This window comes from Triticum dicoccoides, chromosome 7A (genome assembly GCF_002162155.2).
Source record: "Triticum dicoccoides isolate Atlit2015 ecotype Zavitan chromosome 7A, WEW_v2.0, whole genome shotgun sequence".
Lineage (NCBI taxonomy): Eukaryota > Viridiplantae > Streptophyta > Magnoliopsida > Poales > Poaceae > Triticum > Triticum dicoccoides.
In genome coordinates, this window is record NC_041392.1 from 165,479,854 (window position 1) to 165,551,942 (window position 72,089).

Here is a 72,089-nt window from a genome sequence, read left to right on the forward strand (position 1 = left end):
TAATGCTTTATCACTCTCGCTTAGCCATAGAATTCTATAATTTTAAATTTCGGTGAAGCCCCTGGTATTCGGAAGGCCGAATTTGGGGCGCGATACACGCCTTTAAGCCAGACAGGGCCGGCCCCTCGCTCTAAGCGGTATAAGTCTTTAGGGACTTGAAAACCTCGCCGAACAGCGACCAGTCTCTCGCCTTATCATGACAGTCAGTTTTAGCTTTCTCTACTAAGGTGCTGAACCCAGCAGAACCGGGGCACAATCGCAGTAGTTCTTCTAGCGCTACCCTAGCCGATAGAGCGGAACGTAAGGTACCAAAACATAGGAGCCGGGCAAACCCAACATTTGACCAAAGACATGATTCGGAGCTGATGCATATAATGCTATAAGTTCGGGGTGCCGCACTTGTGAAAGTGTTCGAACTTTTCACACCGTATTGTGAGGTACGTAAGCCCCTGGTGTATTAGCCGTACCAAGGTGTACAGTTGCAAGGCGTCATTAATGAACACATAGATATATATATAACAAGAATGCAATAATAGTCGTAATGTCATGCATTGTTTATTAAAAAATTGCGTTAAAGCAGAGTGATACAGATAGTGCGATAAGCAAAGAGTAGGACTATGTCCCTTCCAAGGGCAAGCTGAGGAATGATATTAAATCGAATATTTCGCTCGTTACTGTAATCAACCTGGGAATTCCGTGGTATGACGTAGTTGTCTGCCTCCTTGGTTGCTGCATCATGTGTTTGGCAATAGTGTTGCCGGATAGTGTTTCCAGAGATTAAGGTCCTGAAAAGAAAGAAAAATAACCAAACAGGAAGCCACTAGTGCGGTTTAAGCCGCGTCTTGGGGCGTGCCGCAGTTGTGCCCCCCTCCCCACCTGTGCCCGTGGTATTTTTAATGTGTAACTATGTACACGCGGCATGAGTTTTGCCGTTGGGCTGGGATTGGGGTGGCCGCCATATTGCTACGCGAGCTCAGATCGCGCCAGGCGGTCTATTTGCCGATTGCCCCGAGCGCGCTTGAAGGTGTGCGGGCTTTGAAGCGCCGAACTGGTTGATTGCCTTGAGAGGCTGCTTTGCACTTCTGCTGCGAGGGCCGCGGTGTGCTCCTCTGTTCGGAGAGAGCGCTCTGTGTTTCCATTGACTGTAATAACTCCGCGAGGTCCTGGCATCTTGAGCTTGAGGTATGCATAATGCGGTACCGCATTGAATCTAGCAAATGCAGTTCGCCCGAGCAGCGCGTGGTAACCACTGCGGAACGGGACTATATCGAAGATTAACTCTTCGCTTCGAAAATTATCCGGGGATCCGAAGACCACTTCCAGTGTAATTGAGCCTGTGCAATGGGCCTCCACACCTGGAATGACGCCTTTAAAGGTCGTTTTTGTGGGTTTGATCCTTGAGGGGTCTATACCCATTTTGCGCACGGTGTCCTGATAAAGCAGGTTCAGGCTGCTGCCGCCATCCATAAGGACTCGAGTGAGGTGGAATCCGTTAATGATTGGGTCTAGGACCAGTGCGGCAAATCCGCCATGACGGATACTAGTGGGATGGTCCCTGCGATCGAAGGTGATCGGATAGGAGGACCAAGGGTTGAATTTTGGGGCTACTGGCTCCAACGCATATACGTACCTGAGCGCACGCTTCCGCTCCCTCTTGGGGATGTGGGTTGCGTATATCATGTTCACCGTCCGCACTTGTGGGGGGAACCTCTTCTGTCCTCCGGTGTGCGGCTGCCGGGGCTCCTCCTCGTCATCGCTATGCGGCCCCTTGTCCTTGTTTTCGGCAATTAACTTGCCGGCCTGCTTGAACACCCAACAATCCCTGTTGGTGTGATTGGCTGGTTTGTCTGGGGTTCCGTGTATTTGACATGAGCGATCGAGTATACGGTCCAAGTTGGACGGACCCGGCGTACTTTGTTTGAATGGCCTTTTCCGCTGACCGGGTTTAGAGCCTTTGAATCCGGCATTGACTGTTGTATCCTCGGTAGTTTCGCTATTAATGCGGCACTTATGTTTGTTGCGACGTGACCTACTATTTCCGTCCTTGGTATCCAGGGTACCATGGTTCTTTGATATGTTATTACTGCGAGCCAGCCAGCTATCTTCTCTCGCACAAAGCGGGTCATGAGCGTTGTGAGAGCTGCCATAGATTTCGGCTTTTCCTGACCAAGGTGCCGGGCTAGCCACTCGTCTCGGATGTTGTGTTTGAAATCCGCTAAGGCCTCTGCATCCGGACAATCGATGATCTGATTTTTCTTCGTAAGGAACCGAGTCCAGAATTGCCTCGCCGACTCTTCTGGTTGCTGAATTATGTGGCTCAAGTCATCGGCGTCTGGTGGTCGCACATAAGTGCCCTAAAAGTTGTTGAGGAATGCGGCTTCCAGATCTTCCCAACAGCTAATGGAGTCCACTGGCAAGCTGTTAAGCCAATGCCGCGCTGGTCCTTTGAGCTTTAGTGGGAGGTATTTGATGGCGTGTAAGTCATCACCACGGGCCATGTGGATGTGGAGGAGGAAATCCTCGATCCATACTGCGAGATCTGTTGTGCTGTCGTATGATTCAATATTTACAGGTTTGAAACCTTTTGGGAATTGATGTTCCATTACTTCGTCTGTGAAGCATAAGGGGTGTGCGACGCCTCTGTATTGGGATATATCGCGACGCAGCTTAAAAGGGTCTTGCCCACTGTGTTCGGCCCGGCCGGATTTGCTTTTACTGTATCCGGCGTGACGTTTATCGTCTCGCAGAGTAGTGCGCCCTCGTGATCCGTAGATCGATCTTGCATGCTTTGCTTTGTCCTCCAATATGTCTCGCGGATCTGGCGTATCTCCCCATGCCTTTTTATTTGAATGGCGTCGGGGTGGAGGCTGAGCTTTTGGCTGGAATGCCTCTCTATCGCGGCCAGGAGGTGGCCGATCAGCCGTATCATACGCTTCCTCCTCTAGTCGGGGTAGTAACCTGCACTTTGGGTAATTCTTGGAGGGGCGCTCGAGTTTATATTCCTCGGCCGCGAGGACTTTAGTCCATCTGTCAGCTAGCAGATCTTGATCAGCTTGAAGCTACTGCTGCTTTTTCTTCAGGCTATTTGTCGTGGCCATAAGCCGGCGCTTGAAGCACTCTTGTTCGACGGGATCCTCTGGTACGACGAATTCATCATCACCGAGGCTTGCCTCGTCTTCGGAGGGGGGCATGTAATTGTCATCCTCCTCCTCTCCATCTGCCGCTCTCTCTCCTGGCTCCTCCATCCTCCTGCTCTGAATCTTGCTGGAGGGGAATGTTGTTGTCTTTGGCACTATCCGGAGTTTTATTATCTCCTGTGCCGGTATCACCACTTTTGCTTGGGTGGGACCTAGAGCGGCGCCGCTGACGTCGGCGCTTGGGTTGCTTCTTGGAGGGGTCATCCTCCGCTATCTCATCGCCATTGCCTTCTTTGGGTATATCCACCATGTATATGTCATATGCCGAGGTGGCTTTCCAGTGCCCTATAGGCGCTGGTTCATGTTCGTCTCCTACATCATCGTCCATACCGTTGATGTCTTCAGAGTCGAAGTCGAGCATGTCGGTTAAATCATCGACAGTGGCTACGAAGTGGGTGGTGGGTGGGCGTCGAATTTCTTCGTTGTCCGCATCCCAATCCTATTGGTCATAGTCCGGCAAGGGCTCTCCTGACAAAGAGAGAGACCTTAGTGAATTCAGAATGTCGCCGAAGGGCGAGTGCTGAAAGATATCCGCGGCAGTGAATTCCATGATCGGCGCCCAATCGGATTCGATTGGCAGGGGCGCGGACGGTTCAGAGTCCGGAAAAGAGTCCGGCACCTTGGAGTCACGGGCTTCGCAGAGGATTAGGCTGGTGTTCGGCTCGATCGCCGTTGAGACTGCAGCCCCTGAGGCGGTGTCTAACCACTCGTCCTCGATTGGCGCAGTTGGCTCCGAGCTAAGGTTCGGAGCTGATGCGGGCGCGGCCTCTGGGGTATTGTTCGGCGGCAGAGCTAGGTCATACCTATCGTGACAGTGCGGCGTGCCCGGCTGTGGCTCGAATCCGTCGAAGATCAAGTCTCCGCAGATGTCGGCCGTGTAGTTCAAACTTCCAAATCTGACCTGACGGCCAGGGGCGTAGCTTTCAATCTGCTCCAGATGGCCAAGCGAATTAGCCCGTAGTGCAAAGCCGCCAAATACGAAGATCTGTCCGGGGAGAAAAGTCTCGCCCTGGACCGCATTGCTATCGATGATAGTAGGAGCCATCAAGCCTAAGGGCGACAACACAGAGGAACTCTCAATGAAAGCACCAATGTCGGTGTCAAAACCGGCGGATCTCAGGTAGGGGGTCCCGAACTGTGCGTCTAGGCCGGATGGTAACAGGAGGCAGGGGACACGATGTTTTACCCAGGTTCGGGCCCTCTTGATGGAGGTAAAACCCTACGTCCTGCTTGATTAATATTGATGATATGGGTAGTACAAGAGTAGATCTACCACGAGATCGGAGAGGCTAAACCCTAGAAGCTAGCCTATGGTCTGATTGTATGTTGTGGTTGTTGTCCTACGGACTAAAACCCTTCGGTTTATATAGACACCGGAGAGGGTTAGGGTTACACAAGGTCGGTTACAAAGGAGGAGATATCCATATCCGTATTGCCTAGCTTGCCTTCCACGCCAAGTAGAGTCCCATCCGGACACAAGACGAAGTCTTCAATCTTGTATCTTCATAGTCTAACAGCCCGGCCAATAGAGATAGTCCGGCTGTCCGGAGACCCCCTAATCCAGGACTCCCTCAGCCCAAATAAAAAATTAAAAATGAGAGAAAAAGAGAGAAGGGACAATGCTACTATCCTTTTACCACACTTGTGCTTCAAAGTAGCACCATGATCTTCATAGTAGAGAGTCTCTCATGTTATCACTTTCATATACTAGTGGGAATTTTACATTATAGAACTTGGCTTGTATATTTCAATGATGGGCTTCCTCAAATTGCCCTAGGTCTTCATGAGCAAGCAAGTTGGATGCACACCCACTTAGTTTCTTTTTGAGCTTTCATATACTTATAGCTCTAGTGCATCCGTTGCATGGCAATCCCTACTCACTCACATTGATATCTATTGATGGGCATCTCCATAGCCCGTTGATACGCCTAGTTGATGTGAGACTATCTTCTCCTTTTTTGTCTTCTCCACAACCACCATTCTATTCCACCTATAGTGCTATATCCATGGCTCACGCTCATGTATTGTGTGAAGATTGAAAAAGTTTTGAAAAAGTTAGAGTATGAAACAATTGCTTGGCTTGTCATCGGGGTTGTGTATGATTTAAATACTTTGTGTGGGGAAGATGGAGCATAGCCAGACTATATGATTTTGTAGGGATAACTTTCTTTGGCCATGTTATTTTGAGAAGACATAATTGCTTTGTTAGTATGCTTGAAGTATTATTATTTTCTATGTCAATATAAACTTTTGTCTTGAATCTTTCTAATCTGAATATTCATACCACAATTAATAAGATTTACATTGAAATTATGCCAAGTAGCACTCCGCATCAAAAATTCTCTTTTTATCATTTACCTACTCGAGGACGAGCAGGAATTAAGCTTGGGGATGCCTGATACGTCTCCAACGTATCTATAATTTTTGATTGCTCCATGCTATATTATCTACTGTTTTGGACTATATTGGGCTTTATTTTCCACTTTTATATTATTTTTGGGACTAACCTATTAACCGGAGGCCCAGCCCGGAATTGCTGTTTTTTTGCCTATTCCAGTGTTTCAGATAAACGAAATATCAAACAGAGTCCAAACGGAATAAAATCTTCGGGAACGTGATTTTCTCACCGAACGTGATCCAGGAGACTTGGACCCTACTGCAAGGAAGCAAAGAGGTGTTCATGAGGGTGGGGGGCGCCCCCCCCCCTAGGGTGAGCCCCCCTGCCTTGTGGGCCCCTCGGTGCTCCATAGACGTACTCCTTCCTCCTATATATACCCACGTACCCCCAAACGATCAGAACAGGAGCCAAAAATCTAATTCCACCACCGCAACTTTCTGTATCCACGAGATCCCATCTTGGGGCCTATTCCGGAGCTCCACCGGAAGAGGGCCGTCATCACGGAGGGCTTCTACATCATCATAGCCTCTCGATGAAGTGTGAGTAGTTTACCTCAGACCTTCGGGTCCATAGTTAGTAGTTGGACGGCTTCTTCTCTCTCTTTGAATCTCAATACAAAGTTCTCCCCCTCTCTTGTGGAGATCTATTCGATGTAATCTTCTTTTTGCGGTGTGTTTGTTGAGACCGATGAATTGTGGGTTTATGATCAAGTCTATCTATGAATAATATTTGAATCTTCTCTGAATTCTTTTGTGCATGATTGGTTATCTTTGCAAGTCTCTTTGAATTATCCGTTTGGTTTTGCCAACTAGATTGGGAGTTCTTGCCATGGAGAAGTGCTTAGCTTTGGGTTCGATCTTGTGGTGTCCTTACCCAGTGACAGAAGGGGCAGCAAGGCACGTATTGTATCGTTGCCATCGAGGATAACAAGATGGGGTTTCTCTACATCATGTCATCTTGCTTAAGGCGTTACTCTATTTTTAACTTAATACTATAGATGCATGCTGGATAGCGGTCGATGAGTGGAGTAATAGTAGTAGATACAGAATCGTTTCGATCTACTTGTCACGGACGTGATGCCTATATACATGATCATGCCTAGATATTCTCATAATTATGCTCAATTCTATCAATTGCTCAACAGTAATTTGTTCACCCACCGTAGAATACTTATGCTCTTGAGAGAAGCCACTAGTGAAACCTATGGCCCCCGGGTCTATTCTCATCATATCAATCTTCATCACTTTTATATTGTTTTGCTATTTACTTTGCTTTTACTTTTTACTTTGCATATTTATATCAAAAATACCAAAAATATTCTATCTATCAGATCTCACTCTCGTAAGTGACCGTGAAGGGCTTGACAACCCCTAATCGCGTTGGTTGCGAGTAGCTATCGCTTTGTGCAGGTACGAGGGACTTGAGCGTGGGCTCCTACTGGATTGATACCTTGGTTCTCAAAAACTGAGGGAAATACTTACGCTACTCTGCTGCATCATCCCTTCCTCTTCGGGGAAAACCAACGCAAGCCCAAGACGTAGCAGCCCACAACTCATTGTGTTCTACTCGTGCATATAACATCTACGCATAGACCTGGCTCGGATGCCACTGTTGGGGAATGCAGTATTTCAAAAAAAATCCTACGAACATGCAAGATCTATCTAGGAGATGCATAGCAACGAGACGGGAGAGTGTGTCCATGTACCCTCATAGACCGAAAGCGGAAGCGTTTAGTAACGCAGTTGATGTAGTTGAACGTCTTCACGATCCAACCAATCCAAGTACCGAACATACGGCACCTCCGTGTTCAGCACACGTTCAGCTCGATGACGTCCCTCGAGCTCTTGATCTGGTTGAGGACGAGGGAGAGTTTCGTCAGCATGACAGCGCGGCGACGGTGATGATGAAGTTACCGGTGCAGGGCTTCACCTAAGCACTACGATGATATGACCGAGGTGTGTAACTGTGGAGGGGGGCACCGCACACGGCTAAGAGAAGACTTGGTGTGACTTTTGGATGCCCCCTCCCACGTATATAAAGGAGGGGGAAGAGGAGGTTGGCCCTAGAGGGGGCGCGCCAAGGGGGAGTCCTACTTGGACTCCCGGTCCAGGTAGGATTCGCCCCCCCCCCTTCCTATTCCAACTAGGAGGAGGGAAGGGGGGAGAGGGGAGAAGGAAGGAGGGGGGCGCCGCCCCCTCCTAGTCCAATTAGAACCAGCCCATGGGGGGGGCACGGCCACCCCTTAAGGCCCTTCTCTCCTTTCCCCTAAAGCCCATTAAGGCCCATTACTCTCCCAGGGAATTCCCATAACTCTCCAGTACTCCGAAAAATACCTGAATCACTCGGAACCATTCCGATGTCCGAATATAGCCTTCCAATATATCGATCTTTACCTCTCAACCATTTTGAGACTCCTTGTCATGTCCGCGATCTCATCCGGGACTCCGAACAAACTTCGGTCATCAAATCTCATAACTCATAATATAAATCGTCATCGAACGTTAAGCGTGCGGACCCTACAAGTTCGAGAACTATGTAGACATGACCGAGGCACATCTCCGGTCAATAACCAATAGCGGAACCTGGATGCTCATATTGGTTCCTACATATTCTACGAAGATCTTTATCGGTCAAACTGCAATAACAACATACGTTATTCCCTTTGTCATCGGTATGTTACTTGCCCGAGATTCGACCATTGGTATCATCATACCTAGTTCAATATCGTTACCAGCAAGTCTCTTTACTCTTTCTCTAATGCATCATCCCGTAACTAACTCTTTAGTCACATTGCTTTCAAGGCTTATAGTGATGTGCATTGTCGAGAGGGCCCAGATATACCTCTCTGATACTCGGAGTGACAAATCCTAATCTTGATCTATGCCAACCCAACAAACACCTTCGGAGACACCTGTAGAGCATCTTTATAATCACACAATTACGTTGTGATGTTTGATAGCACACAAGGTGTTCCTCCGGTATTCAGGAGTTGCATAATCTCGTAGTCAGAGGAATATATATAAGTCATGAATAAAGCAATAGCAATAGAACTTAATGATCATTATGCTAAGCTAACAGATGGGTCTTGTCGGGGATATACCCCACGGTGTAACCCGGCTGGATGTATGACCCGGATGGATCTTGGCGACTCACTGGTGACCCGCCTGATCTTGGCGACTCATTAGTAAACTGGTGAGCGGGTCAGACGGATGACAAGGCCCAAGGCCCAGTATGCCGGTTCGTATGATGGTGGGACGGTTTAATAGGAAAGCATAAGGAATATTCCCTTACAAAGGAAGCAAGACTAGGACTCCACTTGTAATAGAGTAATCCTAATCCTAATAGGACTAGTCATGTAAGCCGCCCCTTCAACATATATAAGGAGGGGCAGGGCTCCCCAAGAGGGACAAATTTCACAAGTTAGGTTTAGACAGACAAGTCAATAGCTCTCGAGAAAGAGCACCCTTGTAATCGTGATCATCATCATCAATATCAATGAAGCAGGATGTAGGCTTTTACCTCCACTGTGAGGGGCCGAACCTGGGCAAAAGCCTCGCGTCTCTCGCCCCGTTCAACCCCTCTCAAGCTACCACATAGATGCATTGGCCTCACGACTAAATCCTCACACTAGGACATCTGCCGTGATGATTCCACGACAGGTCTTGTCCATCACATCATTCTCCTAATGATGTGATCCCATTCATCAAATGACAACACATGTCTATGGTCAGAAAACTTAACCATCTTTGATTAACGAGCTAGTCAAGTAGAGGCATACTACACACTTTGTTTTGTCTATGTATTCACACATGTATCAAGTTTCCGGTTAATACAATTCTAGCATGAATAATAAACATTTATCATGATATAAGGAAATATAAATAACATCTTTATTATTGCCTCTAGGGCATATTTCCTTCAGTCTCCCACTTGCACTAGAGTCAATAATCTAGTTCACATCGCCATGTGATTTAACACCAATAGTTCACATCGTCATGTGATTTAACACTCTATAGTTCACATCTCCAAGTGACCAACACCCAAAGGGTTTACTAGAGTCAATAATCTAGTTCACATCGCCATGTGATTAACACCCAAAGTGTACTAAGGTGTGATCATGTTTTGCTTGTGAGAGAAGTTTAGTCAACGGGTCTGCCACATTCAGATCCATATGTATTTTGCAAATTTCTATGTATACAATGCTCTGCATGGAGCCACTCTAGCTAATAGCTCCCACTTTCAATATGTATCCAGATTGAGACTTAGAGTCATCCGGATCAGTGTCAAAGCTTGCATCGATGTAACCTGTCGGTGTCAAAACCGGCGGATCTCGGGTAGGGGGTCCCGAACTGTGCGTCTAAGGCGGATGGTAACAGGAGACAAGGGACACGATGTTTACCCAGGTTCGGGCCCTCTTGAAGGAGGTAATACCCTACGTCCTGCTTGATTGTTCTTGATGATATGAGTATTACAAGAGTTGATCTACCATGAGATAGTAGAGGCTAAACCCTAGAAGCTAGCCTATGGTATGATTGTATGTTGTCCTACGAACTAAACCCTCCGGTTTATATAGACACCGGAGGGGGCTAGGGTTACATAGAGTCGGTTACAAGGGAGGAGATCCACATATCCGTATTGCCTAGCTTGCCTTCCACGCCAAGGAGAGTCCCATCCGGACACGGGACGAAGTATTCAATCTTGTATCTTCATAGTCCAACAGTCCGGCCAAAGGATATAGTCCGGCTGTCCGAAGACCCCCTAATCCAGGACTCCCTCAGTAGCCCCTGAACCAGGCTTCAATGATGATGAGTCCGGCGCGCAGTATTGTCTTCGGCATTGCAAGGCGGTTCTTCCTCCGAATACTCCATAAAAGATTTTGAACACCAGAATAGTGTCCGGCTCTGCAAAACAAGTTCCACATACTACCGCAGAGAGAATAATATTTCCAAAAATCTAATCTGCTGACGCGTTCTGACAGCACGACGTCATGTCACGGCTCGATCATTATTCAAACCGTTTTTCTCAACCAGCACCGCACATAACATGGGGCGGTTTTCTCGACACATCTTGTCAAAGCAGAGATCGTGTCCCCCTTATTACGGGACTCTCATCAATACGGACGTGGGTAACTCAATCGTGCCATCAATTACGGAGCCTAGGGAATAAGCGGTTTTACCAGGCAAGTGGGGAGACGCATCGCCTCTTTTGCCCATATAAAGGGACAAGGATTTACTCTTTTCCCCCACGCCTTCTTCCTCCTTGCTTACCCATTCCCGCACACTCGAGCTCTAGCACCCAAGCTCGCGTTCTTCTTCTCAAACCACTCCAAGCATGTCCGGAGCAGGAGGCAAGTGGATGGTCTCCTTCGTCACGGAGGAGAACATCAAAAAGTTACGGAAGCCGGATATCTGGCCACGGATATCGCACACCGGCTGCCAGATGCGGGGCAGATCATCCCAACGCCCGAACCCCATGAGAGGGTAGTTTTTCTTACCCATTTTGTCCGCGGACTGGGATTTCCCCTCCACCCGTTTGTCCGCGGGCTCATGTTCTACTACGGGCTGGATTTTCATGATCTGGCTCCCAATTTCATCCTCAACATCTCGGTGTTTATCGTCGTGTGCGAGGCCTTCCTCCGCATCAAGCCCCATTTTGGCATGTGGCTGAGGACCTTCAATGTCAAATCGAAGGTGGTGGTCGGATAGCAAGCGGAGTGCGGAGGCGCCATGGTAGGCAAGATGCCTAATGTCACCTGGCTTGAAGGCTCCTATGTGGAGACCATAAAGGGGTGGCAATCGGGGTGGTTCTACATCACCGAGCCGCGCGACACCAACTGGGTGGCGGCCCCCGAATTCTGATTCAGAATCCCCACACGGCTCACCTCCTGGAAAGAGAAGGGTCTGTCCTGGGGTTCCTCGGTAGAGCTGACCGGACTCCAGACCTGCATCAGGAACATGATGAGCAAGAAAATTAAGCTCGTCAGCATGGTCTAGGTCATGCTCTTCCGCCGGATTCTCCCGTGTCAACAACGGGTATTCAACTTGTGGGAGTTCGACTCGGCCAAGCACCAGACGCTGCAAGATCTCTATGGCACGATGCACGAGGACATCTGGAGGGTGTTGTTTAAGGGCGTCGAGATACCTCCTTCCCTCACCAAGGACTGCGGACTCAGCGCAAAGCGCCGCGCCAATCTGGTAATTTTTTATATTTCACAAGGTGTCTATTTGCCCCAGTTTAATCATGTGCGGGATCTAAGCCTTCCATGCCTTTAACAGGACTGGGTGAAGACAGCGGAGCAGATCGATTGCCCCGCCCCCCTGCCGAAAGATCCTGCAGATGCTCTCCTGACGGAGATGCTGGTTCTGGCACCTTACGAGGTGCCGGTGAAGAAGGCCAAGAAGAAGGCCGCGGGGACCCGAAAGGGTCTCCGGTGCAAGGTTGTATCAGACTCATCATCCGACAACTCTGACACGCCCTCCTCCCACGAAAACGAGGAGGAGGAAGAGGAAAGTTCTCCCCCCCCAGCCGAGGGAGACAAGAAAAGGAAGGCCGACCCAACCGGGGAGGCCGAAGGGTACAAGAAGGGCAAGACCCTCCCTCCAGACTACTCCACGACGGCCGCCTACAGCGGCGATGAGTGGCTACCCAGGGTCAAGCCCCTGGCGAAGTCGTAAGTATCCGGACACCATAGTAATTTGTTGTATGTTTTACTGCACTGCTTCTTCTCATGCCGAACATGATTATGCAGTCCGTCCTGAGCTCATCTCGACGTAACTTCGTCGAGCGGTTCGTTGGACTCGTCGGATATGAATAGCGGTTCTCTTCCGACCGCCTCCACTCCTTGCCCTGCGGATGACGTCGAGGTTTTGTCTCAACAGACACCGGGCCAAGGGGAGGCAGTCCTGGGGGCGCCTCGAGGCGACCTTTCGGACCCTGGGCGCAAAGGGAGCCAGACTCCCATGGGCTCCAGGTTCGGCCCCCAGCCGAACACTACACCGGAATCTTTGGTGATTCCGGAATCCGGTGGGCGACCCCCCGTTAAGGGGGGCAAGCCACCCGTGCTGATGTCCTCTGTCTATCCAGAGGCACCGGATAACTTGCTGGAAGCGCTTCGCGGCGCTTCCATCGACGAAGAGCACCGTACTATCATGAGTGCGGTGATCGAGAAAGTTCAGTCCGCCAAAAACGGACTGACTGAAGCTTACGCCAGCCTCCTAACAGGCTTTGAGGTAAGCAATGAAGATATAGGAAAATATGCCCACATGGATACTAGCCCCTGATGCTCTGTTCGGCATTCGGAAAGAAAGGCCGGATAGAGGATCAAATGATAACTCAGGAGTCTAATCATAAAAATGTCTATGTGTATGTGCAGGCTTCACTGCTGGCCGCTGCCGCATGTACTGCGGAGGTCTCTGCGCTGAAGCAGGACCTGGAGCGGTCCGAGGATGAGCTCGGCCTTACCAAGAGGCAGCTCGAGGAGAGAAAAGGTAAGCAATACCCCTGTCTATATATTTAAAAAGAAAGTTCGGGTGTAAAGTAATAGGATCATCATGGATTTGCCAGGGCCACGACCGAAGTGGCAACCCTGAGGAAGGCGTTGTCCGAGGCCGAAGACAAAGCGGCCAAGGAGCACATTGAACGGGAGAAGAAAGAAGCCCGAGTAGGCGAGGTGCGGTAAGAGCTCGAGGCTCTCGCCAAAAAACACGAGTCCTTGGAGCTTGACTCTAAGACGCGAGAGTCCGAGCTCGCGCAGGCGCTTGAAAGCGCCCGGAGCGCCAAGGCTGAAGCCCACAAGGCCCTCCAGGATATTGATGCGGTGAAGAAGATAGCAGCAGGTAAGGCATTCATTATGAAAAGCAAGCACATGAAGGAGACTTTCCTTTTTCTTACCCGAGTTCGGAGCTCTCCAAGAGCGTTTGCAGATCTTCCCTGCAGTGTACTGGTGGCCGCGGAGTTTTACCGAGCTGAGGAGGGGAGCTCGACGGAGAAGTTGTTCTGGTCTCAGTATACTCGGACCGAACACCCCATGCCCTTGAGCGCCCAGCTGAAGCAGTTGGTCGAGCTTCACAAGGCGGTCGAACAAGCCATGAGGGACCTTATAGTTCGGATGTGGCCTGGCGAGCCCCTGTCCGGCAGCTACTTCGGTCTGGTAAGGCGGCTTGTCGACGCCTGCCCACGGCTTGAAGTCATAAAGTGGTCCGTCTGCATCGAGGGTGCGCGCAGGGCTTTTGCCCGGGCGAAGGTGCACTGGGCAAAGCTGGACGCCGTGAAGCTGGTGAAGGAGGGGCCGTCGGAGGGCAAGGAGCATCGCTGCCCCGAGATGTACTATGAGAGTGTCCTGAAGGGTTCCCGCCTTGTGGCGGATGAGTGTGCCAAGGATGTAATTTTTGAATGAACATGCTCATGTGATCATGTAATATGAAACGAGTTCATTTGCGCCATGCGATGCTTTTTTAATTTAAAATATTACCTTCTGTGCGGCCGTTTATAAAATCTAAGAGTTGGCCAGTCATCGGCTTGTGCCCCCATGTAACTAGTACTGGGGTGTTCGGGATAAACCTGAGCACTCTTTACCCCAATTTTGGGTCCTTCAAGGGAGGTGTTCAATGTAACGAACCAGGCAATCGGACTATAATGCTTTATCACTCTCACTTAGCCATAGAAGTCTACAATTTTAAATTTTGGCGAAGCCCCTGGTATTCGGAAGGCCAAATTTGGGGCGCTATACACGCCTAAGCCGGACAAGGCCGACTCCTCGCCCGAAGCGGAAAAAGTCTTTAAGGACTTGAGACCTCTCGAACATCGACCAGTCTCTTGCCTTATCATGACAGTCAGTTTTTGGCTTTCTCTACTGAGGTGCTCGTCCAGAAGAACTGGGACACAATCGCAGTAGTTCTCCCACCGCTACCTTAGCCGATATAGCGGAACGTAAGGTACCAAAGCATGGGAGCCGGGCAAACCCAACTATTGACCCCAAGACATGATTCGGAGTTGATGCATATAATGTTATAAGTTCGGGGTGCCGCACTGTCGAAAGTGTTCGGACTTCTCGCGTCGTATTATGGGGTAAATGAAAGCCCCTGGCATACTGACCGTGCCCGAATTTACGGGTGCGGATTGTCGTAAATTGACATAAAGGAAAAAAAGAATGAAAAATGCAATAATAGACTAATGCTATGCATTGTTATTTAAATAATACGTCGAAGCGTACTGGTACAGGTAGTGCAATAAGCAGAAAGTGGGACTATTCGAAATGTCCTATCCAAGGGTAAGCTGCGTATGGATAGTAGAAGGCGGGTATTATTATTAGAGACCACCTGGGGGTTCCTGTGTACATCTTAGCTTCTTGCCGCCTTGGTTGTTCCTTCCCGTAATGTGTCCGACAATCATACTGCCGGAAAGGGCTTCCAGAGAGTTAGGCCCTGAAAGAGAAAAGAAATGATAAAGATATACATCCCCTAGGGCGGGTAAGCCACATTGCGGGACGTGCCCTGATCGTGCCCCCGCCTATGTCCATGGTATTTTCAATGCGTAATTATGTACGCGCGGCACGGATTTTATCGCTTGACTGGGACTGGGATGGGGGCCGAATTGCTAGGCGAGCTCTGAACGTGCCAGGCGATCCTGTTGCAGTTTACTCCGGACACGCTTGAAGGTGTTCAAGGGCTGTATCGCCGAATTAGTGGTTTGCCTTGAAAGGCTGCTTTGTGCTTCTGCTGCGAGGGCTACAGTGTGCTCTTCCGTGCGGAGCGAGCGTTCTGTGTTTCCATTCACTGTTATGACCCCCCGAGGTCCTGGCATCTTGAGCTTGAGGTATGCGTAATGCGGTACTACATTGAATTTTGCAAATGCAGTTCGTCCGAGTAGTGCATGATAGCCACTGCGAAACGGGACGATGTCGAAGATTAACTCCTCGCTTCGAAAGTTGTCCGGTGATCCGAAGACTACTTCCAGTGTGATTGAGCTTGTGCAATGGGCCTCTACACCTGGGATGATGCCCTTAAAGGTGGTTTTGGTGGGTTTGATCCTCAAGGGATCGATACCCATTTTTCGCATTGTATCCTGATAGAGCAGGTTCAGGCTGCTACCGCCGTCCATAAGGACTCGAGTGAGATGAAATCCGTCGATGATGGGGTCTAGGACCAGTGCGGTGGATCCGCCATGACGGATACTAGTGGGGTGATCCCTGCGATCAAAGGTGATCGGGCAAGTAGACCATGGGTTGAACTTTGGGGCGACGAGCTCCATCGCATAGACGTCCCTTAGTGCACGCTTCCGCTCCCTCTTGGGAATGTGGGTTGCGTATATCATGTTCACCGTCTTCACTTGTGGGGGGAACCCCTTCTGTCCTCCCGTGTTCGGCAGCCGGGGCTCCTCCTCGTCATCACTATGCAGCCCCTTGTCCTTGTTTTCGGCATTTAACTTGCCGGCCTGCTTGAACACCCAGCATTCTCTGTTGGTGTGATTGGCTGGCTTGTCGGGGGTGCCGTGGATTTGACACGAGCGATCCAGTATACGATCCAAACTGGATGGAGCCGGAGTACTTCTTTTAAATGGCTTTTTCCACTGACCGGATCTAGAGCCTCTGAATCTGGCATTGACTGCCGTATCCTCGGTGTTATTGCCGTTATTGCAGTGCTTTGGTCTATTACGATGTTGTCTGCCGTTGGCATCTTTGGTATCCGAAGTGCCCGGATTCCTTGATGTGTTATTGCTGCGAGCCAGCCAGCTATCCACGCCCGCGCAAAAGCGGGTCATTAGTGTCGTGAGGGCTGCCATAGACTTCGGCTTCTCCTGGCCAAGGTGGCGGGCAAGCCACTCGTCACGGATGTTGTGCTTGAATACCGTGAGGGCCTCTGCATCCGGACAGTCGACAATTTGGTTTTTCTTAGTCAGGAACCAAGTCCAGAATTGTCTGGCTGATTCCCCTGGCTACTGAGTTATATGGCTCAAGTCATCAGCATCCGGTGGTCGCACATAAGTGCCTTGAAAGTTGTCAAGGAATGCGTCTTCCAGATCCTCCCAACTGCCGACGGAGTCTGCTGGCAAGCTGTTCAGCCAATGCCGAGCTGGTCCTTTGAGTTTTAGTGGGAGGTACTTGATGGTGTGTAGATCATCACCGCGAGACATGTGGATGTGAAGGAGGAAATCCTCAATCCATACAGCGGGATCTGTTGTACCATCATATGATTCGATATTTATGGGTTTGAAACCCTTCGGGAATTCGTGATCCATAACTTCATTAGTGAAGCATAGGGGGTGTGCGGTGCCTCTGTGCTGGGCTATATCCCGATGCAGTTCATATGAGTCTTGTCTGCTGTATTCGGCCCGGCCGGATTTGCTTTTGGTGTGTCCGGCGCGACGATCATCGTCCCGTGTTGGCGCGCGTGCCCGTGACCCGTATATTGACCTTGCAAGTTTTGCCTTACTGTCCAATACGTCTCGCAGGTCCCATGTGTTGCCCCCAGCCTTGGTATTTTGGATTGAGTGGCGGCGGGGTGCAGGCCGAACTTCAGGCTGAAACGCCTCTTTGGCTCGGCCACGTAGTGGCCGGTCAGCCGCATCGTACACTGGTGCGTGGGGTTTCAATGCTTCCTCCTCGAGGTGAGGTAGCAACCTGCGTTTTGGGTAACTCTTGGAGGGGAGCTCGAGTTTGTATTCCTCGGCCGCAAGGACTTCGGTCCATCTGTCTGCTAGCAAGTCTTGATCAGCTTGAAGCTGTTGTTGCTTTTTCTTCAGGCTATTTGTTGTGGCCATAAGCCGGCGCTTGAAGCGCTCCTATTCGACGGGGTCATCAGGCACGATAAATTCTTCGTCGCCGAGGCTCGCCTCGTCTTCAGAGAGAGGCATGCAATTGTCCTCCTCTAGTTCTCCATTTGTTGCCTGCTCTGGAGGGCTGGCTTGTTCATCCTCCGGCTCTACATCGTGCTGGAGGGGATTGTGGTTTTCTTCGGCACTATCCGGAGTGTTATGATCTCCTGTGCCGGTATCACTACTTTTGCTGTGGCGGGACTTAGAGCGGCGCCGCTGACGTTGGCGCTTGGGTTGCTTCTTGGAGGGGTCATCCTCCGCTGTCTCGTCGCCATTGCCTTCTTTAGGGGTGTCCACCATATATATGTCGTATGATGAGGTAGCGGTCCAGCGTCCTGTGGGCGGTGGTTCCTGCTCGTCTCCTGCATCGTCATCCATACCGTCGATGTCTTTGGAGTCGAAGTCGAGCATGTCGGTTAAATCGTCGACAGTGGCTACTAAGTGGGTGGTGGGTGGGCAGAGAATTTCTTCATCGTCTGCATCCCATTCTAGCCGGACATAGTTTGGTTAAGGTTCTCCTGACAGGGAGAGGGACCTCAATGAATTTAGCACATCGCCGAAGGGCGAGTGCTGAAAGATATCTGCGGAGGTGAACTCCATGATCGGCACCCAGTCGGATTCGACGGGCACGGATGTAAGCGGCTCGGAGTCTGTGGCCGGAGGTGAATCCAGTGGTTCGGTGACACGGCTCTCGTAAGGGGTGAAGTCAGTATCCGGCTCTATCGCCACTGAGAGTGCGGTCTCCATAGCAGGGTCTATCCCTCCACTCTCAGATGGCGTGATTTGCTCCGGATTGACGGCCGGAGTAGTTGCAGATGCGATCTCCCGAACACTGTCCGACAGTAGAGTTATGTCGTGCTCGTCGTGACTGTGCGGCGCACCTGACACGGGCTCGAATCCGTCGAAGATCAAGTCTCCACGGACGTCGGCAGTGTAGTTTAAGTTTCCGAATCTGACCTGATGGCCAGGGGCGTAGCTCTCGATCTGCTCCAGATGGCCAAGCGAGTTGGCCTGCAGTGCGAAGCCGCCGAATACAAAGATCTGTCCGGGGAGGAAAACCTCACCCTGGACCGCATCGCTACCGATGATCGAAGGAGCCATCAAGCCTTATTGTGACGACACAGTGGAACTCTCAATGAAAGCACCAATGTCGGTGTCAAAACCGGCGGATCTCGGGTAGGGGGTCCCGAACTGTGCGTCTAAGGCGGATGGTAATGGGAGATAAGGGACACAATGTTTACCCAGGTTCGGGCCCTCTTAAAGGAGGTAATACCCCCGTCCCGCTTGATTGTTCTTGATGATATGAGTATTACAAGAGTTGATCTACCACGAGATCGTAGAGGCTAAACCCTAGAAGCTAGCCTATGGTATGATTGTATGTTGTCCTACGGACTAAACCCTCCGGTTTATATAGACACTGGAGGGGGCTAGGGTTACACAAAGTCGGTTACAAGGGAGGATATCTACATATCCGTATTGCCTAGCTTTCCTTCCACGCCAAGGAGAGTCCCATCCGGACATGGGACGAAGTCTTCAATCTTGTATCTTCATAGTCCAACAGTCTGGCCGAAGGATATAGTCCGGCTGTCTGGAGACCCCCTAATCCAGGACTCCCTCATAACCCTTTACGACGAACTTTTTGTCACCTCCATAATCGAGAAACATATCCTTATTCCACTAAGGATAACTTTGACCGTTGTCCAGTGATCCACTCCTGGATCACTATTGTACCCTCTTGCCAAACTCATGGTGAGGTACACAATAGGTCTAGTACACAGCATAGCATACTTTTTGTAGAACCTATGACTGAGGCATAGGGAATGACTTTTCATTCTCTTTCTATTTTCTGTCGTGGTCGGGTTTTGAGTCTTTACTCAACTTCACACCTTGCAACACAGTCAAGAACTCCTTCTTCAACTGTTCCATTTTGAACTACTTCAAAATCTTGTCAAGGTATGTACTCATTAAAAAAAAATTATCAAACGTCTTGATCTATCTCTGTAGATCTTGATGCTCAATATGTAAGCAGCTTCACCGAGGCCTTTCTTTGAAAAACTCCTTTCAAACACTCCTTTATGCTTTCCAGAAAATTCTACATCATTTCCCAATCAACAATATGTCATTCACATATACTTATCAGAAAGGCTGTAGTGCTCCCACTCACTTTCTTGTAAATACATGCTTCACAATAAGTCTATATAAAACCATATGCTTTGATCACTTTATCAAAGCGTATATTCCAACTCCGAGATGCTTGCACCAGTCCATAGATGGATCGCTGGAGTTTGCACACTTTGTTAGCACCTTTAGGATCGACAAAACCTTCTGGTTGCATCATATACAACTCTTCTTTAAGAAATCCATTAAGGAATGCAGTTTTGACATCCATTTGCCAGATTTCATAAAATGTGGCAATTGCTAACATGATTCAGACAGACTTAAGCATCGCTATGAGTGAGAAAATCTCATCGTAGTCAACACCTTGAACTTGTCAAAAAAAATCGACAAGTCGAGCTTTGTAGATAGTAACACTACTATCAGCGTCCGTCTTCCTCTTGAAGATCCATTTATTCTCTATGGCTTGCCGATCATTGGGCAAGTCAACCAAAGTCCACACTTTGTTCTCATACATGGATCCCATCTCAGATTTCATGGCTTCAAGCCATTTCGTGGAATCTCGGCTCATCATCGCTTCCTCATAGTTTGTAGGTTCGTCATGGTCAAGTAGCATGACCTCCAGAACAGGATTACCGTACCACTCTGGTGCGGATCATACTCTGGTTGACCTACGAGGTTCAGTGGTAACTTGATCTAAAGTTTCATGATCATCATCATTAGCTTCCTCACTAATTGGTGTAGGAATCATTGGAACTGATTTCTGTGATGAACTACTTTCCAATTCGGGAGAAGGTACAATTACCTCATCAAGTTCTACTTTCCTCCCACTCACTTCTTTCGAGAGAAACTCCTTCTCTATAAAGGATCCATTCTTAGCAACAAATATCTTGCCTTTGTAACTGTGATAGAAGGTGTGCCCAACAATTTCGTTTGGGTATCCTATGAAGACGCATTTCTCCGATTTGGGTTCGAGCTTATCAGGTTGAAGTTTTTTCACATAAGCATCGGAGCCCCAAACTTTAAGAAACGACAGCTTAGGTTTCTTGCCAAACCACAGTTCATACGGTGTCGTCTCAACGGATTTAGATGGTTCCCTATTTAACGTGAATGCAGCTGTCTCTAATGCATAACCCAAAACGATAGTGGTAAATCGGTAAGAGACATCATAGATCGCACCATATCTAATAAAGTACGGTTACGACATTCGGACACACCATTACGCTGTGGTGTTCCAGGTGGTGTGAGTTGTGAAACTATTCCACATTGTTTTAAATGAAGGCCAAACTCGTAACTCAAATATTCGCCTCCCCGATCAGATTGTAGAAACTTTATTTTCTTGTTACGATGATTCTCAAGTTCACTTTGATTTTTTTGAACTTTTCAAATGTTTCAGACTTGTGTTTCATTAAGTAGATATATCTATATCTCCTCAAATCATCTGTGATGGTCAGAAAATAATGATACCCGCCACGAGCCTCAACACTCATCGGACCGCTTACGTCAGTATGTATTATTTCCAATAAGTCAGTGGCTCGCTCCATTGTTCCGGAGAATGGAGTTTTAGTCATCTTGTCCATGAGGCATGGTTCGCAAGCATCAAGTGATTCATAATCAAGTGATTCCAAAAGCCCATCAGCATGGAGTTTCTTCATGCGCTTTACACCAATATGACCTAAACGGCAGTGCCACAAATAAGTTGCACTATCATTATTAACTTTGCATCTTTTGGCATCAATATTGTGTGTATCACTGTGATCGAGATTCAGTAAACCATTTACATTGGATGTAAGACCATAGAAGGTTTTATTCATGTAAACATAACAACAATTATTCTCTAACTTTAAATGAATAACGGTATCTCAATAAACATGATCCAATCATATTTATGCTCAACGCAAACACCAAATAACATTTATTTAGTTCCAATACTAATCTCGAAGGTAGAGGGAGTATGCGAAGGTGATCTTATCAACCTTGGAATCATTTCCAACACACATCGTCACCTCAACCTCAACTAGTCTTTGTTCATTTTGTAACTCCTGTTTTGAGTTACTAATCATAGCAACTAAACGGGTATCAAATACCCAAGGGCTACTATGAACACTAGTAAAGTACACATGTATATCATATATACTTTTGTCCACTTTGCCATCCTTATTATTCGCCAAGTATTTGGGGCAGTTCCGCTTCCAATGACCATTTCCTTTACAGTAGAAGCACTCAGTTTCAGGCTTGGGTCTAGCTTTGGGCTTCTTCATGGGAGTGGAAACTTGCTTGCCATTCTTCTTGAAGTTCCCTTTCTTTCCCTTGCCATTTTACTTGAAACTAGTGGTCTTGTCAACCATCAACATTTGATGCTTTTCTTGATTTCTACCTTCGCCGATTTCAGCATCACGAAGAGCTCGAGAATTGTTTTCGTCATCCCTTGCATATTATAGTTCATCACGAAGTTCCAGTAACTTGGTGATAGTGACTAGAGAACTCTGTCAATCACTATTTTATCTGAAAGATTAACTCCCACTTGATTCAAGCGATTGTAGTACTCAGACATTCTGAGCACATGCTCACTGGTTGAGCTATTCTCCTCCATCTTGTAGGCAAAATACTTGTCAAAGGTCTCATACCTCTTAACACGGGCATGAGTCTGAAATACCAATTTCAACTCTTGGAACATCTCATATGCTCCATGTCGTTCAAAACATTTTTGAAGTCCCGGTTCTAAGACGTAAAGCATGGTGCACTAAACTATCAAGTAGTCATCATACCGAGCTTGCCATAACGTCTACATCAGCTCCTGCAAAAGGTCCGTCACCTAGTGGTGCATCAAGGACATAATTCTTCTGTGCAGCAATGAGGATAATCCTCAGATCACGAATCCATTCCGCATCATTGCTTCTATCATCTTTCAACTTATTTTTCTCTAGGAACATATCAAAAATAAACTGGGAGCTATAACGCGAGCTATTAATCTACAACATAATTTGCAAATACTATCAGGACTAAGTTCATGATAAATTAAAGTCCAATTAAATCATATTACTTAAGAACTCCCACTTAGATAGACATCCGGCCCTCTAGTCATCTAAATGATCACGTGATCCATATCAACTAAACCATGTCCGATGATCACGTGAGATGGAGTCGTTTTCGATGGTGGACATCACTATGTTGATCATATCTACTATATGATTCACGTTTGACCTTTCGGTCTCAGTGTTCCGAGGCCATATCTGCATATGCTAGGCTCGTCAAGTTTAACCTGAGTATTCTTCACGTGCAAAACTGGCTTGCACCCGTTGTATGTGAACATAGAGCTTATCACACCCGATCATCACGTGGTGTCTCGGCACCACGAACTATAGCAATGGTGCATACTCAGGGAGAACACTTGTACCTTGAAATTTAGTGAGGGGTCATCTTATAATGCTACCGCCGTACTAAGCAAAATAAGATGCATAAAGGATAAACATCACATGCAATCAGAATAAGTGATATGATATGGCCATCATCATCTTATGCCTTTGATCTCCATCTCCAAAGCACTGTCATGATCACCATCGTCACCGGCTTGACACCTTGATCTCCATCGTAGCATCGTTGTCGTCTCGCCAACTATTGCTTCTACAACTATCGCTACCGCTTAGTGATAAAGTAAAGCAATTACATGGCGATTGCATTTCATACAATAAAGCGACAACCAGGAGGAGGAGAGAAAAGTCATGGTGGGCCCCGCTTGTCAGCCCCTCAGCGCTGACCCGGGCTGCCCGTTGACTGAACCAGCCGGCCGAAGCGGCTAAATTGCGAACGTTCACTGTTTAAGCCACTTTTCTGCCTAAAAAGTGAACGGCCACAACTTTGCAACTGTGACTCCGATTGAGGTGATTCCAATGCTCACATTCTCTATTCGTTGAGCTCTTTTTGATGGGCCTATTTTATTTATGTTTGCACATTCTAAAAATGCCTATTTTCCCTTGCCCGTAAACAGCCCCCTTCGAGAGAGAACTATTTCCGGCAACTCTTTCCGCGATTGTTTCACACTTCTTCCCGAAGTATTTGTCGACCCCCAGGCAAGCCAACCTCTTATCATGAGCCTCGAACTTGCATGTTTATTTTGCTGGTACCTCGTGTGTGTGATTAGTTGCAGTAGTTTTTGTCTATTTCATCTACCGTTAGTTCAGTTGTGCTATATGTTAGTACTGCTTGCCACATCATGCTTGATTTTCATGATAGCATTTGTCATGCTAGTTATATTGTTGTTGATAATGTCATACATGTGTTTTGGTTAGTTTCATGCCAGTAGTATTTATGCTATGATGATTTTGTTACACCATCGATAAGCTAGTACCCAGTATTGTCATGTTTCATAGGATTTATCTGTTCACTTGAGGAACTTGATATTTGTTAATGCATTTGCATGTTGCATGCTCATTGTTGCATCTTTGTTAATATGATCATACTATTAATGATGGTGGAGAAGTTAATAACATGACTTCATAATAAAACTCCTCCGTCATCGATGGGATCGAGTCATAATGCCACCAAATCGAGCTTTCTCTAGTGCAGCCACACTTGCCTTTATGGGAGGCCCTAGCTGGGTCTGTTGTCATGCCTCTCGCAGGTGCCTCCAACTTGGAAAGGTTATGGGTGCGCGCTACCCTGATCAGGTAGGCGGACATAAGCCTTGTGAGCCCGAGTTTAGTTGTGTGCACATGTCCCTGTTTGGGACCGTTTTTGCCACGACGGTGGCCGTAGGTGCCTTTGGTAGGCACGGGGCCACCCATGACTTAGCCCAAATGGGAGTTGGTCGGAGTGGCCGGGAGAGTGTCATGGCAGTAGGACAGCTTTGTCGGAATGCCGTTGGTCCACCCGAATGGGAGTGCGAGGCCATGGATTATGTGGTGTGGGTACAGTGCGCTACCTTTGCAGAGTGTATATTAAGTCTATCGATAGCAGCACAGTTCGTAGTAGGTCACACTATCGGGTCTTGGTCGAAATGGAGGATAAACCTGCTAATAACTTATGTGATAAACAATGTGGTGACTTGGACTATGAGAAAATCGTGAGAAGTCATGATGATGTGTTGATATGACCCCGAGACGAGGTCTCGGTAAGTCATGAGTTTGCTCCGAGGAGCCGTGGCAGAGTAAGTGATTGTTGCATAAGGTTAATACAATCTGTCTTCACGGGAGGTAACTGGTAGTTTATTTTTAGCACAGTTTCATGATGCCATGCCACGTTTGGATATGCTATGTTTTGTTGTTGCTATGTTAGAAGTAAGTTTGATATGTCCTGTTATTGCCATGCTAGTAGATGCTATGATGTTGTTCATGATTTATGATTCTAGTTAATATCATGCCATGCTTAGTAGTGGTGCTAAAGTAGACTGTTGCATATGCTTGGTTCTTACTTTGTCATCTGCTCGTTTGGTTGCTTTGTATTTGGTTGTCTTGCAAGTACATTCAATGTACTGACATGGCGTGTCATGCCAGTTTTGTAGGTCGTGCCCAGGTTATTCGCTTGTTCCGTCGTGCTAGACCGTAATCTTGTCAGTCCTGTGAGTTATGGAGCTCAGCCAGAGCGATATGCTGCCAAACCAAGACTTCCGTCGCTAGTTAAATAGACTTCCGCCACCATTTAAATAGCCTTAGGGCTATGCCACATAATTGTATTCATCAATGATGTAATCTTATACACATGTATTTGATGAATATTCTTGTACCTGGAATGCTGTATCATGGACCTGTCGTGCGTTAGGTGTTATCCTGGGCTGACGTGCGAAGGCCCCCCTGCTCCAAGCAGATCGGGGTGCCACACTCTCCTAGCTCAGGATTTTCTTCTTGTACTTCTGCCATCAAATCCTCAAATTCCTTAGTATAAGCTGTTACTATACTGTTGAGCTGTTTCAGACTGGTAAACTTCTCTGTTAGATCATAAGTACCCTGTTCAGAAAACATTTTCACCACTTCAGCTCCAAAATGCTTCCAGTTAAACTGTTTCTTTAATAAACCAGACCTTCTCAACCAAGTATCTGCTTTATCAATAATGTACATTTGGGCTAGAGATACTTTATATTCTTCAGGTGCCCCAGACATTTGAAAATATTTGTTACATTGCCTTATCCACCCCACAGGGTCTATGCCAGAAAATCTAGGGAAATCCAACTTGGGTCCTCTAGTATAGATTTCATGAACTGTGCTTGCATGTCATGTTCATATGTTTTATAATACCCTTGCCATAACTGCCTATCTCTATTCTGCTGATATATTTGATTGAATGCAAGAGTATACTCTTTGTTTCCGCCAGTTATTGAAGTTCCCATCTGACTAGCTGCATCTTGCCTGCCCTGGTTATGAAATCCAGGAGGAGCTGCTGGTCTACTAGTCCTGACAGGTGGTAAGTTGTGTAGCCGCATGTCTTCTAACTGCTTTGATTTCTCCTTTTCTGCTGCTAGCTGTTTCCTTGTTCCGCTGTGCCCACTGTTTTTGCAATTTTCTCCTTGCTTAGAGCCAATGGACTGCACCTCGTCTTGCAACTTGGACACCTGAACTTGCATCTCCATGCTATCCTTCTCTAAGACTGCAAAATCTTCACAAATTGCCAGCATCTCTTGCAGATCCGCATCATCATTGCCTTTGCTCGCCCCATCTCCTTGATTCGAGGTGTGGGTACAAAATTTTACCTCTGGATCACCAGGAACCCTTCCCAAACCTCGAATCATGCCGCCGTTGCGATCCACGCCTCCCTAGCACACGGATCAATGCTGGAACACGAAATTTTACTGCTCGAGCAGTGTGCTCGAACAACCGTTTCCGCTCGGCTAATCTGTGCCAACCAACCGCTCCCCACCACCAACGCCACCGGAAAATCCTACCGCCGTCGAGAAGGGTGGGAATCGCCGATCTGGAATTTTTTCCCCATCGGAGCGTGTTTCTGCCGAAGAACTATGGCTCATGATACCATTTGTCAGGACCGATCTAGACCTATGCGAATTTAGCAAGCAAATCAAAGAAATTTGGGAGCGGGGAAATCTCAGATCTGGATGTATTTGCTATTGATTTAACTTTGAAGTATCCCGTAAGCCATCGAGGCGAATTCTGTAAGAGAAAAGACAGATCACACGCCAGCCACATCCCGGCTGGTTATATAGGCGAAAGTGATTGACAAAGTGAAAAGTAACAGTACCTACTACTGTATAACGGTACATTTAGGAAATCAACGGCTCTCGACGAAGCGGTAAGGCGTGGAGGCATCTCAGTCGTTGGATAACTGAATCTCATCGACACCTGCAGGTTCAGGCCTGACACTAGATTAGGAGCGGGAGCCAGCGTTTTCTGGAAGCCAGATAACCCTAGCGCCGGCCGCCGCCGTCCCTACCCCGTCAGGTTGTCTCGCAGCCGCGCCGCCTCCTCTCTCCCCTCTCGGCCATCGACCCGCCGTCTCCCCGTCGTTTCCGGCGCCCCCCGGCTGCCTCCATCTGCACCTGGTGTGCCGAACGGGGCCCAGCTCCTCGCGAGAAGCTATCGCGCGGAGTGCGGCGCTGGAGCCACAGATTGCACCAAGCCATGCGGCCTCCGAACAGGGCGTCTCGCGGTAGCGTCTCCGCTCCTCCCGGCCGCACTCGCGTCTCTCCTCCGCCCGCGCAGCTCACCTTGCGGCCGTCGCGGTGAGCCTCCGCCTCATGCTATGGCGCGGCTGCCGCTGTCGCCATCTCCACCGGCTTTCACCCCCGTCAAGGAAGAGCCCGACGTCGGCACCACCGCTGCCGCTCGCACTTCGCGCCCACCGCCCCGCAAGAAGCGCCGCCGGGACCACCTTCCGGTAACCCCAAGCCAGCCGCTGCTCACGCCCCAAACTATTCTGTCCGGGATTTCGAAAACCGATTCCTTCGATGTCAAGCGGTGCGGGGAGCTGGACCTAACGCCGATGACCGTGCCCACCTCCATAAAGAGCGAGCCTGACGCCGACGACGGGGCTGGCAAGAATGCAGGAGGGGAAACATTGCGCGCACAACCGCACAAGAAGCGCAGCCGGCACTGCCTGCCGGCAACCCCAATCCAGCAGCCCCTTTTCACTCCCCAAGCTACCCCGCCGGGCATTTCAAGGGCCGATTCCTCTGTGGATAAGTGGAGCGAGCAGCCCAGCGCAACGCCGACTACCACTGTCAAGCGTGAGCTCGATGCAGACGCTGGCAAGGACACGGGAGGGAAGGTGGTCCGGAGACGACGCCCCTACCCTCAGAGGCCCATTACAGAGCAAGCCCCCACCATGTGGGCTAATCGTGGACGCCTTGGCCGTCTCCTCCACAGTCATGTTCGCACGCACCAATGGCGAGATGCTGCAGGGGTCTTCTCCGTGCTCCTACCTGGCATCCAGCGCCCTGACTCCTTCGAGGAGGTCCGCAGCATTTTAGTGGTAAGCAGAACATGCAGGGTGTAATTACTAATTTTTATAGCAGCTCATGGTTTTGGTAAAGTTAGTGTTTTCTAATGAAGGCTAGTTGCTCGATTGAAGGATGCGATGGATATTCATAGACGCCTTGCTCAGGATAGTGGCAACCATGGGAGGAGAACCTACTACCACCGGACGCAGAAGGTTTTTGATGTTTGGATACAACGGCTAATGTGGTTGCCTACTTCTGCAAAAGTAAGTTCCTAATTTGTTGTCAACTTTTAGACTAATACAATGTTAAATTAGTTAATTATCTTATTCTTATATATACCATGAGTAAATTTGTTAATACAACCATATCTGAACAAACACCTGAAAATGGAACCAGGGTTTTGTTATAATCCGTATTGTTACCAATCAGTACTATTCAGAGCCTAATTGGATAAAAAATGTTTCCGGGAACAACATTGAATTCCAAATCCAACAGGAATTAGGACTGTTCATTTGTTTGGATATAAGCATAGTAGCATACACATGAAAGTTCCTTATTATTGTACCTTTCGTTGGATTTTTGTATGAACTTTATGGGGAAAGGGCATTTGCTGTGAAGTCTGGTCAGCAATCTTCTGCTAACTTGTGTCTATAGGAGTGATACCGTTGCTATAGTAGAGATTATTGAAGCCCATCTGGCATGTGCGCATTGCCCTGTAGCCCGCACAACTGTGAGCTCTGCCTTCTGATGCACCTATATTTTGTTGCTACCTGAACTGTCTGCAGTTGCTCAACACCAGCTGTATTTGGTAAAACCATGGGTGGTCCTTCATCAGTAGAACAACATGAACTTAGGGTGAGGTAAAAGCTGACACAGGGCAGAGGATCAAAGTGTATTGTAGTACTCCTGTTTATGTTCTTCAAAAGTATCCTACATCTGTTCTTTTGTTTTGGGATTCTTATATTCCAAACGGCCTATTTTTTAAGGCGACGCCTTACCGCCTTAGGGAGGGGGGCGCTTTGGCGCCTAGGCGACGCCTAGGCGGGCGCTTTGGACGCCTAGGCGCCCAAAGCGGTCGATTTTCTAAAGCGGAGGGGGAGCGCTTCGACGCCTAGGCGTCGCCTTAGGGACGCTTTAAAAACATAGCAAACGGCCCTCTTTTTGTTGAGTTCGAAATCACAATATGCAGTTTTGTGCACGTGTGTTTTTATTCTGTTGTGGCTTGCTAGTATTTTATAGTTAGGTTGGTTGCAATTTAAACTTCTGCATGCCATGGCAAAATTGGATTCAGTTGATCGGAAACATTGAGTCATAACTTCGTATGTTCATAGACTCACCTGAATACTAAGGTCATGGGATTAGCTTAATAAAAAGATCATGTTGTACATCATAGTCTTCAGTTCTAATTGTGTTCTGTTTTCTGTGTTACCTCTGATCTAATCCTTTTTATTATACGGTAATAGATGTACAAACATCATGCTCCTTTGTATTTGCTAAACCCTGTTAATTTGTTTGGCAGAAACACATGGTTAAACTCGAACTGGCTCTATTTTATCTTTCACAAGGCAAGATCGACGATGCACACAATGCAACAAGAGTGTGAGTTACCGGCACAGTCTGTTAGTGTTTACATCTGCCATGTCTTGTACACATATTTTGATATGCCTTTTCTTGGGAATACACTGATCTGTGATAGGCTTATAGCCATGTCATCTTGTTTGTTGTTACAATTTACATGCCTAATTCATTTACTTCCTTAATGAAACCAAGTATCAGTCTATCATGTTAAATCCAAAGAAATTGTTTTTTCACATGTTATCAGGCAAGGACTGTATTGCCTGCGAGGTACTAGGTAACTTCTCATTAAGGATACAATCCATTTTGGTCCAGGTATTTGTTACATAGTAACAGGTTGAACCACCTTTTTGTTTTTGCACAAAACATTCCACTTTGAACCACATTTAACCATTTCAGATTTTGAAGTGGTTCTGACATGATTGCCCCATTTGTCTGGGTAGTGTGTCACTCGCAACTTGACACATTGCAGGCCAATTGGGACATGCATCTCACAGATACTCTCTGACATGGCATAGGCTAGCCGGCGATATGACAGAGGCTAGCTAGAGATGCGATGTCCATCGTGGCAGAGGCTAGCTGGACTGTCCAACGTAGCAGAACTTGGGTTACCAGAGAGCAGTAATAGCTAGCAGAGAGCGGCTGTTGGACCTTCGGTTAGCCTCTGCCACATCAGATGCATGTTTGCAAAATGTACGCCACAGTTAGTCTTGCGATGTGTCAAGCAATAGGTGACTGTTACATCACCCTGATGAGTGTGACCATCACATCAGAACTAATTCAAATGCTAAAGTGTTTTTCAGAGTGGAATAATTTGTGCAAAATCTGCTTCAAAGTGTCACCGAAAACTAAATGTGGTTCAAACTGTCACGTATCACAAATATCTGGTCGAATGTGGAATTTATTCTTTCATTAACAGAAGTAGGCACCCAAATTCAAGTACATGGTTGGTGGTGTACACTCTCACCTCCAGCCAACTGAGTGGCTCACGAGACATTTGTGTGGTATTCATATGCGTCAATCTAGGAAATTTTTTATGATGATGAAAGGAATCTACAGATAGTACAAAAGTATGCATTTGTTAAATGCATACATTGTGTTAAGATATGTGTAGCATCTTAATTCTGGTAACTAGAGTACTTTTCAAGTGTTGAAGCTTTTGGATGATTTAGTTTCTTGTTTTAATTTTCTCTTCCACAGACATGTCTTGTCAGCACTGAGATAAAAGAATTGAGAGCTTCTATTCCTTTTTTCAGCCTCATCGCGAAGGACGGACTACAGAAGGAACCAACTCTAAATCTGATACATGGCTTGATATCATATGATAAATGGTACTCTGGCTTGCCCAAAGATATGCAACTTGAGAGATTTGATGTGTACAATGAATCATGCAAAATTTCTATGTCATCCAATACCTGTGGAGAAAATGGTCTTCAGGATAGTTCAGATGACAATTGCAGCATTGATGTTGATGATGCCAGTTTTCCTGCTTGCTCTTCAGAAAGTTCTATCAATAATGGGAATATAGACAAAAAATGCAAGATTCCCAAGAAATCTCGTTCTGTTTATCCTGTTAAGGAAAACGATTCAGTAGATTCACAAGTGAAAGAGGAAGTGGTTTCTGCAGATTTTCGAAGCGTATTTTTTAATACCTCTGATGCCCCTACCTGTGGTTAGTGACTTTCCATCTACTTCTTCAAGATGTTCATCTGTTTTTTCCCTTCCACTAAGTACTAGGTAGTTTCGAGTTCTGGGGATCTGTAGAAAAATGACACTGAGTGATTACATTACTGGAACATCTAGAGCAATCATAAAGAACCACTGGTTTGATGTCATATACCTTCTAATACATTTTGTTTTTCGACCATCCACTTCTATTTGATAGCAATACTGCAACCAGTTTTAGCCTTTATTTACTTTTATTTGATGCATCTGGATCCAAAATATGAGAGTATGACATGAATTTTCAAAGAGGTATATAAACAATGCTTGACAACTCTTAAGGTTTGTTACTTCTTTTTGCATCCGGCAAGTCAGAAACAGATTTTGATGAATGCGCTGGAAGCATCGTGTAGATTTATCCTTCTTTTTGTTAGAGTTGGATCGATCCTTCATCGTTGGTAGTAATGTATTGCATGTACATTATAGCTTCGTGGCTGTCCCTCATCAGATCAACTAGCCTCATTAATCTGAGCAACCGTTTGTCCATTACTTTTGTTATCTTTATCAAGCTTGTTTTATAGCTCCGCATAATTATGTATTAACATGTTAGATGTTATTATGGTACTTGAAGGGTTGGAACAAAGCTTGTTGCCACTACGTCTAAAGCATGCTGCTGGGACTTCAAGTGATTGCTTTGATTCGTACTGGAAGTACAAGTCAACACCTAATGCCTTCTACGCAGATGCAGAAAGATGTCTAAAAGTGGCTCTTCATTCGTCACCACCAGTAATGGCAGCCTTATTGCCATTAATACAGGTACTTGTCTATCAAACCAGTACCCCATGTTTTGCATATAACCATACAATTTCTTGTATGGATTTTGTTTTCATCTGTAGACCCATTTTAGCTACCTTTACTATGGTGTAGATTCTCCTGCTTGGTGATAAACTGAAAGATGCACTTTGTGAACTTGAGAAGACCTGCCGCAGTTCTACTACAGCGCTTCCTTTCAGGTTGTCAAGCCATCATGTCGTTGGTTATCATTTAAAGCAATTTGTTATCTTAAATCTCATCTCTCATTTTATGTTTCTAAAACATCTTTTGACTATGGTAGTTTCTGTTTTTTTGTTCCTTGTCTGCACTGATATAAGCTATTGTGAGCTAAGTGGCTGAAGTTTAGTTTTTGTAATGCAGATTGCGAGGCAGACTGCTAGAGTATTTTGACCAAAATCAAGTATCAACTATATCTTCTTGCTATGAGGAAGCTTTGCAGAGAGATCCTACATGTAGCTACTCGGTTGAGAGGCTAACTGAAATGCACAGAAAAGGTTTTGGCTGAAGACTTTTTCTCCCATGGTGCTCTACTATTTGATCAATTCTAGTTTAGTAGTCGACTCCTTACATTGGTACTGCTACATACATTCTAGAAGAAAAAAAAATTGGTATCAGCAAAACTGGACTGAAGTAATGAACTATTTCTAAAGTCCATATTTCCCCTGCAGTTAGGCCATTTGTCAACGGAATAAGATAAACAAATGGACTATTGAGGAAAGAAGTGTTAAATCGATGTGTTGCTATTACTCCAATACCTACCTTTGACATCACTGAAACCTGCTGTATGGGAATTATAGTGGTTTACGCTAAGGTGTTTACTTGGACTGGTTTCATCAATTGGAAGGTCTAAAGCAAAGGGTTTTAGAAGTTAGTGGTGGCTGGTTGGCACTATAACTACTAACCTTCTCTTGTGGCACTAAATTCGGTATAGCGAGTGGAAATATTGCTATCTTGTAACTATGCTCTTGATTTCATCACTGGAAAAGTAACTCGAAACTACAATCCCGAAGAAACCGAATTATTCTTGCTTGTTGCATGTCAAGTATTCTAGTCTCAAGCAATCCATACAATTATTACTGATACTGGTCATTTTATTAGTAAAGTAGAAATGTCATTAGATTGTTACATCAAAACAGAATAGTAGAGAAGATCGTGCATGAAGTATTTTACAGGACATCGTAGAATGTAAGCATGTTGATCTTTCTATGAAGCCATTTTTGTGATCATCAAAACAGAATATTAGTAGTGATATCACTATCAGAAGAAAAAATGAACTTCAATGCTACTCGTGGTTTCCCAGTTTCTAAAGTTTATTACATTGCTTATCTATGCGAACTTCAGAAATGTTAACGATTTGATTATTTTGCTAGTGGCAATGGTTAAATTTTCTTAACCTGTTGTTGGTTCCCCAGGATATTATAATACCACCCGACTACTTGAGAGAATTGTTTTGCATCTAGACTGTGTGAACGGGAAGCCTTCCATCTGGGAGGAGCTTGTATCATGCTTGCTTCGGCTTTTTTCTGATCGTACTACTGACTACGAGGATTGTATTTCATGTAATGTTGAAGGAGATGCATCGATTGATGCTTTTAGTAGTCTTTCTTCAGTCTTCTTTGAGCAACATACGAGGGAATCATGGAAGCACCGATGCAAATGGTGGATGAACCGTCATTTCAGCCAAAACATCTATATGTCAGAAACTGCAAAAGGTAACTGCTTGTCCCTCTAACTCAATTATTGCTGAAATGCAATCACGTGGTGCTCCCCTTCATTTGATCAACTTTCTCAGATAGTAAATGCTAAGACTACATTGATATAGGGCAATCTCTAGTCCATTGGCATTTAAACTCGTGGTTTTCTTGGCAGCCCATGTTTAAAAAAAGTTGACGGGTATCTGTATAACGTGGACCCTGGCTGGCCCAGTTTGATATTAGATTTTGTTGGTTTATAGAACTGGCATACCTTATTACAGCAGGATAAGGCTATCACTTGTTAAAATATTTTTTAGGTAGCTGTTAGTAATTGCCAGGCGTATGGTGCAATGCCTTCACCTTGAAACGATCATGGCATCACGGGGTTCTCCTGTATGGGACAAGACAATGCTATGGAGTTAAACGTACTAAATTTGGCCCTTTGTGTTTTCCATACCGATAAAGAGCTGACTACAGATATTAATAACTGTAATAAAATATCTATTGTGCAATATAGAAAATGAATATATGTCAGCTACACCAGACTATTCTGTGCGCACTAAATTCTAGGCATTCATGATTTCTTTCTCTTTTTGCAACTTCCATTTTACTCTCAGATGCATGTCCCCCACTTGGCACGATTCCAGTTGCACTGCTGTGTTGTGATCACAGATAATGACGTCTTCCGTGTTGTTACAGGTGATTGCAAGCTCCTCGCTTCCAAGGCATCTTGTGCTTCTCACATGCTTGGGCCTGGATTCCCATATGTCAAAGCAGCCAAGAGCTATCTTTCCAAGCAAGAGGCTAAGCATGAATCCGGATTCTTGTCCAGTAACATGGAAAATTCTGTCAAGTTATTACAAAGTTTGGAGAAACTAATGTGATGACTCCGTTTAGTTCAATCTTTTCTTTTTGATAGGGTAGTTTATGTTGTTGTATAATTTTGACATATAGTTTTAGCGTCCTTTGCGAGGTTAGTTTCTGTAGAGCGGGAGATCTACATCAGTGCATCCCAATATTTTGTGTATCTGGCGATTGTGAGAAATATCAGGATCAACAGCGGTGTCCCAATATATAGTGTACTACTAGTATTTGGCACTTGTTAGCCACTGGTCAACAACTTCTGTTGCCCCCGGTGTCCTATTTGGACAAGTAGCAAACGAAGTCGATTTCACTCCCAAGGCTTAAGAGAATGTAAGAGCAGAGCAACACAGTAGAAAATGTTGGGGGTGAATGTGGAGTTGGCAGCGATGGAAAGCCTCACCCTAGACCTGCATTGGTCACTCCTTCCATTGACGACGGAGACCGACTGTTCTGAAGCGGTATCCATCAACGCCTAACACGTCGCAGTATTCATCCAGGGTTCAGATATTCATGAATTTGTTGAGGAAAGGAATGTATCTATTGTTAAGATAAAGGGTGTGTCTGGCACATCTAGATGTGTTCTAGTTATTGCACATCTAGATGTGCTCTAATTATTGCACATCTAACTGAATGGATCAAGTATAAAGAGAAAAAGAAAAAAGAGAAAGAAAATATTGGGTGTGTCTAGGGCACATCTAGATGTGCTCTAGTTATTACACATCTAAATGAGTGAATCAAGCATAAAGAGAAAAGAAAAAAGAGAAAGAAAATATTCACACGAATCTCAATGTAAGATCAATGACTTTTGACTTAGATGTGCAATACTTATGGCACATCCTGGAAAATATTCCACGAATTTCAATGTAAGATCAATGACATACGACTTAGATGTGCAATACTTATGGCACATCTAGATGTGCTTTAGCAAAACTATAAAATAAACCACAAAGCCAATTCTGCGAGTCATGGCCTAGCAAGGCTATGTACTTCCTCCGTCCAGAAATACTTGTCATCAAAATGAATAAAAAAGGATGTAATATACATCTCTTTTTATTCATTTTGATGACAAGTATTTCCGGACGGAGAACATCTCTTTTTATTCATTTTGATGACAAATATTTTCGAACGGAGGAAGTAGGTGAAAGCAGCAGTGTGGATTCATAACTTTCCACCGGAAATTGCCCCTGCTATGATCTCTGATTGCGTCTACTGGAGTATTTTTGCTAGCTAATAGAAATACTCTTTCCCTGCAAAAAAAACAAAAAAAAAGAGAAAACACAGAGGATTTTGTGCTTGACCAATTTTAGTCAAGAGTGCTCGTAAACCGTTCAGATCACAATACCGGACAGTGACAGCAAAGAAACAGATACAAGACGTGTATTCGTACTGATCACTGAAAATTTTACGACTGTGTCCCAGTGGTTTCGACAGGCACTGCAGGTCAGGTAATGCAACGACAAGAGCTAACCGCTCGCCAAAGTACAGCCGGCTAATCTAGGGGGGGTTTATCGTCCACAAACAATCTGATCCGTGTCACTGATTTACTGGGAACTCATACCAGGTACCAGCCCTGCCGATTCGCAGCTACCAGCGTGCTCTCTACTTCTCTAGTTAGTTTGCCACCGCCGCTGCCGGTGCTGCCTCCTCCTCCGGCGCCATGTTGTTGGTTCCGCAGCCAGGGCATATGTAGCGCTTCTGGAGCTCCTCAGCGAGTGAATGGTGCACATTCTCCAGTTCGGACACGCGCTTGCGTCGAGTCAAGGAAAGCTTCCGCAAACACACACGGATGAAGAAGCGGCAGGAACATATGTACATATAAATAATAGTTGCGCAAACAAAGTGATTTTTAGACAGGTGAAAAGGATATCCTCCGAGCTCCTGCAACTTCTTCGTCTCTTTCATCACAGCCTCCATAAGAGCTCTCTTTGCTCGCACATCAGCCAGTTCATGACGCAGCTGTAAAACAAGGCAACAGTCTTGAGAGAGCTGTTAAAATTTATGTCCATATAAAACGTCAGACAATGCGCATTCCTGCAAAAGCAGCGAACTGAATACATAAAAAAAGCAAGTACTACTATATTCTTGTTAAAATTATGAGAATCGCTATAGCTTGGAAGTTGGAACTATAGTTCTCACAATGCAGCAGCAGCATGTGAAAAAAACCCGCAGCAGCAGCATCTGCCTCAGTACGTGCATGTTAGCCCCGTACGGTTGGAATTATGGTGGTCCTAGTGTTTATCATACAAATGTCTTTGGAAACATTTAGCACAACAAATATTTATCAGCATAAACTTCTATATTTTGCACCGTGACGAATAGCATTGGCATTATTTTCTTTGACTTTTGAAAAGGATAATGCAGGTAATACACACATGTCTAGCACATTAGTTCACAGCATGTAAAACTAGTTGAGTGATACACGGAGAAAACCAAACAAGTGTATCACATCCATTGAATAGTTGAATAGTTAATAAATAACACAATATTGGGTGAAAGAATGGAGAGAAGAACCTTTTCAAGTTCAAGCAGGTCCTTTTGATACTCTTCCTCCAATACATGCACCTCAGCATTCATCTTGTTCATCTGATCAACCGAATCTGTCAACATACCTTCTGAGTCCATAGTTTCATTCATGTCGCTCACATTTTGACCTGCCAAGGTGAACATTTCAGTCCAAGAGGAAACAAGAAAGTAGCAATATAGAGCACAGTACTTTAGACAGGAGATTCATAAGGGCAAATGAGAGAAGTATCATGCAGCTCATACCCTTAGCACATTGCAGAGCACATAATTAACAAAATGATCGCAGAAAAACAAAGCCAACAATAGCTTGCCTTACAATAACAGAAATTATATCTGTAAGTATATGTACAACACAGAATGAAACACATTTCCAGCTTACACAACACCGAATGGAACACATTTCAAGATTCTTTATCTTATTAAGCAATCACATATTTATCTTATTATGGAGGATAGAATACAAGAGCAGCTTATCAGCCATTACATTATTATGTGCACCCTTACTCTTCTACGCCACAACAAAGACATAGATTGATCTAGCTAAAAATAACAAGCTTTTGGGTACAGACATAATAAAGAACAGCACAGAAGTACAACTTATAATTCCGGTTACCCTTCAAACTATGCAAAATGAATCAAACAGAAACAATATGGGAACTGCAAAATTACAGGAACCCTTCTTAAGGTATTCAGGAACCGAAAGTGTTATGTATGCACTGCGAGTTGGCGTCCTTACCCTCTGCTGACTTGCCTTGCTTACCATCTGCTGATGGCGGTCCAGAGCACCTCTCTGCTAATTCTGCAGAAGCCTTCTGTTGAAACTGCCTGCAGAGGAGGAATGAAGTTTATCTCGAGATAATTAGCAAATAAGAAACTTCTAATGCAAGTTTCAGCTAGCAGGCAAAGAAAATATACCAAGTAGACATAATAAAAAAAGAAAAGGTAGAAAAGTGATTCTGTTCGACTATTCTGAAGAATTAAACAAAACTTAGTAGTATCCCTTGACACTATCTTCATAAGGTTATAGCAAAGGATCTTAATAATGCTGTCCAAAATATCACATGATTACCCTTACTGCAGGTTAATGTGTTAAAACATACTCAATGCTCTATTTCACGGATCACTGTAATTTCGAGATCCACATATATATCCCTATTCGATCCCCTCACTGTAGTTTGAACATAGGCGAAGTACTATGCCAGACAATGGCATGGTCGTTTATATATAGTACCAAAGCAAACAAGAGATGCAGCCCAAGCCACAGCTGAATAGCTGATTGCATATCCAGGGAACGACATGTAGTCAGTGCCGGCAAACCAAAAGAATAACACATACCTTATCCTTGCATTCATTTCAAGCATCTGTCTCAAGAACTCCTCTCTGAAACAACCAGCGCAGGCGCATGTGTAAATTAGTTGATATGTACTGGAGCACAACAGAAACAGCACGATAGACAGAGTCCATCCCACTCACCTCTCGATGTCCTCTGTGCTCTTTGGAGCCATTTCATCGAGCACCAAAAGCGCAGCCCCGCCAGTTCCAATTCCAATCACACACACACACACACACACACAACACCAACACACAAAGCGCGTCATATTTAAGCAACAACAGGCCAGGATCCTAACTGAACCCGCTTCGATTATCGAGATTTCTGACCTTAAGCGCCTCCAGTTCAGAGCCCAGCTTCGCGATCTCCTCCTGGAGACGAGAGATCGTCGCCTAAACGCACCACGACAACACGTCGAACCAAATCAGGCGAACTGGCACTGAACGGAGGCACGATTCACACGTTTCGGGGCGAGGGAGATGGGGAGATACCTCGAGCGCCTGTATCGACGCGTCTGCGATGGATGCCTGCACCTCGCTCCCGCGCAGCTCCGTCTCTGCCGCCTCCCGCGCGCGCTTCGCGGCCTCGAGCTCCGCCGTGGCCGCGTCGGACGCTGAGACCACGTCGTCGAGGCGGCGCTTCAGGCCCGACACCGTGCGCTCTGCACTCGAAGCGGCGGCGGGCTTGGGTTAGCCGAGGACGCGAAACCCTACGGTGCTACAGGGGTGGATGCGGCGAGGCCGCGGGGAGGGGGACGCTTACCGCCGTGGGACTTCTCGGCCGCGAAGTCGCGGATGATGGATAGGAACTGCTTCTGGGGCTCGCCGCCCGCCGCCGACGCCGACGCGGCCATGGGGAGGAGAGGAGGAGAGGGCGACGATTGCGGGACGTTCTTCTGGAAGGTTCTGGAACTCGAGAGGGTTTTGAGGGGGGCGGGAATGGAGCTGGCGACTGGTCGTGTTGGACAGCTGGAGCTTATAAGACTACGCACGGTAGGAGTAACATGGCTAGTAACACTACACATATCTACTCTCTCCGTTCCATATTAGTTGTCACTAAAACGGATGTATACTAATATGGAAAGAAGGGAGTAGATAAAATAGATGATTTAGCAATCAATAAATAAAGAAAGAGAGGCATGTGGTAACATAGCTAGTTACTACTAGTATGAGTAACATCACACATATTAAGACCCTATTTGGTTCATAAGTCCTAGGACTTTTTTTAGTCCCAATTAAAAAGTCCTTAATCCCTAAAAAGTCCCTCTCTGTTTGTTTTCAGAGACTAAAAAGTCCCTAGTCCCTTCCTAAAGGTTATTAAATGATCATGTTGCCCTTAGTATATAGAAAAATAGCAATCAAACAACACCATGGGGTGGCGGGCCAATGGACGCATGGAGGGACATTGTTGGAAAAGTCCAAAAAAAAAACTCTCCTTGATTTAGTCCCAAATGTCTAGTTTAGTTCCTAAAAAGTCCCTCCCGTTTGGTAAAAAAGTCTCTAAGAGGGACTTTTTCTAGTCCCTACACAAAAAAGTCTCTGGAAACAAACAACCCTAAGGCAATATGAGTCTATATTCTAATAAATGAAGTGTTGCATGTTACCACACATATGTTACTCCTCACTATAGATGTAGTAACATTGAGTAGTAACATGGCCATGTTACTACTATATGTTACTACCGATTGTGGCTAGTCTAAACCCTCGGCAACCACTCTATTTTGTTTTTCCTAAAATCCAAAAGTGCGCGCGCGCGATTTCGACTTGCCGAGCGGCCGAGCGTGGACCGTCTGATGTGATCTTACGACAGAGTCTAGGGTAAGTTTTTGTCAGATTGTGCCGTGTGTACCGGTCCAACCCAACCCAGTCTCATCTTCCTCCTCTGTTTCCCCCGCCACCACACACAGGCAGGGAGGTGCGGACGCGCGTGTCCACTACTTCCGGCGACCGGCCATCGGAGTGCGCCGCCGTCCCCCGCCCCTCTCCCGCAGAGGTCTACGATTTCTCCCCCGACTTGTGGCGCCCCATGGGGACCTGCAGGTAGGTGGTCGCCTCCCTCCGAATCCATCGATCCAGAAGGCTGGGAGTGAAGGAGAAGGGCAGGGCGGCCGGATCTGTCGTGGTTGTGGGTGGAGGACACGCGGTGGTGTGCATGCATCATTGTAGACAGGAAGAAGGGAGCACGGATGAATGCATCGCGGTGGTCTACACGCGGCTATGTGTTCGTGGTGGTCCGCATGCAGCTGTGTGTTCGTCCATCTAGACTCTTCCTGGATGGGTCAACCAGGGCTCGATAGTGGATCAAAGCAGCAGAAAATATTCCTGCAACAGGCTATAGTTAATTTTGCTTTGAATTAAATCAATCTGGTTGGGCGAGTCTGAATAGTTTGGTCCATCGCCAGATGGCAGAAATCACCGCTAGTATATGTTTCGATGATTATATGTTGCAATAGTCACATTTTTTTGCATCGCAGTAGTTATAATTGCACACATACGACCAAGGCGTTGCACACATGCAGTGGCATAGTCGCATGCACAAGACCAAGAAGATGCACACTTTCGTCGGCATAGTAGCTCATGCACGACCGTGGAGTGATACGTCCATTTTGCATCATGCTTTTATATCGATATTTATTGCATTATGGACTGTTACTACACATTATGTCACAATACTTATGCCTTTTCTCTCTTATTTTACAAGGTTTACATGAAAAGGGAGAATGCCGACAGCTGGAATTCTGGGCTGGAAAAGGAGAAAATGTTAGAGACCTATTCTGCACAACTCCAAAAGTTTTGAAACTGCACGGAGGCCCTTTTTGGAATTAATAAAAAATACTAGCGAAAGAATCAACCAGAGGGGTCCCACACCCTGGCCACGAGGGTGGGGGCGCGCTCTACCCCCCTGGGTGCGCCCCTGCCTCGTGGGCCACCTGGCAGGCCTCCGGTGCCCATCTTTTGCTATATGAAGTCTTTTGCCCTGGAAAAAAAATAAGAAGGAAGCTTTTGGGACGAAGCGCCGCCGTCTCAAGGCGGAACCTTGGCGGAACCAATCTAGGGCTCCGGTGGAGCTGTTCTGCCTGAGAAACATCCCTCCGGAGGGGGAAATCGCCACCATCGTCATCACCATCGATCCTCTCATCGGGAGGGGGTCAATCTCCATCAACATCTTCACCAGCACCATCTCCTCTCAAACCCTAGTTCATCTCTTGTATCCGATCTTTGTCTCAAAACCTCAGATTGGTACCTGTGGGTTGCTAGTAGTGTTGATTACTCCTTGTAGTTGATGCTAGTCGGTTTATTCGGTGGAAGATCATATGTTCAGATCCTTTATGCATATTAATACCCCTCTGGTTATGAACATGAATATGATTTGTGAGTAGTTACATTTGTTTCTGAGGACATGGGAGAAGTCTTGTTATAAGTAGTCATGTGAATTTGGTATTCGTTCAATATTTTGATGAGATGTATGTTGTCTTTCCTCTAGTGGTGATATGTGAATGTCGACTACATGACACTTCACCATTGTTTGGGCCTAGGGGAAGGCATTGGGAAGTAATAAGTAGATGATGGGTTGCTAGAGTGACAGAAGTTTAAACCCTAATTTATGCATTACTTCGTAAGGGGCTGATTTGGATCCATATGTTTCATGCTATGGTTAGGTTTACCTTAATTCTTCTTTCGTACTTGCGGATGCTTGCGAGAGTAGTTAATCATAAGTGGGATGCTTGTCCAAGGAAGGGCAACACCCAAGCACCGGTCCACCCACATATCAAATTATCAAAGTAACGAACGCGAATCATAGGAGCATGATGAAAACTAGCTTGACGATAATTCCCATATGTCCTCGGGAGCGTTTTCCTTTATATAAGAGTTTGTACAGGCTTGTCCTTTGCTAAAAAAAGGATTGGGCCACCTTGTTGCACTTTATTTACTTTTGTTACTTGTTACCCGTTACGAATTACCTCATCACAAAACTATCTGTTACCGCTAATTTCAGTGCTTGCAGAGAATACCTTACTGAAAATTGCTTGTCATTTCCTTCTGCTCCTCGTTGGGTTCGACACTCTTACTTATCGAAAGGACTACGATAGATCCCCTATACTTGTGGGTCATCAAGACTTTTTTCTGGCGCTGTTGCCGGGGAGTGAAGCGCCTTTGGTAGGTGGAATTCGGTAAGGAAAATTTTATATAGTGTGCTGAAATTTACTGTCACTTGTTACTATGGAAAATAATCCTTTGAGGGGCTTGTTCGGGGTATCTTCACCCCGACCAGTAGAGCAAAGAGTTGCTCCTCAACCTACTGAACCTACTGAAAATGTTTACTTTGAAATTCCTTCGGGTATGTTAGAGAAACTGCTAGCCAATCCTTTTACAGGAGATGGAACATTCCATGCCGATATGCACCTAATCTATGTGGATGAAGTTTGTGGATTATTTAAGCTTGCAGGTATGCCCGAGGATGTTATCAAGAAGAAGGTCTTCCCTTTATCTTTGAAGGAAAAGGCATTGACATGGTTTAGGCTATGTGATGATATTGGATCATGGAACTACAACCGGTTGAAATTGGAATTTCATCAGAAGTTTTATCCTATGCATCTGGTTCATCGTGATCGTAATTATATATATAATTTTTGGCCCCGCGAAGGAGAAAGTATCGCTCAAGCTTGGGGGAGGCTTAAGTCAATGTTATATTCATGCCCCACTCATGAGCTCTCAAGATAAATTTTTATTCAAAAAATTTATGCTCGGGTTTCTCTCAATAATCGCTCCATGCTCGATACTTCTTGTACTGATTCTTTTATGATGAAGACTATTGAATTCAGATGAGATTTATTGGAAAGAATTAAACGCAACTCTAAAGATTGGGATCTCGACGAAGGTAAGGAGTCAGGTAGAACACCTAAGTTTGATTGTGTTAAATCTTTTATGGATACCGATGCTTTTCGTGAATTTAGCACTAAATATGGACTTGACTCTGAGATAGTAGCTTCTTTCTATGAATCATACTCATGTTGATCTCCCTAAGGAGAAGTGGTTTAAATATCATCCTCCCATTGAAGTAAAAGTGGTTGAACCTATCAAAGTTGAAGAAAAGACTATCACTTATAATGTTGATCCTATTATTCCTACCGCTTATATTGAGAAACCACCTTACCCTGTTAGAATAAAGGATCATGCTAAAGCTTCAACTGTGGTCAACAAAAGTAATATTAAAACACCCAAACTCCCTGAGCAAATTAAAGTTGAACCTACTATTGTTATGGTTAAAGATCTCTTGGTTGATAATATTGATGGTCATGTTATTTACTTCTGTGATGAAGTTGCTAGAATTGCTAAACCTGATACTAAAGATAAACATAGACCTGTTGTTGGCATGCCTATTGTTTTAGTTAAAATAGGAGATCACTATTATCATGTCTTATGTGATATGGGTGCTAGTGTCAGTGCAATACCTTATACCTTATATAAATAAATTATGCATGATATTGCACCTGCTGAGATAGAAGATATTGATGTTACTATTAAGCTTGCCAATAGAGATACTATCTCACCGATTGGGATTGTTAGAGATGTTGAAGTCTTGTGTGGGAAAATTAAATATCCTATTGATTTTCTTGTTCTTGCTTCCCCACAAGATAACGTTTGTCCCATAATCTTTGGTAGACCCTTCTTGAATACTGTTAATGCTAGGATAGACTGCAAAAATGATATCATTTCTGTTGGTTTAGGGGTCTGTCTCGTGATTTTAATTTTGCTAAATTTCGTAGACAACCCCATGATAAAGAATTACCTAGTAAGGATGAAATTATTGGTCTTGCTTCTATTGCCGTGCCTCCTAATGATCCTTTAGAATAATATTTATTAGACCATGAAAATGATATGTTTATGAATGAAATAAGGGAAATAGATGAAGTATTCTTTAAACAGGGACCTATTTTGAAACACAACTTGCCTATTGAAATCCTAGGGGATCCTCCTCCACCCAAGGGTGATCCCGTGTTTGAGCTTAAACCATTGCCTGATACTCTTAAATATGCTTATCTTGATGAAAAGAAGATATATCCTGTTATTATTAGTGCTAACCTTTCAGAGCAGGAAGAAGAGAAATTATTGAAAACTCTGAAGAAGCGTCGTGCTACTATTGGATATACTCTTGATGATCTTAAGGGCATTAGTCCCACTCTATGTCAGCACAAAATAAAATTGGAGAAAGACGCTAAACTGGTTGTTGATCACCAACGACGGTTAAATCCTAAGATGAAAGAAGTGGTAAGAAATGAAATACTGAAGCTTCTGGAGGCAGGTATAATTTATCCTGTTGCTGATAGTCAGTGGGTAAGTCCTATCCGTTGTGTCCCTAAGAAGGGAGGTGTTACTGTTGTTCCTAATGATAACGATGAATTGATCCCACAAAGAATTGTTACAGGTTATAGAATGGTAATTGATTTCCTAAAATTAAATAAAGCTACTAGAAAGGATCATTACCCTTTACCTTTTATTGATCAAATGCTAGAAAGATTCCAAACATACACATTTTTGCTTTCTAGATGGTTATTCTGGTTTCTCTCAAATACCTGTGTCAAAAGAGGATCAGGAAAAGACCACGTTTACTTGCCCTTTCAGTACCTTTGCTTATAGACGTATGCCTTTTGGTTTATGTAATGCACCTGCTACCTTTCAAAGATGTATGATGGCTATATTCTCTGACTTTTGTGAAAAGATTGTTGAGGTTTTCATGGATGATTTATCCGTGTGTGGAACTTCTTTTGATGATTGCTTAAGAAACCTTGAGAGAGTTTTGCAGAGATGTGAAGAAACTAATCTTGTCTTGAATTGGGAGAAGTGCAACTTTATGGTTAATGAAGGTATTGTCTTGGGGCATAAAATTTCTGAAAGAGGTATTGAAGTTGATAAAGCTAAAGTTGATGCTATTGAAAAGATGCCATGTCCTAAGGACATTAAAGGTATAAGAAGTTTACTTGGTCATGCCGGTTTTTATAGGAGGTTTATTAAAGACTTCTCAAAAATTTCTAGGCCTCTGACTAATCTCTTACAAAAAGATGTTCCTTTTGTCTTTGATGATGATTGTGTAGAAGCATTTGAAATACTTAAGAAAGCCTTGATTTCTGCACCTATTGTTCAGCCACCTGATTGGAATTTACCCTTTGAAATTATGTGTGATGCTAGTGATTATGCTGTAGGTGTTGTTCGAGGACAAAGAGTTGATAAGAAATTAAATGTTATCCAATATGCTAGTAAAAATCTAGCTAGTGCCCAGAGAAATTATGCTACTACTGAAAAAGAATTTTTAGCAGTTGTATTTGCTTGTGATAAGTTCAGACCTTATATTGTTGATTCTAAAGTAATTGTTCACACCGATCATGCTGCTATTAAATATTTTATAGAAAATAAAGATGCTAAACCTAGACTTATTAGATGGGTTCTCTTGCTACAAGAATTTAATTTGCATATTATTGATAGAAAGGGAGCTGAGAACCCCTTTGCAGACAACTTATCTAGGTTAGAGAATGTTCTTGATGACCCACTCCCTATTGATGATAGCTCTCCTGATGAACAATTAGCTGTCATAAATGCTTCTCGTACTGCTCCATGGTATGCTGATTATGCTAATTACATTGTTCCTAAATATATACCACCTAGTTTCACATACCAGCAAAAGAAAAAGTTTTTCTATGATTTAAGACATTACTTCTGGGATGATCCACACCTTTATAAAAAAGGAGTAGATGATGTTATTAGACGTTGTGTACCTGAGCATGAACAGGAACAGATCCTATGCAAGTGTCACTCTGAAGCTTATGGAGGACACCACGCTGGAGATAGAACTGCACATAAGGTATTGCAATCCGGTTTTTATTGGCCTACTCTCTTCAAAGATGCTCGTAAGTTTGTCTTGTCTTGCGATGAATGTCAAAGAATTGGTAATATTAATAGACGTCAAGAAATGCCTATGAACTATTCACTTGTTATTGAACCATTTGATGTTTCGGGCTTTGATTATATGGGACCGTTTCCTTCCTCTAATGGGTATACACACATTTTAGTTGCTATTGATTATGTTACTAAGTGGGTAGAAGCTATTCCAACTAGTAGTGCTGATCATATGTGACGCCTGTTGGGGAACGTAGTAGAAATTCAAATTTTCTATGCATCACCAAGATCAATCTATGGAGATACTAGCAACGAGAGAGAGGGGAGTGCATCTTCATACCCTTAAAGATTGCGATGCGGAAGCGTTACAAGAATGCGGTCGGTGGAGTCGTTCACGATGCGATTCAGATCGCGGCTGAATCCGATCTAAGCACCGAACAACGGTGCCTCCGCGTTCAACACACGTACAGCCCGGGGACGTCTCCACCTTCTTGATCCAGCAAGGGGAGAGGAGAAGTTGAGGGAAAACTCCGACAGCACGACGGCATGGTGGTGATGGAGCTCGTGGTTCTCCGGCAGGGCTTCGCCAAGCACTACGGAGGAGGAGGAGGTGTTGGAGGAGGGAGAGGGCTGCGCCAGGGGAAGGGTGTGGCTGCCCTCTCTCTCCCTCACTATATATAGGGGAAGGGAGGAGGGGGAGGCGCCCTAGGGTTCCCCAAGGAAGGGGCGGCGGCCACAGGGGAAACCCTAGATGGGTTTGGGCACCCCCACCCCCTAGGAAACTTGCCCCCCAAGCCGAGAGGGGCGGCTGCCCTAGGGGTGGCGCCCCCATCTCTCCTGGTTATGTGAGATGGGGTGGGAGGGGCGCTCAGCCCCTTAGTGGGCTGATGTGCCCTCTCCCCTTGGCCCATAAGGCCCCCCAATGCTTGTCGGGGCCTCCGAAACCCCTTTCGGACACGCTGGTCATCACCTGGTACCCCCGGAACAATTCCGGACTCCAATACCCTTCGTCCAATATACCGATCTTCACCTCCGGACCATTCCGGAGCTCCTCGTCATGTCCGAGATCTCATCTGGGACTCCGAACAACCTTCGATAACCACATACTATTTCCCATAACAACTCTATCGTCACCGAACCTTAAGTGTGTAGACCCTACAGGTTCGGGAACCATGCAGACATGACCGAGATGTTCTCCGGTCAATAACCAACAGCGGGATCTAGATACCCATGTTGGCTCCCACATGTTCCATGATGATCTCATCGGATGAACCATGATGTCAAGGATTCAAGCAATCCCGCATGCAATTCCCTTTGTCAATCGGTATGTTACTTGCCCGAGATTCGATCGTCGGTATCCCAATACCTCGTTCAATCTCGTTACCGGCAATTCACTTTACTCGTTCCATAATGCATGATCCCGTGACTAACTACTTAGTCACATTGAGCTCATTATGATGATGCATTACCGAGTGGGCCCAGAGATACCTCTCCGTCATACGGAGTGACAAATCCCAGTCTCGATTCGTGCCAACCCAACAGACACTTTCGGAGATACCCGTAGTGCACCTTTATAGCCACCCAGTTACGTTGTGACGTTTGGTACACCCAAAGCACTCCTACGGTATCAGGGAGTTACACAATCTCATGGTCTAAGGAAATGATACTTGACATTAGAAAAGCTTTAGCAAACGAACTACACGATCTTGTGCTATGCTTAGGATTAGGTCTCGTCCATCACATCATTCTCCTAATGATGTGATCCCGTTATCAATGACATCCAATGTCCATGGTTAGGAAACCAATGACCATCTGTTGATCAACGACCTAGTCAACTAGAGGCTCACTAGGGACATGTTGTGGTCTATGTATTCACACATGTATTACGGTTTCCAGTTAATACAATTATAGCATGAACAATAGACAATTGTAATGAACAAGGAAATACAATAATAACCATTTTATTATTGCCTCTAGGGCATATTTCCAACAGTCTCCCACTTGCACTAGAGTCAATAATCTAGTTCACATCACTATGTGATTGTAATGAATTCAACACCCATGGGGTTTGATCATATCTCGCTTGTGAGAGAGGTTATTAGTCAACGGGTCTGAATCTTTCAGATCCGTGTGTGCTTTACAAATCTCTATGTCATCTCCTAGATGCAGCTACCACGCTCTATTTGGAGCTATTCCAAATAACTGTTCTACTATACGATTTCGGTTTACTACTCAGAATAATCCGGATTAGTGTCAAAGTTCGCATCGGCGTAACCCTTTACGACAAACTCTTTTACCACCTCCATAATCGAGAAAATTCCTTAGTCCACTAGTTACTAAGGATATGTTTGACCGCTGTCTTATTATCCATTCCTGGATCATTCTTGTACCCCTTGACTAACTCATGGCAAGGCACACTTCAGGTGCGGTACACAGCATAGCATACTGTAGAGCCTATGTCTGAAGCATAGGGGACGACCTTCGTCCATTCTCTCTCTTCTGCCGAGGTCATGTCTTGAGTCTTACTCAATACTCACACCTTATAACACAGCCAAGAACTCCTTCGCCGATCTATTTTGAACTTCTTCAAAATCTTGTCACGGCATGTATTCATTTGAAAGTATTATTGGGCGTTTTTTATCTATCCTTATAGATCTTGATGCTCAATGTTCAAGTAGCTTAATCCAGGTTTTCCATTGAAAAACACTTTTCAAACAACCCTATATGCTTTTCAGAAATTCTACATCATTTCCGATCAACAATATGTCAACAACATATACTCATCAGAAATTCTATAGTGCTCCCACTCACTTCTTTGGAAATACAAGTTTCTCATAAACTTTGTATAAACCCAGAATCTTTGATCATCATCAAAGCATATATTCCAACTCCGAGATGCTTACTCCAGTCCTTAGAAGGATTGCTAGAGCTTTGCATACTTGTTAGCATCTTTCAGGATTGTCAAAACCTTCTGGTTGTATCACATACAACCTTTCCTCAAGAAAAACATGAGGAAACAATGTTTTGACATCCTATCTGCAAGATTTCATAAATAATGCAGTAACTGCTAATATAATTCCAACAGACTCTTAGCACCGCTACGAGTGAGAAAGTCTCATCGTAGTCAACTCCTTGAACTTGTCGGAGAACATCTTAACGACAAGTCGAGCTTTCTTAATGGTGACACTTACCATCATTGTCCGTCTTCCTTTTAAAATCCATCTGTATCCAACAGCCTTACGACCATCAAGTAGTTCTTCCAAAGTCTACACTTTGTTTTATACATGGATCCTCTCTCGGATTTTATGGCCTCGAGCCATTCGTCGGAATCCGGGCCCACCATCGCTTCTCCATAGCTCGTAGGTTCATTGTTGTCTAGCAACATGACCTCCAAGACAGGATTACGTACCATTCTGAAGTAGTACGCATCCTTGTCGACCTACGAGGTTTGGTAGTGACTTGATCCGAAGTTTCATGATCACTATCATAAGCTTCCACTTCAATTGGTGTAGGTGCCACAGGAACAACTTCCTGTGCCCTGCTACACACTAGTTGAAGTGACGGTTCAATAACCTCATCAAGTCTCCACCATCCTCCCACTCAATTCTTTCGAGAGAAACCTTTCCTCGAGAAAGGACCCGTTTCTAGAAACAATCACTTTTGCTTCCGGATCTGAAATAGGAGGTATACCCAACTGTTTTGGGTGTCCTATGAAGATGTATTTATCCGCTTTGGGTTTGAGCTTATCAGGATGAAACTTTTTCACATAAGCGTCGCAGCCCGAAACTTTCAAGAAACGACAGCTTATGTTTCTCTAAACCATAGTTCATACGGTGTCATCTCAACGGAATTACATGGTGCCCTATTTAAAGTGAATGTGGTTGTCTCTAATTCCTAACCCATGAACGATAATGGTAATTCGATAAGAGACATCAAGGTATGCTCCATATCCAATAGGGTGCATCTATGATGTTCGGACACACCATCACAGTATGGTGTTCCAGGCGGTGTTAGTTGTGAAACAATTTCCACAATGTCTCAATTGTGTACCAAACTTGCAACTCAGATATTCATCTCTATGATCATATCATAGACATTTTATCCTCTTGTCACGAAGATCTTCAACTTCACTCTGAAATAACTCAATAATTCAGACTTGTGTTTCATCAAGTAAATATACTCAACATCCTCTCAAATCATATGTGAAGTAAGAACATAACAATATCCACTGCATGCCTCAGCACTCATTGGACTGCACAAATCAAAATGTGTTACTTCCAACAAGTTGCTTTCTTGTTCCATCTTACTGAAAACGAGGCTTTTCAGTCATCTTGCACATGTGGTATGATTTGCATGTCTCAAGTGATTTAAAATCAAGTGAGTCCAAACGATCCATCTGTATGGAGTTTCTTCATGCATATCTACCAATAGACATGGTTCGCATATCTCAATCTTTTCAAAATGAGTGAGTCCAAAGATCCATCACCATGGAGCTTTTTCATGCGTTTTATACCAATATGACTCAAATGGCAGTGCCACAAGTATGTGGTACTATCATTACTATCTTATATCTTTTGGCATGAACATGTGTATCACTACGATCGAGATTCAGTAAACCATTCATTTTAGGTGCAAGACCATTTAAGGTATTATTCAAATAAACAGAGTAACCATTATTCTCCTTAAATGAATAGTCGTATTGCGATAAACATAATCCAATCATGTCTATGCTCAACGCAAACACCAAATAACAATTATCTAGGTTTAACACCAATCCCGATGGTAGAGGGAGCGTGCGATGTTTGATCACATCAACCTTGGAAATACTTCCAACACATATCGCCACCTCGCCTTTAGCTAGTCTCGTTTATTCCATAGCCTTTTATTTCGAGTTGCTAACACTTAGCAACCGAACTGGTATCTATTACCCTGGTGCTACTAGGAGTAGAGTACACATTAATATAATGTATATCCAATATACTTGTGTCGACCTTGCCTGCCTTCTTATCTACCAAGTATCTAGGGTAATTCTGCTCTAGTGACCGTTCCCTTATTATAGAAGCACTCAGTCTCGGGTTTGGGTTCAACCTTGGGTTTCTTCACTAGAGCAGCAACTGATTTGCCGTTTCATGAAGTATCCCTTCTTTTCCTTGCCCTTCTTGAAACTAGTGGTTTTACTAACCATCAACAATTGATGCTCCTACTTGATTTCTACTTTCGCGGTGTCAAACATCGCGAATTGCTCAAGGATCATCATGTCTATCCCTGATATGTTATAGTTCATCACGAAGCTCTAGTAGCTTGGTGGCAGTGACTTTGGAGAAACATCACTATCTCATCTAGAAGATTAACTCCCACTCGATTCAAGTGATTGTTGTACCCAGACAATCTGAGTACAAGCTCAACGATTGAGTTTTTCTCCCTTAGTTTGTAGGCTAAGAAACTCGTCAGAGGTCTCATACCTCTTGACGTGGGCACGAGCCTGAAATCCCAATTTCAGCCCTTGGAACATCTCATATGTTCCGCGACGTTTCAAAACGTCTTCGGTGCCTCAATTCTAAACCGTTTAACATTACTGAACTATCACGTAGTCATCAAAACGTGTATGTCAGATGTTCGCAACATCCATAGACAACGTTCAAGGTTCTACACACCGAGCGGTGCATTAAGGACACAAGCCTTCTGCGCAGCAATGAGGACAATCCTCAGTTTACGGACCCGGTCCGCATATTTGCTACTATCAACTTTCAACTATATTTTCTCTAGGAACATATCTAAACAGTAGAACTAAAACACGAGCTTATGACATAATTTGTAAAGACCTTTTTGACTATGTTCATGATAATGAAGTTCATCTAATCACATTATTTGATGAACTCCCACTCAGATAGACATCCCTCTAGTCATCTAAGTGATACATGATCCGAGTCAACTAGGCCGTGTCCGATCATCACGTGAGACGGACTAGTCATCATCGGTGAACATCTTCATGTTGATCGTATCTACTATACGACTCATGTTCGACCTTTCAGTCTCTTGTGTTCCGAGGCCATGTCTGTACATGCTAGGCTCGTCAAGTCAACCTAAGTGTTTTGCATGTGTAAATCTGGCTTACACCCGTTGTATGTGAACGTTAGAATCTATCACACCCGATCATCACGTGGTGCTTCGAAACAACGAACTTTCGCAACGGTGCACAGTTAGGGGGAACACTTTCTTGAAATTATTATGAGGGATCATCTTATTTACTACCGTCGTTATAAGCAAATAAGATGCATAAACATGATAAACATCACATGCAATCAAATAGTGACATGATATGGCCAATATCATTTTGCTCCTTTTGATCTCCATCTTCGAGGCTCCATGATCATCATCGTCACCGGCATGACACCATGATCTCCATCATCATGATCTCCATCATCGTGTCTCCATGAAGTTGTCTCGCCAACTAATTACTTCTACTACTATAGCTAACGGTTTAGCAATGAAGTAAAGTAATTACATGGCGTTATTCAGTGACACGCAGGTCATACAATAATTAAAGACAACTCCTATGGCTCCTGCCAGTTGTCATACTCATCGACATGCAAGTCGTGATTCCTATTACAAGAATATGATCAATCTCATACATCACATATATTTAATTCATCACATCCTTCTTGGCCGTATCACATCACACGGCATATGCTGCAAAAACAAGTTAGACGTCCTCTAATTGTTGTTGCAAGTTTTTACGTGGCTGCTATAGGTTTCTAGCAAGAACGTTTCTTACCTACGCCAAAACCACAACGTGATATGCCAATTGCTATTTACCCTTCATAAGGACCCTTTTCATCGAATCCGATCCGACTAAAGTGGGAGAGACTGGCACGCACAAGCCACCTTATGCAACAAGTGCATGTCAGTCGGTGGAACCTGTCTCACGTAAGTGTACGTGTAAGGTCTGTCCGGGCCGCTTCATCCCACAATACCATCGAAACAAGATAGGACTAGTAACGGTAAGCATATTGAACAAAACCAACGCCCACAACTACTTGTGTTCTACTCGTGCATAGAATCTACGCAATAGACCTAGCTCGGATACCACTGTTGGGGAACGTAGCAGAAATTCAAAATTTTCTACGCATCACCAAGATCAATCTATGGAGATACTAGCAACGAGAGAGAGGGGAGTGCATCTTCATACCCTTAAAGATGGCGATGCGGAAGCGTTACAAGAACGCGGTCGGTGGAGTCGTTCACGAAGCGATTCAGATCGCGGCCGAATCCGATCTAAGCACCGAACAACGGTGCCTCCGCGTTTAACACACGTACAGCCCGGGGACGTCTCCTCCTTCTTGATCCAGCAAGGGGAGAGGAGAAGTTGAGGTAAAACTCCGACAGCACGACGGCATGGTGGTGATGGAGCTTGTGGTTCTCCAGCAGGGCTTCGCCAAGCACTACGGAGGAGGAGGTGTTGGAGGAGGGAGAGGGTTGCGCTAGGGGAAGGGTGTGGCTGCCCTCTCTCTCCCTCACTATATATAGGGGGAAGGGAGGAGGGGGAGGCACCCTAGGGTTCCCTAGGGAAGGGGCGGCGGCCACAGGGGAAACCCTAGATGGGTTTGGGCACCCCCACCCCCTAGGAAACTTGCCCCCCAAGCCGGGAGGGGTGGCTGCCCTAGGGGTGGCGCCCCCATCTCTCCTGGTTACGTGAGATGGGGTGGGAGGGGCGCTCAACCCCTTAGTGGGCTGATGTGCCCTCTCCCCTTGGCCCGTAAGGCCCCCAACGCTTGTCGGGGCCTCCGAAACCCCTTTCGGACACGCTGGTCATCACCTGGTACCCCTGGAACAATTCCGGACTCCAATACCCTTCGTCCAATATACCGATCTTCACCTTTGGACCATTCCGGAGCTCCTCGTCATGTCCGGGATCTCATCCGGGACTCCAAACAACCTTCGGTAACCACATACTATTTCCCATAACAACTCTAGCGTCACCGAACCTTAAGTGTGTAGACCCTACGGGTTCGGGAACCATGCAGACATGACCGAGATGTTCTCCGGTCAATAACCAACAGCGGGATCTGGATACCCATGTTGGCTCCCACATGTTCCACGATGATCTCATCGGATGAACCACGATTTCAAGGATTCAAGCAATCCCGCATGCAATTCCCTTTGTCAATCGGTATGTTACTTGCCCGAGATTCGATCGTCGGTATCCCAATACCTCATTCAATCTCGTTACCGGCAATTCACTTTACCCGTTCCATAATGCATGATCCTGTGACTAACTACTTAGTCACATTGAGCTCATTATGATGATGCATTACCGAGTGGGCCCAGAGATACCTCTCCGTCATACGGAGTGACAAATCCCAGTCTCGATTCGTGCCAACCCAATAGACACTTTCGGAGATACCCGTAGTGCACCTTTATAGCCACCCAGTTACGTTGTGACGTTTGGTACACCCAAAACACTCCTACGGTATCAGGGAGTTACACAATCTCATGGTCTAAGGAAATGATACTTGACATTAGAAAAGCTTTAGCAAACGAACTACACGATCTTGTGCTATGCTTAGGATTGGGTCTCATCCATCACATCATTCTCCTAATGATGTGATCCCGTTATCAATGACATCCAATGTCCATGGTCAGGAAACCATGACCATTTGTTGATCAACGAGCTAGTCAACTAGAGGCTCACTAGGGACATGTTGTGGTCTATGTATTCACACATGCATTACGGTTTCCAGTTAATACAATTATAGCATGAACAATAGACAATTGTCATGAACAAGGAAATACAATAATAACCATTTTATTATTGCCTCCAGGGCATATTTCCAACAACGCCCCCGATTCAATCGTACACTAATCATACACGCAAATGTGTACGATCAAGATCAGGGACTCACAGGAAGATATCACAACACAACTCTAAAAATAAAATAAGTCATACAAGCATCATAATACAAGCTAGGGGCCTCGAGGGCTCAAATACAAGTGCTCGATCATAGACGAGTCAGCGGAAGCAACAATATCTAAGTACAGACATAAGTTAAACAAGTTTGCCTTAAGAAGGCTAGCACAAACTGGGATACAGATCGAAAGAGGCGCAGGTCTCCTGCCTGGGATCCTCCTAACTACTCCTAGTCGTCGTCAGCGGGCTGCATGCAGTAGTAGGCACCTCCGGTGTAGTAGGAGTTGTCATCAACGATGGCGTCTGGATCCTGGGCTCCAGCATCTCGTTGCGACAACCAGAAAGAAAGGAAAGGGGGAAAAGGGGGGAGAAAAGCAACCGTGAGTACTCATCCAAAGTAGTCGCAAGCAAGGAGATACACTACATATGCATGGGTATATGTGTAAAGGGCCATATCAGTGGACTGAACCGCAGAATGCCAGAATAAGAGGGGAATAACTAATCCTGTCGAAGACTACGCTTCTGGCAGCCTCCGTCTTGTATCATGTAGAAGAGAGTAGATTGAAGTCCTCCACGTAGCATCGCATAGCATAATCCTACCCGGCAATCCCCTCCTCGTCGCCCTGTTAGAGAGCGGTCACCGGGTTGTATCTGGCACTTGGAAGGGTGTGTTTTATTAAGTATCCGGTTCTAGTTGTCATAAGGTCAAGGTACAACTCCAAGTCGTCCTGTTACCGAAGATCACGGCTATTCGAATAGATAAACTTCCCTGCAGGGGTGCACCACATAACCCAACACGCTCGATCCCATTTGGCCGGACACACTTTCCTGGGTCATGCCCGGCCTCCGAAGATCAACACGTTGCAGCCCCACCTAGGCCAACAGAGAGGTCAGCACGCCGGTCTAAACCTAAGCGCACAGGGGTCTGGGCCCATCGCCCTTAGCACACCTGCATGTTGCGTGGGCAGCCGGAAGCAGAACTAGCCCCCTTAATACAAGAGCAGGCTTACGTTCCAATCCGGCGTGCGCCGCTCAGTCGCTGACATCACGAAGGCTTCGGCTGATACCACGACATCGAGTGCCCATAACTGTTCCCGCGTAGTTGGTTAGTGCGTATAGGCCAGTGGCCAGACTTAGATCAAATACCAAGATCTCGTTAAGCGTGTTAAGTATCCGCGAATGCCGACCAGGGCCAGACCCACCTCTCTCCTAGGTGGTCTCAACCTGCCCTGTCGCTCCGCCATAAAGTAACAGTCGGGGGCCGTCGGGAACCCAGGACCACCTCTACCGGGATGGAGCCACCTGTCCCTTCAGCCCCCTCATCAGAATCACTTGCGGGTACTCAACGAGCTGACCCGACTTTAGTCACCACATGTATCATGTATATAAAGTATATAGTATATACCCGTGATCACCTCCCGAAGTGATCACGGCCCAGTAATATAGCATGGTAGACGGACAAGAGTGTAGGGCCACTGATGGAACACTAGCATCCTATATTAAGCATTAGGATAGCAGGTAAAGGTATCAACAATTGTAGCAACAATGACATGCTATGCAGCAGAATAGGATTAACCAAAAGTAGTAACATGCTACACTACTCTAATGCACGCAGTAGAGAGAGAATAGACGATATCTGGTGATCAAAGGGGGGGCTTGCCTGGTTGCTCCGGCAAGGAGGGGTCGTCAACTCCGTAGTCGTACTGGGGGTCGTCGGCAGTCTGGGGGTCTACCGGAAAGAAGTAACGGAGGGGGAACACAATAAATAACAGAGCAATCAAAGCATCACAAAACATAACGAGGTAATACACGGTGCCAGGGGTGATCAATCGCGGGGATAGGTGATACCGGTGAGGGGGGGGAAACATCCGGGAAAGTATTCCCAGTGTTTCGCGTTTTCAGACAGATGAACCGGAGGTGAAATGTTGCATGTTCGCTATGCTATGGATGTGTGGCGGACAAATGGACTGCGTATTCAGATTCGTCTCGTCGATTTGAGCAACTTTCATGTACAAAGTTTTCCCATCCGAGTTACGGATTATTTAATATTAATTTTCAAAGTTTTAATTCATTTTTAGAATTAACAGAATTAATTTAATTAGGAAATGCCATTATGACATCAGCATGACATCAGGGTGATGTCAGCAGTCAACAGTCAGTTGACTTGGTCAAACTGACGCGTGGGTCCCGATTGTCATTGTCTAAGACTAACTAATTAGGTTTAGTTAGTCTAACTAAAATGATTAGGATTATTAACTACAATTAATTAGGTTAACTAATTTAATTAATTAACTAATTAATTAAATTATTAATTAATTCTTTATTATTATTATTTTTTATCTTCTTTTTTTCTAAAAGGTTCCAGGGGTGGGGCCTAGTGGCCAGTGGGTCAAAATGCTAACAGATTATATTAGAGTTAAGCCTAATCGCTATAGTTGCATGGCCCACCGTTAGTGGCCATCAAGATTAATTTAATTAGCCTGCTAATTATGCCCATGATTAATTAGGTGCGGGTCCCGATTGTCATTTTCACATGGGTGGTGGATTAGAGTCTAGATTAGCGGCTAATCCCGCTGGGTCCACTTGTCGGTGGCCCACGTGACAATTCGAATGGCCGCCACGCCGGTGAGGCAGAACACGGCGGCGCCACGCGGGACCTCACCGGAATCGCCCCTCCGGCCATGAACGGGCACGAGATTGGGCGCGTCCGACAGCGATAGAGATGGCGCGTTGGACGGTGGTCGTGACAGTCGCGTGAGAGGGCGGGAACGCTGTCGACGCTGACGGCAGGCGGCGGCCGGAGCTCAACCTCGCGGCAAACGACGTTAGGGATGGCCAAAACGAGCAGGGGGAGGGGGAAAACGGACGACGGCTCATAGTGGAGCTGTAGGGATGGCAGCGGGCTCGTGGTGGTGCTTGAGGCAGCGAGGCCAGGGCCGAAATGGCGACGACGACGCGAATCCCGACGAGGTAGGGGAGGCGGCAGTAGCTTGGTGCTCCTCGGGCAGCGAGGCGGCACAAGAGGACGGACTTGGCGCCGGGGACGACGTGGATGCAGCCGGATCCGTCCGGGAACGGGAAGGGGCGGCGGAGGCCGGTCGGACTTGCTCGTTGGTGCGGCGGAGGTCGGGGCCGAAGGACGCGGAGGCGTGAGATCCAGCCAGGTCCTGGGTGAGGACGACGACGCAAGGACGGAGAGAGGAGTTGCGAGCGGAGGTGGCAGTCCTCGGGCGCGGGCACGCTCCAGATCTGGTGAGGGAGCGAAAGAAGGGGATCGGGGCGAGTGGGGAGAGCGACGGGGACCGAGCGCCCTCTCCTGTGACGGCGCTGGAGGGAGAGGGTGGAGATCGTGGTGGGGGTGGGGTTGGTTCTAGGGTTTGGTTGGGGGGAGTGGTCTAATAGGCCAGGGGCAAAGTGGCCGGCTGGGCCGGCCGGCTGGCTAGCTGGGCCGGTTGGCCCAGCGTGGGGAGGGGGTTGTTTCTTTTCCTTTTTCTTTTACTTTTCTGCTTATTCAGTTCACCACTGTTTGACATTTTACTTTATTACCAAATGAGTTTTCTTCAACATGAAACTTGTCACATAGATAGTGGTCATTATTTTTGAGAGGCCCACAAAGTTTCAAGTGGTTTGGGAAAGGTAAGACTACTTGTTGAAATTTTAAACGACCAAATTAAATGTTGCTGATCCACCAAAATATTGCTAGGGCCAAAATAAAATTCCAATTTGTTTTTATTTCTTCATGAGAATTACTCAAGGGTGATTTTCAATATCTCGAACATTTTTGTCTCAATATTTGAAAACTTTTTTATGTTTGCCTCTATTTTGAATTTTGAATTTGAATCGGTTTTCGAACTAACGTGAACTTAACAACAGTAATCGAGGTGATGTGGCATCATTAGTAGAGGTTACTATAGCTTAATTACCCGGGCGTCACAATTCTCCTCCACTACAAGAAATCTCGTCCCGAGATTTAAGAGGTAGTGAAAGGGGGAAAGGTTTTGGTTACGGATCTAGCGGGTCTTCTTGATATTGGCTGCTCTTCTCGAAGAGATCGATCCATTACATTGATGTCTTCATTCCACTGCTTTAGGTCATCATTATGAAGTCGTCATCCTTTCTTTGGGGGTTCCATTGTACTTACGAATAGGTAATGGGGCAGATCGGCAACGACAGAATGCTATAAGGGTAATAATCTGGGATTAACCCATGAATGAGCCTATGAGTACCTCTCGAGTTGAACAAATAAAACACCTCGAGAGTAAAGTTCGAATGTACAATGAGAAGTTTCAAGTAGCCAGGCAATCGTTCAATGCCTAGTCAGAAGGTGAAATAGCTTCAGGGCAACGTGAATAAATATTGCGTCTGATACCAGAATAGATCACTAGGAATGTGGCTCGTGAATTGCATACGAAGCCAAGTGCGAGGAGTAACTTTGGAAACAAGGTGTACAGGAGAGTCAGGTTTCGATCATGTGGAACTGTGGGTTATGGGCCCACCATGTGGATTAACAGTAGGAAGGGCGGTGACGTCTTGCACGACCATGCAAGCATGGCAAGTCATAGGATAGTCTGTCGATTATGTCGGCAACAACATCGGTACCAAGGGCGAGGGACGAAGAGAACCATTTTCTTGCTCGTTGAATGAGGCGGACCTGTAGGCAAAGTTCTCGTCCATCGGTGGTTACCGAAATGTCATCAACAATAGTAACAGGGTCTTACTGACTAGGTTGTACACTGAGGTGTTTACGTAAGAAGGAGAATATTACTGCTTAGATCATATAGATCACAAGAAAGGTTAAACCAAACAATGGAAAGGAAAATATGATTATCAGATTAAACAGAACAATGGAAAGGAAAATGTGTTTAAACACATATTTCAAGGGTATATCCTTCCCAAGGACAAGCAAAACATGGCATACAGGGTAGGAGAGCAAGTACCCAACCATTCAGATAAGAGGCAAGGATTAATCAAGATGTTACCCATACAACGGTGTTTGGATAGCTGACCAAGAAACATTTAGCATCGCGCCTCCAATGTTCTTGTTGAAGAGCGGATTATCATAGTCATGCTTCGAGGTAGCAATGATATGGTGTTTCAATCAAGGGCCAGACTCTGGATACACAAATGATCCATCAGGAGCAACTTATAAAATAGGTCTTACAATTTCCTCCAGGAAGAATGGTTATCCTTACAAAAGAAATTATAATGATAGGTCCTCCAGCCATGGGGGGGGGGTGCTAGGCATGAAATCATGTTACCAGGTCATCAAAGGACCAACATCATAACTCTTGGAAAGTTGTCCCAACCATCATATCTGACCGAGATTCAGATCTGATTGGTTTCAGGATACCTCAGACTCAGGGAATGAACTATGGGAGTGGGTTCCTGAAACAATAGTTCATCATTAAACCAAGGAGGGGATGAGAAGGTAGCTGATGGGCTCAGCGACAATTCATCGAGAATTCCAAACGGATGGCTTTCCACAATAATGTGAACAAGAAGATGACACTTGTCAATTCAAATGATATAATGTTGTATGCTCTAGGAAATCATACACCATCAATCATTAGTTGAAAGGTGTGCCCGAAGTATGACCTTAGGCAGCAAGATCAATGTTAGAGTGACGATTCAATAACCAACAGTCTAAGAACGAACTGTCGATCGTTAACTTCAAAGCAATAGGGTTGCTAGAAGTACAGAACTCAAACAACATTGTTAGCATATTGGTATCCTGGTTAAAAACAACACGGGGACCAAGGAAGAATGGTGATGGTGCGAAGTATCATCATACCAAGAATTTCTAAGAGGTGGAGCAATCCCCACAACATTCTCGACAGAAAAGACAGTAATACTTCAAGGCAGAACACAACACTAGTTGGAGAGCAAGTTTTATTCATAATGTGGACAAGTTCGCGATGAAAGGAAGTCAAGGGCGTTGTTGATGATAATAAAATCATCAAGGGCAAGGAGGGTATTTCTCATCATGAACACAGTTGACATCTCGGAAGAAGTCAAAGTGTTGAAGGTGATCCGACACATTTGCCGGGAGGTTTCAAGAGGATGCAATCAAACAACAACGGCAACAAGCAAGGAAATGATGAAGTGGCAAGTTATAGGATCAATATATAAGATGCAAGCTCGGGACCAAAGTTGGCTTTCAAGACAAGCAACATGGTGTTGAAAGCTCGACGTAAGTCGTGCTCACACACTAAAGAATTCATGCCCCAGAGAAGGACGCGGTAGCATAGTCAAAAGTAGAAAGACCAGGATGCAGCCGATAGTCTAGGAATGACCAGATTGGGTTCAGAATTTCCTAGTAAAAATACTAGGGGTATTTGATTTGTAGTGCGGAATAATTTCACTAGTCGGTGCCCTCGGTTGACAACAACCCAGAACCCGTAGAGTGATTACGACAGGGAAAGACATTACTTCAACAAAGTTAGTAAGATGTGGTGCAATGGCAAGGCATCTCCGAGATACCAGGGGGTAATACTCGAAGGTAGAACATGATAGAAGTAGAACCGGGTCATTGACCTATGACAGTAGATACTTCAACCTTGCCAAAAATAGACGAGGCACTGGAATGAATTCCCATCAGATATATCAGATCAGGACAGCATGGTCGGAACCATAACTGTAAGGAATCAATTTCAAAAATACCGAAAGAATCATATAGCTGGATAATCATTTTGCAAGAAGCTTCCGAGATGGTCTACATCATTTTCATGGGCATGAACACAAAGTTCAAGGTCGACTCCCACTTCTTTAATGCATAACATTTCATTCACCTGTCGCTTTGATAAAACTGTAGTGTTGGAATTTATCTGGTAGAACACCGGAAGAGTATGACTTGTGAAAACCTTCGGGTTCTCACGGATTAGGGGAAGACATAGGTTCAACCCATCAGACATCTTTGTAACATATACCACAAGTTTCAAAAGTAAATACACAAGCTCGAAAACAGAGCATGGTTGGCCAAGCAGAGGATACAATTTACCAAAGGCATTATGTATCAGGGGAAGGACTCGCAAGGTGATTGAATATGAAGGACACTATCGGATAACAATCCAACAATGGATCGGGCGATCCGCAACGGAGCTGATGTGAGTATTGGTACTCACTCAGAGGAATAAAGAATGCAGAGGCATCAGATTCAAGAATCACCGGATTAGTATGATGCTTAAGTAGAAGAAATTATGGTTTCCTAAACGAAGGATGAGAAGCAAACGCTCTGATCAAGGATGGATAAGTTGAAAACACTTAGTTGGGCAATCAATAAAGGTTTGAATTGCCGAGAACCAACTCATGTCCGGAATGACGCCTGAGCCGGAAAGATAATGTTTAAAAAGGGTAACCTGATGACTGCGTGCGTATGCACACATTGGATCAATAGTCTCAAAATGACTAAGACAAGGGATGTTAACGAGAACTACTAGTCATATGGAATTAACCATAATGCAAGCAGGCAAGGGTTTCAAGAGTAACAGGCTGCAGAGGATTTTCAAAAGATCAAAAAGTATTCCGAAGAATTATGTGAGACACATGAACAATTGAGAAGAACGGATCCTCGATAAATGTGAGGAAAAACCCGTAAGGGTTTTCATGCGAAATAAAACTGCAATACAATAAACTCAAAGGATTCTCGGGACAACGACGAATATTTCAAGGCATCTTGTAACAACAAGAGCAACGAGGAATGATCAAGAGAATGACAAGTGCATACATATACCATAGGGATATATCGGTGATAGTGGATTGCAAAGGCGATGAACACAAGGGTCTCGGGAAATTATCGAGGGATATCCTCAGAATCTTCTGACGAAGCAGGTGACTTTCCGGAATGAGGGCTCTCCGGGAGAAATAGTTACGAGAACCTAGAGTTAGAGTTAGCAAAATCATTTACCCCGAATAGAAGAGAGATCAGAGTCCCATAGTATAGACGAGGAGTAAAAGATCCTAGTACCACCCAATGGCGACGTGGGACCGTAAGGCACACAACCATGTTAGTAAAAGTTTTGTAATGTCTAGACTCGATTTCGGCCAAGGAGTGTGGAAGGGGGATTCCTACAGGCAGTTGGCTCTGATACCAACTTGTGACGCCCCCGATTCAATCGTACACTAATCATACACGCAAATGTGTACGATCAAGATCAGGGACTCACGGGAAGATATCACAACACAACTCTAAAAATAAAATAAGTCATACAAGACACATAATACAAGCAAGGGGCCTCGAGGGCTCGAATACAAGTGCTCGATCATAGACGAGTCAGCGGAAGCAACAATATCTGAGTACAGACATAAGTTAAACAAGTTTGCCTTAAGAAGGCTAGCACAAACTGGGATACATATCGAAAGAGGCGCAGGTCTCCTACCTGGGATCCTCCTAACTACTCCTGGTCGTCGACAACGGGCTGCATGTAGTAGTAGGCACCTCCGGTGTAGTAGGAGTCGTCGTCAACGGTGGCGTCTGGATCCTGGGCTCCAGCATCTGGTTGCGACAACCAGAAAGAAAGGAAAGGGGGAAAAAGGGGGAGAAAAGCAACCGTGAGTACTCTTCCAAAGTACTCGCAAGCAAGGAGCTACACTACATATGCATGGGTATATGTGTAAAGGGCCATATCAGTGGACTGAACTGCAGAATGCCAGAATAAGAGGGGGATAGCTAATCTTGTCGAAGACTATGCTTCTGGCAGCCTCCGTCTTGTAGCATGTAGATGAGAGTAGACTGAAGTCCTCCAAGTAGCATCGCATAGCATAATCCTACCCGGCAATCCCCTCCTCGTCGCCCTATTAGAGAGCGATCACCGGGTTGTATCTGGTACTTGGAAGGGTGTGTTTTATTAAGTATCCGGTTCTAGTTGTCATAAGGTCAAGGTACAACTCCAAGTCGTCCTGTTACCGAAGATCACGGCTATTCGAATAGATAAACTTCCCTACAAGGGTGCACCACATAACCCAACACGCTCGATCCCATTTGGCCGGACACACTTTCCTGGGTCATGCCCGGCCTCGGAAGATCAACACGTCGCAGCCCCACCTAGGCCAACAGAGAGGTCAGCACGCCGGTCTAAACCTAAGCGCACAGGGGTCTGGGCCCATCGCCCTTAGCACACTTGCACGTTGCGTGGGCGGCCGGAAGCAGAACTAGCCCCCTTAATACAAGAGCAGGCTTACGTTCCAATCCGGCGCGCGCCGCTTAGTCGCCGACGTCATGAAGGCTTTGGCTGATACCACGATGTCGAGTGCCCATAACTGTTCCCGCGTAGTTGGTTAGTGCGTGTAGGCCAGTGGCCAAACTCAGATCAAATATACCAAGATCTCGTTAAGCGTGTTAAGTATCCGCGAATGCCGGCCAGGGCCAGACCCACCTCTCTCCTAGGTGGTCTCAACCTGCCCTGTCGCACCGCCACAAAGTAACAGTCGGGGGCCGTCGAGAACCCAGGCCCACCTCTACCGGGATGGAGCCACTTGTCCCTTCAGCCCCCTCATCAGAATCACTTGCGGGTACTCAACGAGCTGACCCGACTTTAGTCACCACATGTATCATGTATATAAAGTATATAGTATATACCCGTGATCACCTCCCTAAGTGATCACGGCCCAGTAGTATAGCATGGCAGATGGACAAGAGTGTAGGGCCACTGATGGAACACTAGCATCCTATACTAAGCATTAGGATAGCAGGTAAAGGTATCAACAATTGTAGCAATAATGACAGGCTATGCAGCAGAATAGTATTAACCGAAAGTAGTAACATGCTACACTACTCTAATGCAAGCAGTAGAGAGAGAATAGGCGATATCTGGTGATCAAAGGGGGGGCTTGCCTGGTTGCTCCGGCAAGAAGGAGGGGTCGTCAACTCCGTAGTCGTACTGGGGGTCGTCGGCAGTCTCGGGGTCTACCCGAAAGAAGTAATGGAGGGGGAACACAATAAATAACAGAGCAATCAAAGTATCACAAAACATAACGAGGTAATACGCGGTGCCAGGGGTGATCAATCGCAGGGATAGGTGATACCGGCGAAGGGGGGAAACATCCGGGAAAGTATTCCCGGTGTTTCGTGTTTTTGGACAGATGAACCGGAGGTGAAATGTTGCATGTTCACTATGCTAGGGATGTGTGGCGGATAAATGGACTGCGTATTCAGATTCGTCTCGTCGATTTGAGCAACTCTCATGTACAAAGTTTTCCCATCCGAGTTACAGATTATTTAATATTAATTTTCAAAGTTTTAATTCATTTTTAGAATTAACAGAATTAATTTAATTAGGAAATGCCATTATGACGTCAGCATGACATCAGGGTGATGTCAACAGTCAGTTGACTTGGTCAAACTGACGCGTGGGTCCCGGTTATCATTGTCTAAGACTAACTAATCAGGTTTAGTTAGTCTAACTAAAATGATTAGGATTATTAACTACAATTAATTAGGTTAACTAATTTAATTAATTAACTAATTAATTAAATTATTAATTAATTCTTTATTATTATTATTATTTATCTTCTTTTTTTCTAAAAGGTTCCAGGGGTGGGGCCTAGTGGCCAGTGGGTCAAAATGCTAACAGATTATATTAGAGTTAAGCCTAATCGCTACAGTTGCATGGCCCATCGTCAGTGGCCATCAGGATTAATTTAATTAGCCTGCTAATTATTCCCATGATTAATTAGTGTGGGTCCCATTTGTCATTTTCACATGGGTGGTGGATTAGAGTCTAGCTTAGCGGCTAATCCCGCTGGGTCCACTTGTCGGTGGCCCACGTGACAGTTCGAATGGCCGCCACGCCGGTGAGGCAGAACACGGCGGCGCTACGCGGAACCTCAGTAGAATTGCCCCTCCGGCCATGAACAGGCACGAGGTTGGGCGCGTCCGATAGAGCGAGAGATGGCGCGTTGGACGGTGGTCATGACAGTCGCGTGAGAGGCCGGGAACGCTGTCGGCGCTGATGGCAGGCGGCGGCCGGAGCTCAACCTCGCGGCAAACGACGCTAGGGACGGCCAAAACGAGTAGGGGGAGGGGGAAAATGGACGGCGGCTCACAGTGGAGTTGTAGGGATGGCAGAGGGCTTGTGGTGGTGCTTGAGGCAGCGAGGCCAGGGCCGAAATGGCGACGACGACGCGAATCCCGACGAGGTAGGGGAGGCGGCAGCAGCTTGGTGCTCCTCGGGCAACGAGGCGGCACAAGAGGACGGACTTGGTGCCGGGGACGACGTGGATGCAGCCGGATCCGTCCGGGAACGGGAAGGGGCGGCGGAGGCCGATCGGACTTGCTCGTTGGTGCGGCGGAGGTTGGGGCCGAAGGACGTGGAGGCGTGAGATCCAGCCAGGTCCTGGGTGAGGACGACGACGCAAGGACGGAGAGAGGAGTTGCGAGTGGAGGTGGCAGTCCTCGGGCGCGGGCGCGCTCCAGATCTGGTGAGGGAGCGAAAGAAGGGGACCAGGGCGAGTGGGGAGAGCGACGGGGACCGAGCGCCCTCTCCTGTGACGGTGCTGGAGGGAGAGGGTGGAGATCGTGGTGGGAGTGGGGTTGGTTCTAGGGTTTGGTTGGGGGGGAGTGGCCTAATAGCACTACAAAAAAATACACTTCCGTGATGATACGTGTTTGTCACAGTAGGTCGCGTTTTTTGTCATGCATCTACATCCATGACAAATTTATGACAGAATCAAGATAGTCATACCTGTGCTGTCGTTGAAGTGTTCCATGACATTACCAAAATTATCATCACGGAAGTGTCCACTTCCATGACGATAAATCGCGCGTAACAGAAGTGCTTTCGTCAAGGGTGACCGACACGTGGCATCCACCGTAATGGAACGCCGTTAAGCTATCAGGTCGGGTTTGGATCCGATAACCCGTTAACAGCCCCGACCAATGGGGATTTTCCACGTGTAAAATCATCATTGGCTGGAGGAAACACGTGTCGGCTCATTGTCGGGACAAATGTCATTCACTCATTGGACAGAAGGCGCCTATGATACGTTGACACGTGGCACGGCCCAACAGAGGCCCATTTCTGTGAAAAGGCCGGCCCTTTTGACTTGGTCAAAAGGTGGCGGGCCAGCCCATGGAAAGCCTGTTAACGGCCTGTTCGCATATAGCCCATTTACAGCCCGCTAACCCAAGGCCCGTTACGCCCTATCCGAATTAGGCCCAGTAGCGTCATCTGGGCCATCCAATATGATTCCAGCCCGTTTTCACTTCTGGCCCATGTATGGCCCATGACGTCTTTCGGCCCATATGAGGCCCTATGTAACTCTTGGCCTATTAACGACCCGTGGTGAAACTGGCCCGTAATGAACAGTGTATCACTTTACACCCATTAACGGCCCGTGGTGAAACTGGCCCGTAATGAACAGTGTATCACTTTATACCCATTAACAACCCATTATTCCGTTGGGCCGTTTCCAGCCCATGTTATCTTTCGGCCTTCTCAGAGCCCATTTATTCTTGGGCTCATTTCCAGCATTCGTTTACTTATGGCCCGTTACTGTCATTTTCCGCTTGTGGGCCAAATTCAGCCCGTGGTTACAGTCGGCCCGTTTGTGGTCTGTTAATACGTTGGGCTATTTTCATAGCGTCATCAAATATGGCCTATTAATGATGGCCCGTTATGGTCGGCCCATGAACGGACGAGTCCAACACTAGCCCGTTTACGGCCAGAATGCTGTCTGTTTGGCCCATGTTTGGCCAATCGATCATACGGCCCGTATAAGGCACATTGATGATACGGCCCGTAGAAGGCCCACTGTTTCTACGACCCGTAGAAGGCCCACTGTTTATACGGCTCGTAGAAGGCCCACTGTTTCTACGGCCCGTAGGAGGCCTAGTGTCACTATAGTAAATATTAGCCCATGGTTATTGTGGCCTAGTTTTAAAAAATAGGTTATTGCAGCCACTAGCAAACCGCAGAAAAAGAACTGCACTGACTACAAGCAAACAAATAAACAAGACAACAAGGAAATAAATAAGCAAGCAACTTACACTAGGCTATCACGGCTATTACACATATTACATCCACTGGGCATCAAAGTTCGCCACCAGTGCAAATATAGGGAACACAACAGCATATAAACGCCGCAGCAAAACAAGTCCAAAACTGAAACCACTTCAGAAGAGCTCAAGAAACAATATCCTGGGTACCCATAATGCTAGCAAGATGCTTAGCAAGCTTATTAACTTTCTCTTGTTTGGCGCTTAAGTCCTCCAGCGCTTGCTGTTGCACCAGAAAGTATGCATCTGAATTCTGCAGGGACTTCCTCAGTCCTTCGGCTTCCTGTCGCATAACATCTGATCGATGTCTTTCAACTTGAAGTAGAGACTCAAGAAGCAGAACTGATTTAGGCAATTAGTTCGAAGAGTTGGTGCCAGCAGTGGTAGATAGTAACTCGAACACTACATCAAGACATGACTTTGGGGTTGTCTCAGTGTCTTCAATATAGTTTTTATCAGCTTTCTTGGAGACCAACAGGGATGTCTCACTATCTTGAACCTTATCTGCATTACTTCCTTTACCATTGCATAACAGGGTACTCTTCTCCAATATTTTATCCGCGTTCTAAAAGAGAAACAAACAAACACTTCTCAGGTTTACAATGTAGTATATGAAACTCATTTTGGTAAACCAGTTCAGTAGTAAGGTGGACAGGATAACAGCATGAAACAAACATATATCTATGTAGTATGATCACTGTATGGTCTATATCATTCTATTTTATGTTGCCAAATCAAGATAGATACAGTTCGAATCATATCTATTTAAGACAAAGCAGAATAGACAGAATATAAGTGTGGGAAACTACACTGCAATAACAACACTTGTAATGTGCATGGCATGAGAACATAACTGTTTATTCAATTGAAATTGAAATCAACATAGAGCAAGTTACAACAGCAAACAGCCAAACACGTTGAAGAAACAGGTCTAAAACATACCTGTTGCGCCATTGGAGTTTCAATTGCGTCCTTCAAATTTGAAATTAGTTGGTATCAGTAAATACAGTGATGCAAGAGCAAAGTAGTATGAACCATAGCTACGGAACCTGACCTGAGAACAATTCTTCTTCTGCTTTAAGCATTGACTTCGGGTTCGGAGTGGTGGTCCTCATGATTTGGGCACTGCAGTTGCCTTACTAACTGCTCGTGTTTGGGTGCTCTGTGGTGGAGACAACGATGTGTCAACATGAACTGGGTGTCTATCTGCTGGGGTTGGGGTTAGAAGGGGTGTAGCTGGTTCTTTGTCCAACTGGGTAGGGGTACAATCTGCATGAGTGTGGGTTATGTGTGGTGGGGCTGGTTCTTGGGCAAGTACAACCGTGGTTCTATCTACATCGACATGTAGCACGATCTTTTCTGAAGACCGTGTTTTTACTCCCACAGATACTTCCATCACTCCCTCCAATTGAAATGGCTGATAAACAAGAAAAGTAATTAAATGTACAGACATTGTAAGATAGACAGGTGCAATGGATAGTAGGGAAGAAAACAGGGCATGCAATAATTCACATTTATGTTGTCTAAGCAAATAGAATAGCAGGACATAATTTCACATATATGATGGCTAATTAAACATGATAACATGACACAATTTCACATGTATGATGGCTAACTAAACATGATAGAATGACATACTTCAAAATATGATGACTATGTAAACAGGATGACATGATATAACTATACGATGTGTTTATTAAAGTGGTTGGCATGCCATAAATCACAAACATGCCGTCGATGGAAACATGATGGCATGATATAATTCACGGATAGAATGACATAATTTAAATATGATGACTATGTAAACATGATGAGATGATATAACTCTATTATGTCTTTAGAAAATGGGTTGGCATGCCATAATTCAGATACATGCTGTCTATGTAAACATCATGGCATGACATAATTCAAATATATGATTTATATACTAAGGAAGTGAGCATAGGGCAATCGCATATATGATGTGTCAACTAAGGAGATGGCATTCAATATTGTGTATATGATGTAAAAACTAAGCACTACAATACAACATCTGCATTATATGAGTAATATAACCCTGCCAAGTTTGAGCATACACCTCAGGGGGATAATAGGACTGGTCATCTGCCTCTGAATCCTCCTCTGAAGAGCTATCTGTAACCAGCAACATATCTGCTTCAGCAGGTAGCATTGTTTGCTCTGAAGACCTTGTTTTCACTCCAGATTTCTCAATCACCAATTCAAATGGCTGATATACAGGAAGAGCAGTTGAATATACAAACATTATCGACAAAAGCAATGAGAAATACAAAAAAAGGATGGCATGATATAATTCACATATATGACGCTTGCCTAAACAACATGGCATAGCATAATTCACATACATAATGCCTTGCAACAAGATAACATTGCATAATTCACATATATAATGTCTTGCAACAAGATGGCATTGCATAATTCACATATATGGTAATTAGACACTAAACAGGTGGCATTCACACAAAGCATGTCTAAACTAAGCAAATGACATAGCAATGCAAGATACCATACACACGATATGAGCAACATAACCCTGCCAAGTTAGGGCATGCACCTCAGGGGGGGGGGAATATGACTGGTCATCTGTCTCTGAATCCTCCTCTGAGGAGCTATTGGTAACCAGCAAGACATGCGCTTCGTCAGATAGCATTGTCTGCTCTGAAGACCTTGTTTCCACTCCAGATTTTTCCATGACCGTGCCAAATGGCTGATGCACAAGAAGAGTAATTGAATGTACTAAAATTGTTGACAAATTTAACACATAATAAAAAAATGATGGCATGATATAATTCACATAGAAGATGACTGGCTAACCAGGGTGGCATTGCAAAATTCACATATATGATGCCTGGCTAGACAAGATGGCATTGCATGATTCACATATATGATAAAGAAGCTAAATAGATGGCATTGACACAAAGCATGTCTAAACTAAGCAGATGACATCTTTAATGTATACAGTAAGCAATGCAAGGCACCTTATGCATGATATTACCAACATCAGCATGCCAAGTTAGAGCAAAGACCTCATAGGGTAAATAGTAGTGGTCTTCTCCTTCTGAATCCCCCTCATAACAGTTATCTTCCTCTTGATTACGATCCAAAATGGGTGGACGGGGGGGGGGGGGCTGCCTTTGCGCCCACCATGGAATGACGTCTGCATGAAATTTTATTGCCACGCAAGGCTCGTCTCTTTTGCTCTACATGATCAGTTCCATTGTGTACAATAACTGGCATGCATAGGAATAAAACATAGTGAGATTATGTAAGGAGTGCATGCACAAATCCAGAGTGATGGTAGCAAACTGTGGATAGACCCAAAACCAATGATAGCAGGCAGATAATAGCTTTAGTTAAAAAATACAGATAATGGCTCCTTTAATGTTTGTTTGCACCCAACATGAAACTCATAGTAGACACCGGAGATTAACCAGATAGTAGACAGATAGTACTGATTGCTGCCCCAATATGTACCCCGCAACCATTTAAAAACTCAAGTTTCAGCATTAGTTTGGACCTGACTCGGAGTCTAATAGGTGAACACGATGATAATGTAGCATGTCATCATATTAAGCGACGCATAACGTAAGCAAACACGGAAGAGTGCGACCTCTCTTGCGGACCCATGTAGTCCTCAAGGTCATCTGCTCAGTTGATGATGGTAATGCAGTTGTCGTGGCTTCCGGCGGCGGGGAAGAAGATCTGAGGCGGCGAAAGATAGTTTGGAGAGCGGATCCCTGCTGTGGTGAACCCTTCCGTCGTTGGAGCGGCTGAGCTGGGGTGGAACACAGCCGCGCAGGAGCAGCACAAACCACACAAGGTTTTCTTTGACACATATCTGTAACATAAGTAATTGAGTAAGGGCTTGTTTGGATTTGAGGATTCTAACAATGC

The 72,089-nt window shown here is 45.5% G+C and overlaps 2 protein-coding genes across 2 annotated transcripts; one reads left to right on the top strand and one right to left on the bottom strand.

The window, feature by feature from the left end:
* Positions 1-26,827: 26,827 nt before the first annotated feature.
* Positions 26,828-34,786, top strand: LOC119329923. Its single transcript, XM_037603029.1, has 9 exons — positions 26,828-27,936; positions 28,036-28,167; positions 29,424-29,503; positions 30,736-31,151; positions 31,773-31,957; positions 32,069-32,154; positions 32,336-32,469; positions 33,388-33,687; positions 34,369-34,786. Exons 1-9 carry the CDS (start codon positions 27,208-27,210, stop codon positions 34,551-34,553), a joined length of 2,247 nt encoding a protein of 748 aa, XP_037458926.1. The 5' UTR covers positions 26,828-27,207; the 3' UTR covers positions 34,554-34,786.
* A 1,096-nt stretch (positions 34,787-35,882) lies between these two features.
* LOC119331830 lies at positions 35,883-39,337 on the bottom strand. Its single transcript, XM_037605003.1, has 9 exons — positions 39,149-39,337; positions 38,878-39,047; positions 38,716-38,778; positions 38,530-38,549; positions 38,392-38,436; positions 37,793-37,881; positions 37,045-37,184; positions 36,401-36,489; positions 35,883-36,280 (listed from the first exon to the last, which is right to left on the bottom strand). The coding sequence occupies exons 1-9, from the start codon at positions 39,237-39,239 to the stop codon at positions 36,145-36,147; spliced, it is 843 nt and encodes a 280-aa protein (XP_037460900.1). The 5' UTR covers positions 39,240-39,337; the 3' UTR covers positions 35,883-36,144.
* Between the last annotated feature and the right edge of the window lie 32,752 nt (positions 39,338-72,089).

Bases quoted from the DNA above. Each gene is read 5' to 3' on its own strand.
- LOC119329923 (XM_037603029.1), top strand. From the start codon at position 27,208: ATGGCGCGGCTGCCGCTGTCGCCATCTCCACCGGCTTTCACCCCCGTC. The intron at 27,937-28,035 runs GTAAGCAGAACA...GCTCGATTGAAG, and splicing joins AGGTCCGCAGCATTTTAGTG to GATGCGATGGATATTCATAG. The intron at 33,688-34,368 runs GTAACTGCTTGT...GTGTTGTTACAG, and splicing joins TATGTCAGAAACTGCAAAAG to GTGATTGCAAGCTCCTCGCT.
- LOC119331830 (XM_037605003.1), bottom strand. From the start codon at position 39,239: ATGGCCGCGTCGGCGTCGGCGGCGGGCGGCGAGCCCCAGAAGCAGTTC. The intron at 38,779-38,877 runs GTATCTCCCCAT...TGGTGCGTTTAG, and splicing joins CGTCGATACAGGCGCTCGAG to GCGACGATCTCTCGTCTCCA. The intron at 36,281-36,400 runs ATATCCTTTTCA...GACTCGACGCAA, and splicing joins AAGTTGCAGGAGCTCGGAGG to GCGCGTGTCCGAACTGGAGA.